Raw genomic sequence first — 72,089 nt, forward strand, 5'->3', positions numbered from 1 at the left:
GGCTGGGGACACCATCCCTGCCCATATAGCTGGCTAATAGCGATTGATGGACCTATCCTCCATGAACTTATCTAGTTCTTTTTTGAACCCTGTTATAGTCTTGGCCTTCATGCTATGTTACATTTGCCTGAATGGGAACAATCTAGAGAGGAGAGCATGGGACCCAGCTGTGAGAGCTGGGAGCACCTCACCTTCCTTGGAAAACCAAGAAAACAAGCCATTTATTCTTCCAAACTACTCCTCTCAGTGTGTAGTGTATTGGATCAAAATTGTCCTGGAGAGAGAATATAGGATGCTATATAGGCCTCCCAAAAAGATTGGAAACAGGTCAGTTTAGATACCCTGAACCATGAAATGTATTTTTATTGGCAGAGGAAATCTGGCTTTTCAGTTTTACTGTTTCTTGTTGCTGAAAGGTGAGGGTCTTCAGTCCCCAGTTCATAGTAACACCACTTGGCCAGACACAATCGGTTGGTCCTGATGTTCTGGAAATCTTGCCTGCTTCCATCTCTGCAGGTATAAATCCCCTGTGGGATTATCACCAGCACGGTCCCAGAGAAATGCTAAAACTGAGCGCTCTGCTGAACAGTGCCACTTTCTCCAAGAGCACCCAAGGCCACCATGTGAGCTGCAGGGAATGCACAGCACACCAAGAACAGGTAGGATAAGCTGGCAGGGTTTTCAGATTGATGCTTCTGGACTGGCCAGTGCAATAACATAGAAGAGTAGAACACGGTTGTGTCAGTAGCAGTTCATACCTCTGTAAGGCTAGAGTGGAAGGGATGGCATGGGCCCGGCATGGGGTTGTCACCGGCAGGAGCCATAATGTGTAGATCTTTCACACCCCTGTTAGAAGCGGACACACCTGACCACCCTATCTCAGGTTCCCCTCCAAGTCTGAGGTACGTGGGGTGGGAGAGGGAACTATGCTACCGACAAAGAGCCTCTCTTCTTAGACCCCGGTTTATTCCCATACTATTGTTTCTGCACATTCACCCCTCAGGCTTCCACAGCCCACTCTCCAGACTCTGCTCGTGGTCCTTCAAAACTCAAGTGTCATAGCACAGCCCAGACCTTCCTCCCCAGACCTAATCCTCTGAGGCAGCTCCCTTCCCAGGGCCTCTGTGGCCCTTCTTCCTCTCCCCTTTGAACAGGGGACTCAAGCAGTTCTTCCCCACTAGATTCTGGCTCATTTCTCTGGATCCTTCCCTTCCTGGGGTCAGGCAAGCCCAGCCAGCTGCTCCTCTCACCAAACCTCCCACAAGGAACTCTTATATCCTGCTTCCCCTGCCAGCCTTGCTCAAGCCAGGTGCTCCCTTGTGGGTTACAAATGCCCTGAATATCTGACCTTAAAAGGTTCTGGCCCTTTATGGGAAAGTCCGGCCAGCATCCTGCTTCACTGCCATAAGTATCTGAGGCAGCTGTCCAGGCTTCAAACCACTGGGGAGGACCATGCAGTCCTCTCCTGTCAGGAAGCACATGGCTGGGTGCTGGCCCGGCTGAACGCAGCTGGGCGGAAAATGGATTTTCTGTTCCACAAAACAATTTTGTCCCAAACTGGGACGACACGAAACATGCAACACTCAACAGTTCTGTAAAATGACATTCCAAAAAAAACACCCCCAAAGCTCCAAGTCAATTGAAATCATTTCTTTCTAGTCCGACGCTCTTTACATTTTTTTTTAAATATCACATACAGTAAATGTCAACGTCAAAAGTCATTGCAAGTGAAAAACTGGAACTGGTTATGTTGAAACCGGAGCTGTGTTCTGATTCTGTTTCTCAATGAATTGGTGTCTAAGGCGAAATGATTTTGTAACAAGTTCATCTAAAGGGCCTTTTCTGACAGAAAAGTGTTTTGATGAAAACTTGGTGACCAACTCTACTGTAGAATCCTCTTAATTGCAACACCTCTATCAACAGCCTGTCTGCTCTGAGTAACAGAGGAGACATAAGCCCTTTGGGGCAGAGACCGTGTCTATCTGTGCATTGGTACCATGCCTACATAATGGGGTGTGGGTCCTGACTGGGGCCTACCATCAAATAAATAATACAAACGCTGAAAATAAATATAGTATTGAATAGAAATGATCGTCACCACACTTCAGCTTTATTCCTCTTCTCTGAATCTCTATTTGGCAATTTGCATTAAATGAAAAGAGGGGAAAGTCTGACCCCATTGAAGTCAATGGGAATTTTGCCATTGACTTCCATAGGGCCAGAATTTCACCCAATATCTCTACATTTCACCACTATTTAAAACCTAGTTAAATACCATTTACCCTCTGGGCACCAGCCAAATGCATCCCTGTTAAGCTGAATGTTCCCTAATACGATCCTGTTAAAATATAATTGTCAGACTTTGGGCCCAGCTACACTACAAGCCACACAGGCTACTTCTGGAGGAGCAGGGCCTGAACTCAGCTTGCCCACAGCTTAGGCTACTACTCTAACCCCGTGCCATCCTTCCAAGAAAGACAGACTTTGGGGTTCGAGTGCTTTACTATGCACTCAGTTTGGAGCTGTGGGCTTTCTTTGTTTCTGCTGGTGGGCCTGTGCGTTAATCCACCACGGCCACAATCACCCCAGTGTGACACATGAACAAACAACATAGCTGAGATGTTCTTTTTTCATTCTATGATAATCGGATGTTTCCCACGCTTTGCTCACTCTCTTAATATGAGAGTTCTGTGAAAAGTTAGGAAATTGGCCTTTTGGGGGGAAGAGATTTCAGATAGCAGACAGATCTTAAATCCAGCAGGAAAAGGCGTGACAACATCCAGTGGTTGGAAGCTGAAGCTAGACAAATTCTAACTAGCAAGAAGGTGCAAAATGTTAACAGTGTGGGCAATTAACCTTTGGAAATACTTATCTAGGGATGTGGCGGATTCTCCAATCCATGACCTTTTTAAATAAAGACTAGCTATATATTTCAGAAGAGATGCTCTAGATCACTCAGAAGTTATGGACTTGATGCAGAAATTATTAGATGCTGTTCTTTGGCCTGGGTTATGCAGGAGGTCAGACTAGATGATCATAGTGGTCATTTCTAGCCTTAAAATCTGTGAATCTATTAATATTTTCACAATGAGTGGAAACAAAACAGTCTGTACATCACATTTTGTATTATGGTAAAATGCCTATCATTATGTTGCTATTTATTTTTTACATGCCTATGCTTGGTCGGTTCTGTAATAATAATAGACAAGATCTGAGTGGTTAAATATAATGTGAAATGTTTCTTGATGCCAGGGTTTTTTAAAAAAAGATATTTAAACATTTTTTCTGATGCATTAAGCAAATTTCCAGACTCAGTAGTGTATTCCCTTCTCCCACAGCCAGGCAGTCATGTCACAAAAGTAGTATCCTTGGAGCAGGTATTGAGACAAAACATCTTACTCTCACAAGAGGTAATCTTTGAACCCTCTTTTACCGTCTGGAACTGGGCAGGCAAAATCCCCATTGACTTTAACGAGAGTTCTAGCTGTGTAAATACAGCAGGATCAGGCCCTTTTCTACCTTATTTTGGTATTATTCCTACTCTTGTCTCTTTTCGATGTGCTGGAATTTTGCATTAGCCATCAAAAGCTAGATAAATAAATACGAAATGCGACTATTCCTTAGAAAACAGGCACCAGTCAGTGTCGGTTGTCCCAGGTTCCCTCTGTTCATTACACTGGTTATTGCCTCAACTCCCCCCAGCCCTGTTAACCTTGATTATTTTGGCATGCTAAGAAGAATAAACAGCTCTCACGCTGCAGCTTCCCCAGCTCGGTTCCTAACTAGATAACTGGGAGGAGAAGAAAGAAGTGTTTGGCCACAGAATTTCGCCTTTCAGGCTTGGGTAAAGCATGGCTGAGTGTGTCACACTCCAGCTGGATTAGTGGCGTGAAATATGCCCCTCACAGACCACAGCTACAGTGAAAATGTTCCGTGTGTGCACCCAGAGCCAACACAACACTACTGAGGGATCCTCTTTTCTTAAACCCTCTAGAAGTTATTTTGCATGCATGTGTCAAGGCATGGGAGCAATTTGAGACTTTTCCTACTACTTCTCTGTCAGTAAAGATTCCCTCGATCCGAGGTCAGGTTCCGCGGCAGAGTTTGGTAGCAACGGGACGCTTAATTATGGAGAGCAGCCGAAACGTATGCCGCGAGGTACTCCGCTTCTTTTCAGGGGAACTCATCCAGCTTCTGTCTTTCCCACAAAGAAGATCTGGAAGGGGAACAAAGCTGGAGGCGACATAGGCGCTAAGAAGGTTTGGGCTGAGGCTGGCTATGCGCCATGCAGCCACAGGTACAAGAAACAGTTGTCTTAGCTGTAAAAATAATTCACAGCCTAGGAGTTAATGAAGTTTTGAAAGCCCGGGACAGCTGCGAAAAGCATGGGGTGACTGTATGCAAACAAGGGAAGTCGCCTGCTAGTGACCTGGTGGGGGGAATTGGTTCGGGAGGTTGCTGGGTTTTCCCCCAAGATTATAAAGAGAAATCAAAGCAGACTTGGTGAGCAGCCAGTGAACTTCGCTAGCTGGGCATGTGGCTTTCTCTGCCCGGCTTGCCAGTCCTTCGGGGAAGAGACAAAAAGGGCCGAGCTGGATAGGGGGAGATCTGTCACTGCATCGTAACGGATCAGAGAGCAATGAATTGCACTCGACTCCGTTAAGGTGCTGCTTTGATTTGATTGATCTAATTCGTTTATTTATTGCACTCTTGCAGCTAGGAGAACCGGGGGCCGGAAACCCCCCCAGCGCTGAGGGCTCAAATGGGTAAGGACTAGTCTAGAGGGAGGTAGCTCGCCTGATCACAGTGGCAACCACACGGTGTGGTTTCAGAGTAGCAGCCGTGTTAGCCTGTAGCCGCGAAAAGAACAGGAGTTGTGTGGTTTGCCAGCTCTCGCTGGGGGCTGGGGGGCAGCGCAGATTTGTACCGATTCCTACCCACGAGGCTTGCCTGCTTTGGGCCGCCCCGGAGCGAAAGGTCCAATGTTCTGGGCGGGGGAAGCGGGGACGTGTGTTACTGCCGTGCGCGGAGGGTGACTGCTCTCATAAGGAGCGCCCTGATCCGGGGAACTGGAGACCCTCGCCCCTGCTGGCTTCAGCGTACCTGCCGGCTGGCCTCAAAGCTTTTCCGAGACAGGTTTGCAACGAACTGAAACTCAATCGCCTTCCTTTCCTGGCCGAGGGACGCACTAAACTTCCCTCCTCCAGCCAGCCGGGCTGTGCGCGGCGGTGAAGAGATCCCTTTGCATTTCTTCTCTTGGGATGGCCAGGCAATTGCTTAGGCATTTGCTCCATCCCAATGACCAGTTTCCGAGAGGCGACAGACATAACCGCACAAACCCCTGGAAGATCCCAAGGTAGCTTTCGATAGCTGGGCTCCACGGAGCTTTTCCCGTGCAAATCGGCCAAGCACACAGACTACACACACGGTTTCCTACCAATAAAACTTGGGAGTGTCGCTTTGACAAGTTTTGGGGACTTATCAACCAATCCTCTGTCTATAAATCAAGACAAACAAATTGCAAATGTCTTTGCCACAGAAGTGTGGGGGGGAATTAGTAGCTCCATAGCTGGTATGGCCAAAAGAGACAGATATTTGCACTGGGTTGTTTTCACTGCGAAATTGACATGTCTCTACAACATGATCTTAACCGAGTCCGGCTTGTTTACAATCTGTAGTTCTCTTTTGTTCTTTGAGTAGGAATACAAACACGTGTTTGTTTGTTTTTTCCTCTGGCCTTTCCTCTTTCAAGGGATCATTACCAGGTATCTGTGAAACAGCACATTAATCTCTAGGAGGTCCCCCCACCCCGTCGAGAATACGAAATGTTGGTTTAAAAAATCAACCTGAAAAGTGATAACGCAGATTCTATTCAGGTGGATTCAAATCTGGTCTGCCCTTCAGTCGAATTTATGTACGCTGTAAGAATTATTTTTAAAAATGATCTAAGGGTGAATAATGATCATATTCTGCGAAACATCTTCAACAGATTTAGACCGAGAAAAAAGTACTTAAACTCGACAGAAAAAAAATCCGATTGCCCTTTTCTTTTCTTTTAAACATTATTTCATTCAAAGGCCCGATCCTCTCTTGTTGAATCCATTGAATCTCTCTACACACTTCAGAGGGAAGCGACTAGCACCGATGATCCATAAGCAGAACTGTATTTTCCTTGGGAAGAAATGTTGTTAACTTTGTATTATCCCTCTTTCTTCCAGACACCCTCTCCTCACCCCCACTAACTCCTATGGAAACCCAGTGTTGTGTTTTCTTGTAGCGCTTGTTTATTTTGACAACAGCAAATGAAGACATATGTAACTGAACGATCCAGGCTGGTTTAAAGCCCCAGGGAAGAAGGAAAATGTTGATTCCCCTTAATAACTCCAGAAGCGTTGCATTTTGTGTGTCCGGAAACCATGCGCCTACATCTAAAATGAGACTCTTCGTGCCGGTCCCCTGTCGCGAAGTTGAGTTTGTCTCGAAGTCTCTCCCCCCGGGACTGAGCACTGACCGTCTTGTTCCCTGGGTGTGGGTGTGATCCGCATTGGCCCGCCAACCTTGCCCATTGTTCTAGGCTGCGGCGAGGGACCTCCGCTTGTTTCAGAAAGTTCCTCCGGCGGGGTTTCCAGGGGCTGCCGATCCGCCCGCCGCCCGCCTGGAAGGGAAAAGGGCCATTTGAAGGCTGCATGTTGCCACTTTCAAACGGATCGCTGGGGAAACCTGTGTCCCTTGGCCATCCCGGTCACGCGTGTAATTACTGCCGCGGGGACAGCCCAGCTGCTGCCCCAGGCAGTGGGCAACAAACCAGCTCTTCCCCCCGGGGTAGCACCATTTTCTACACGGGGAAAGATTCCAAGCCATTCTGCAGGCTAGCCACAGAGTGAGGTGGGCAGATAACCCCGCTATTACCCCCAAACACGCTGCCTCTTTCTCTCTGCAAACTTCAGCGCACTTGCACTGCAGTCCTGAAGGGCCTTTAACGATTATCCCGCTATTAGGGAAAGACAAAAATAATGAGGCAGCCCGCTCTGATAAATACAGCAGCTCTCTGCTCTATGGCTGGGGGCATCCTGCTTTGCCATGAACCAACACAACCCAAAACAGACCGACCTGGCATCCCGCAGGAAAAGAAAATGAAATCGTTAAGTGTGGGGCGAAAGCAAGAGGGTTTATCTATTTTGCAAGTCGAGCTAGGGAGGTCTTGTTGGTTTTGCAGAAAGAAAGAAAAAGAAAGAAAGAAAGAAAGAGTAACATGGCATGACAATATTTTTCGTTCTAAATCTTAGGAGCATTTGTCCATGGAATATGCATTCTTCTGCCCGCAATATAAATATAAAAAGCACAATTGTATCGAATTTATCAGCGAATTTCCCCCCTCCCTTCCTGCATCTAAAGCGCGTTACTTCATTAAAAAACAAAACACCCCCCCACTAAGTACTAAGGTCATTAGCTCCCCGTTTGTCTCTCTCCCTGGCTTCGTCTGCCTGCTAACTGCGGTTATTACAGTTAAAAGTCTCTGTCTCTAAAGAACACTTTAAAGTTCGCCTCCCCCCTGTGAGCAACCGCACCAGGCTAGGGCAAAAGTGGGAGAGACAGAAAGAAAAACGAAATATTTCCAGGGAAGGTAGAGCGGCTCCGACAGCGAAGCCCCCAAATGGAAACTCCGGGCAGCGATTCGCCAGGAGGAGAAACCAATGGCCTCCCGTGGGATAGTTCTGAGGTCCTTGAGCTGTAACTTGCCAGCCCTGCACCGGGGAGCCAGGCTGGTGCAGAAGGAAGTCCCCATGGCTGGGAGCAGCGCAGTATAGTACCGCAGTGGGCGGGAGGGAGCCCTATATATTGCTGGAGAGAGATATAGCTAGCTATATGGCTGATTGCAGGGCTATATACAGTACTTTTGGGACAGGGGATCTACCTATATCACCATATATATTGCTGGGGAGCAGTGCCATATACTTCTGGGGGTCTGGGAGCTGCGCAGATTGCCGGGTAGCAGTGCCATGCGCTTTTGGGAGTGGGGCCCCCCATCTATATTGCTGGTGGCAGGGCTCTCTCTATGCACAGCTGGAGGGTGGGCGCTGGAAGCAGCACTGTCCGCTCCTAAGCGTCTCCTTTCCTCTTCATCCACTAACCGGGTCCCTTCAGCCAACTAAATTCATCATTGGGTTGACGACCTTCCCCGGACGATCCCTGCCTTCCGGAGCCAGTATCCCTCCCCGCCCCCCCTCCATAACCTCCTTGTGTGCGCGCGCTCGCCACATCTGGCTGCGACTCGCTGCACATCTGGGCGGGTAACGGGGCTGTCTCCAGCGCGCAGCCCAGACTCCCCGGCTGCGTGGCTGAGCGCGGAGGAGGAATGAGTTCGGGGCAGGGGGTTGCTGATCCATCCTCCCCGTCGCCTTCCTTCCACCCCCCCACGCCCCCAAGGAGCCTTGACTCCACAGCCGCCCCTGCCCCTTGAACGGCTCATTAGCCAATTAGAAGCGCTAATCACCTCCAGCCGCCCCCAGCGCCCCGCCCCGCCGGAGCAGCCTGCATTCCCGTTGGCTGCCTTGCTATCAACAAATGGGGCTAATTATCATAGGGAGCCCGGCTCTTATAGGCCACCGGGGCTGCCTATCACGGGCGACCGCTTCCCACCCCTCCTCGCCGGGCTGAGGGGCTGCCCGCTGGAGGCCGGCGCTCGGGCAGTCCAGGGGAGGCTCTGCGAGGGGCCGGTCGCAGGCACGCTCCCGGGGAGCCGCCGCGGGGCGCTGGGCAGAGGCGGCGATGCTGGGCGAGCCGCGCGGAGCCTGCTGAGTGACTTGCCCTGGGGCAGTGGCCGTGCGCCCCGGGGAGCGCGGCATGGCACCCCGAGCCTCCCCGCGCTAGCCTCTCTCCGGGAGCGCAGCCCGCCTCTGCGCTGCCCAGCGCGGCTCCCGAGCGGCTGGGCAGAGGGGCACCCCCGCGCGGCGCTGGGGCTCGACTGGCGGGGCCCGGGAGCAACCCCCGCGGCGGTGCCCGTGCGCTGAGCCATGCTGCCCGGCGCGCAGGCGGGCATATGGGACAGCGCCTGATCTGCTGCCTCGATGCGCCCAGCGCCCTGCAGCCGCCGCCACCGCTCCTCCCGGTGAGACGGAAACTCCTGCTGCTCTGCATCATGCTCTTCCTCTGGCTCTACATGTTCTACTCCTGCGCCGGCTCCTGCGCCTCCGTGCCCGGCCTCGCGGGGAGGCCCGCTGCCGGGGCTGGGGAGGCTGCCGCCACCGCTGGAGCGCGCGGAGAGGGTCTCCAGGTGCTTTCCAAGCTGCTGCGCCGGGCGCCTTCCTCGGAGCTGCGGGAGGAGCAGAGCGCGGCCCCCGACCCCACCAGCCCCATCTCCAGCTTCTTCAACGGCTCCGGCACCAAGAAGCTGCCGCAGGCCATCATCATCGGGGTGAAGAAGGGCGGCACGCGGGCGCTGCTGGAGTTCCTGAGGGTGCACCCCGACATCCGGGCCGTGGGGGCCGAGCCCCACTTCTTCGACCGCAACTACGAGCGGGGCTTCGCCTGGTACAGGTACCCCCCTACCCCCTCCTCTCCATGTGCCTCCTGATGCGTGTGCGTGATTGAAACTTAACCCCTGCGGGGTCACTTGGACCAAACCCATAAATCAACTTCCTCACTCTCCAGGCCATTTCTGCTTCATTTCCCCCTCCAGGGGAGGGGGGGTTCCACTTACACCTTTTATACAGATCCATAATTTATAGCCTCAGATCAGCAGCAGGAATCGCCCCCCCCTTCCCCCCACTCTGAACATACAAGAGATGCTGCTCCCGGAGCTTTCCCTAACTTCGCTTTTTGCAGCAGGAAAAGGTCTAAATGAGGTGCAGCTCCGGATTGGCTTTTGCCCTGGCCCACGCTAGACCCACCCAGTGTGTATTTTTCCCTTTCTGATTTCTCCAGCCGGACAAGGTTTCCTGTAAACTGCCCTTTGTGGAAATAGATGGGGAGCTCTGCTTTATATATATAAAAAAATCGATATGTCCGCTGGGGATTCCCATTACCGCAGAGACTCCAGGGGGGGAAAATGTAGAAAGTTTATTTTTCTTCTCTAGTTGGCTCCGCAGTGGTTGTCCTGCTCTGCTATCGGAGGGGGCGGAGGGTGGGATTGTTTCTCTCTCAGCGCGATATAGAAATCGCCAAAAAATAGTGGCTTCTCCCTCCAATTAAATTTGAATCCTGGAGAACCATTCAGCTACTTTCTACTATCCCCTCATAAGGCGGCGAGCTACACGAGGGAAATGCCCCAGAGGGGAAGCCCTTTGGTTAGATCTGTTCCTTGTTTCTGACAAATCGGCGAAGAAATCCGGGGGGGCACCTGGTTTATGGAAGGATCGGGCGCCTAGAGTCTGCTGCTATGTCCGGCGATAGCCATCTGGGCCACTGAGCCAGGATCGGCCCATAATTTGTAAGATTACCCCGAATGGTTAGGACTGGTGTTCTCGGTCAGGCTCTTGGCTGACAGAAAGTCAAGCGCTGTGTCCCGGTTCTGTTTGCTGAAGGCAGCTCAGCTGGTGATTAAAAAGCCCAGATAAGGCCGCTGGGAAAGTCCCCACAATTTAGAAGATGGAAACAGTTCTTTAGTGTCGTGACCGATGGGGCAATGCAGGTGCCCCTTCCCATCGTGTACCATTTCACCAGGAGCTGCTTTTTCAGGTTCGGCATTTGCCAGTATCCGTATAAACGTGCCCCTGACTTTAATTCCTCGCATGTATTTTTGGCGCCCGTCGTTTGCTTTGGCCAGACGGGGTTTGATCGCTGCGAGGGAGGCAGCTTTAGCATGGAGCAGGGCTTTAGTGATCTCTGTTGGGAAGAAAGGGACACTGCAGCATCTCTTCCAGCGCACCAGACCCTTCTCGGCTCCTTCTTTGCAAAAGGGAATCGATCCAGAACTCCGGTACCGTTCCGCAGTAACGCGAACCGAACGGGACCAAATTTCTTTGAGCGTTCGCAAGACCCGTTGTTTAGGTTTTATCGATAAAACAAAATAAAACGCCCCCCTCTTTTTTTTTTTTTGCCTTAAAATAAATTTTGATCATGAAAAGTTTAGAGGGGAAAATACTTCAGATGCACGGGATCCGTTTTGTCCTTTTGAATGCCAGAAAAGCGTTAACTGTCAAATGTCTCTGGATTGAGACTGATCTCAGCTGCTCCAGTGTTATGAGTTTTGGGTTTGTTTAGAGGCTCTGGGGTGCAAACTCCAGTTTGCAGTAAATTATTAGTTTAAACTAGATTTGCCCCGCAGTGCTGGATAATCTGAGCCCGATTTGCTTGAGGGATTTGGAAAGAAAGAATCCCATCGATAGAGTTCCTGAAACATTGCTACCGCTTCGTGTCTCTTTTTTTCTTTTTTTGCACCGCGTTCCCTTTAACTTCTGCGGTCCAACGTGTCTGGGCTCGGCCGAGCTGAACAGCAATGGAAGAGTAACAGCCTCGTATTAACGCTTTGTTCTTCTTTCTCCCCGCTTGCCTTGTGGTGCCCAAACACGGGTTTGCTTTGGCTGTCTCTCTTACCAGCGTGATGTCTCTTGCTTGTTTGAATTTTGTTTAAAACTGTGTTGGCAGCAGGGTTGTAAAGTCCTGTCTTCAGAACAAATCCGGGCTGAAAAAATAAATTCCCAAAAGAACAAAATTGTGTGTGTGTGTGTAAGGGAGGGACTGCAGAGAGAAAATGCAGCTCCCGGGAGACTGAAGTGATTTGATTGTCCTCTTTCACCCCCCCTCCCCCCCCAATTATTTCTTTATTCTGAAGAGTTACAAAAGTCTGGAAGTTTGCTGGATGATGAAAGGCAGCTAGTGCACCATGTCCCAGGCTGCGAGCTGCCTTGCTTTACCCTCCAGCTATATTACAGGGGTGTTGGGGTGGGGGGACAGAACAGCAAAACCCTGTAAACTCAAGGCGCTGGTGAGGACTGAGCGGCAGGTGACAGATCTGTACAGAAAATCCAGGGGAGAAAAGTTAGCCCAACTTCAGGGGGAAGGGGCAGGCTGTTCACCTGCAGCCTTCATCTGCCTGGTTCCCTTTTCGCTAAGCTGTGAGCACAATTCCTGCAAGCCCAGTTTGTGGCGCTTTTTGACAAATGGAAAGCGAATAACTTCCACTAAATCCTAATATCGGCGGTAGCCGTGTTAGTCTGTATCCACAAAAACAAGGAGTTTGGTGGCACCTTAAAGACTAACAGATTTATTTGAGCATAAGCTCTCCTGGGTAAAAACCCCACTTCTTCCGATGCAATTGAAGTGGGTTTTTCACCCAGGAGAGCTTATGCTCAAATAAAATCTGGTCAGTCTTTAAGGTAACACTAAATCCTAGGAGACAACGGCATCTGACGAATTGAGAACTAGACGCGACTTCAAGTTGATGGGAGGGGATCAATAAATAGCTATAGATTAAAATGCATATAATAAAGCATGAGTGTGCAAGCCTAATCAGTAGATCTATATCGTGTGTCTATAGACAGTCACACAATCATGTCATTAAATACATACACCTACAATTTTTATATATAAAGTAGCCTGGGTGCATTTTAAACAAAATCAGTTGTCTAATTCTACAATAGTCAGATTTGATTGTCTTGCAGTAAATAATGTAAAGCATGAATGTCACACTTATTGTATACTCGACTGCTTTGTAGCTGTAGGTTGACTTTCTTTTTTTCCTTCAAGAAAGATGATTATTATTTTATTATTTTAAATCTGGTTAGTTTTTGAAAACATATTCAGGCATATAATGATCTAACTCCAGAACAGACTCTATTAAATAAAGGAATGTTTCCATTTGAATTGGAGTAATTAATTTAATCCCCAAAGAAAGGTGAAGGTATAATCTGTGTCAGCTGGAAAACATTTGGTGGGAAAGGGGAAAAAAATGAACTGTAAACCAAGTGAAAAATCCAGTAGCACCCACAGTGTTCGTTAGGGATGTTAGTTACAAAACCCTGTTAGTACTATATATTTAATTCTTTGCTGATTTTTAAAGTGAATGGGTACTTGTTGATTTCAGATGTGGTGGAGTCCAGCAAAAGAAAATACTTTATTTTGTTGCAATAAAACAGAAACCAAACTAGCTATTACTTTTCGGTTCAATCTTTCCCTCTTTCATTCAGGGACATGGTACAGAAGTCAAATCTATTTTAACTGTCCTGAAACTCATAAGCGGACACTGAAGTTAATGGGAGTTCTGTGTTAAGACTATATGGGATCTGGCCCATTCAAAGTCTGTTAGTCACTTCAGGTATATGCTTAGGACTCTTTCTTGGGGGGGAGGGTGGTAAAGGTGGAATCCCTTTTTTTCAAGATCTTCCAACAACAAAATTCAAAGCACCAATGTGTCAAGTTTTTTTGTTTTTATTTATTCAGCAGTTCAGAAACAGGCTCATTAGCAGAGCCTAAGAGGAGACTGGTAATTTTAGCACTATTCTTGCTTTCAAGGAAGATTTAGTAAGGGAGTCAAAACAGGTTTGGGGTTTTTTTTCTGTTTTTTTTTAATATTCTCCCCAAACTAAACACAAAATTAATGAGCAAAACTGTCAGGGTGACAAGAAACATTAACTTCTACACTAATCTCTGCTGAAAGAGCAGCATTAGGATCCTACTGCAACCAGGGCAAGATGATTGCCTGGAAAAATGTAAACGCCTATCTATAAAAATGGTGGATTCTCTCCCACCCCCGTGCTCTGTCCTGCACCCTCATTTCTCTGCTCCTCCTGCAATCTGCTCTGGGTGTAAGGTCTGATCAGTGATCTAAACCTATCAACCGAATTCATCCAAAACTTTACTCAAACTTGGGAGTTAACATTTATTTTAATTTGATTTAAATTTCAGTGTATGTGTTTGAACTGTAAACTCTAAACTAGGGTCTGTTTTCCCCCCTCCAGCCCCCCCAATAGGATTAAAAAATAGATTAAAAGATTTTGTTTGTCTTTCTATAACTCTTCATTATTAATGCACTCCTGAATCCCCATCTTGCTTGAAAGCAGTGCTAATTTAAATTATTGCAGGGATTATGAAAAATAATGTGACAACCTAGCCCATAAATAAGGATGACTTGTATTTATACATCACACAAACAGTGGTGGTGCTCTGCTCATAACATTATTAAAATGGGAGGGAATGGAAGAGGCATTTGTTACCCTAGATCAAGGTTTAGACTATATATACACCATATAGCCCACGTTGTCTGTTTGGGATAGTCAAAAAGAACTTATTGCCTGACTTGTATAAGGTAGACCTGAGGGGCTGTAATGCTGCAGAGTGTCTCTTCGGCACAAACTGCGCTGCTCACAACAGGTTAAGTGGGTAATGATTGTATAGGTTGATAATCCCAAGAGCTACAGTGGCAAAGCAGAGGAGGAGATTTGCATTAAGCATCAGAATTTAATTGTATTTCCACTTGGCATAACAAAGCACCATTAACCTAAACAAAAGACATTTGTGGGTGATGAAGCTCATTAAAGATGTTGATTGGGTGATGGTTTTTTTTTCTTCCCATCCCTCCCCCCTTCTGTTTGCTGTGATTCAGGACTGCTGTGAGAAAAGAGACGAAACAGTCATCTGCCCCTGTAATCAAGTTTGCTTTAGACTAGGACTGGAGTGCTTCAGATTTTACTTAGTTTATTCACTCTCATACTGTCCCGGATCACTTCCTCAGAGTTTACATGCTTTTGAAGATGAGGTGGAAATACTAATTAAAAGCTCTGGTTTTGAATGATTCTTTCTTTTCCCTGTCCACCCCCCCCAAAATCAGTATACAACATGTTTGCAACTTAAACTCCGGTGCCAAAAAGTGTTTGAACACTAGATATTTTGTCTAATAGCAAATTTAATAAGGGAAAATATGTATCTATCGTGCAAATAATTTTAGCTTGTTTTCCTCTATTGAGGTTAACAAGCTAAAATTCTATCCACAGGTCAATTATAAATTGAGGTTTTAATAGTAAACTTAAAACTGAACTATTTTATACAAAACCATAAATACTGCTCAGTTTGTGAACACTACTTTTTTTTCCCTCCACTTAACTTTCAAGATTTTGTGTGTTGCTTTGACGTATTTAGGATTAAATTCGCTTCTGCTATTGAAACAAGCTAACATAACATGAAAATGTTAGCAGAACCAGATCTTTCTTTTGACCATACGAAAAATAGAGTGGTATCACTCCAGGCTGTGCTGTGTGCCCTGTGACTGGAACTTCTTTGTTGTTGTTTGGTGGTTAGATCTGTATGAATAGGAGAGAATTAATTTTGTAACTTTTTGCATTAGTAGTTCATACTAGGATAGTGTATCTCTCTCTCTCACACCCAGGATCAGTTTCACTACTGATAAATTGCTCAGATTAGTCATTTTGGGAAGCAGAATGAAGATAATTAATTCATTACAGTGGAGTTGCACTAATGGGGCTAAAACTGGTTAGATACCAGGTTCAGTGTTATGTGGGTGGCGTTTCAGAGCAATAGTAAATTTATGAACTCCTTATCTTCAATGGCAGTGGGGTTGGAATTGCATGGTTGGGGGTAGGAGCTATTCAAGTCTAAAAATCTACAGTTCTAGGGCCTGATCCCGAAAAAACACAAATAGTTTACCCACAAGCAGTCAATGGGACTACTCATAGGGTTTAAAGGATTGGGGCCTTAGAGAGCAGTAATCTAGGCTTTATAAAAACCATAGTCCTGCAAGCACCTGCTTAACTTTGCACACGTGAGTAGTCTCTTGGAGCCAATGGAACTACTGTTGCATAGCAGTAAGCATGTGCATAAGCAGCCTGTAGGAGCATGGTGAAGATTGGTATGAATATTTCAAATTGTCAAATCAAGATTAACAAAATACTGACACTTAAAGAAACACACACTGAAAAAAAAAGTGTAAAAGAATACTAAAAATAGAACTCTAAATGGAGTTAAATTTGAAACCCTGTGAGTTTAGGTAGCAGCTGTGAAGATTTCAAGCTCTCCAAATTTTAATTTTAATGCATTTTGAGGGAGAGACGACTCCCGCCCTCCAACTTCTGTTAGCAAAACATAAAATAAGGTCACAATGTGTGCTGCATTGGTTACTGAGAGGAGTAGATACAATCTAGCTAAACGGAAGTCTCTTTGAAATCACTTACTACCAATTCTGGGACTTCAGCAGTGTACTGCCAACCCTACAGCAGTTAAGGTAAAATAAAAAAGCTAACTGCATTTATAATGCGGTATTCTGAAATGAGAACCTGCATGTTACAAGGGAGAAGAGCTGTCAAGATTTATTAGCAAAAATGGTGTTGAAGGTGTTGAACTCTGTTTTTAATTAGGCATCTAAATTAGACCATAAAATGGTTGATTAATCTTTTACAAGTGAAGGGGGGAAAATAACTAAAAGTAATTTAATCATAAATGTTATCCCAGATGCAGTGAGTTGGGAGACTGTCAATATTTAAAAGAAATATTTTTGCTTTACGTTTGGAAATGCCAGTATTCAATTTATTCACGTTCATTCTGAAGCGATTCATTGGAATAGAAATTCTTTTAATAGTTTGGGTTGGAGCTCTTGCCCCTTAAGTACTTTTGTAACTTTGCTTCTGCAAGTGGACCCATTGATTTCAATGGCATGTGATGAAGTGTAAAACTTTGTCACCAAAATGGCTTGAGATTGGGAATTTAACAGCCACTTTTTTAAACGGATTTAAGCTTCTAAATCACTAGGCACATTTGCAAATTATACCTGAAAGTTATTCATGTGCCTAAGTGTTTGCAGGATTGGGGCCTAAGTTTAGCACTTAAAAATGAATATTGCAATTGGAAAATTAACATTTCAATTGCCAAACAGCTTCACAGTTTATAAATGTCACAAACTAAAAATCTGACAGCACATCACTCTTTTTCATTAAAATAACTTTTTGCAAATTTCTAACTCTCTGATCCAAATAAGCTAAAGGAGTTTGACCATATGAATTAGAAATAAGATTCTGTCTCCAAACTCCCAGTGACTTAACTGAGCCTCAGCATGTTTCGAGGTCCTGCATATTTCCATAATCTCCTCATGTTTTAAATTTAAGTTGATGTCAGACAGGATAAAGAGCTGTAGCTGAATAATAAAATTTCTTATTTTGTCATTCACATAACCAGAAAATATAAACTGCTATGAATTACTCACTGTTCAGCTATATGCATACTGCCCCTGATTCTGACTCTACGAACACTTCAAAACTATTCACAAGTATTCCCACTGAAGTCAATGGGGCCTCTTGCATTCGTAAAGTTACTCATATGCATAAGTGCTTGCAGGATTGAGTCTTCGTTGCACAAATCGGACTGTCCGGTTTTAAAACTTTAGATATTCTTTTGGTATATTTCACCCTAGCAATATGTTAATGGGGATATTTAACCCCAAGGTGGTGGTAGATCTTTGAGGAGTTGGTACTTAGTTTTAGTTGAGAGACAACTTTAAAAAATATATATATATTTTTTTAAAAAGTTGACTCCTGCAAGGCACAACTTCCAATAGAACTTGCTTATCTAGATAAGTTTCCTTTCTGGAATGGTATTTGTGACTAATAGTGTTCAATATATCATTTTTGTCTGAACTGTTACTTTATAAAGTATAAAGGATGTTGGCTTGTGAAGGAGAAGCAAAATAGTGGTTTTTATTTTTCTTCTGCTTAATTGTTTACAAGGTAAAGGGGTTGTTGAAGTGAAACAAAACATGATTTTCTTCTGCTGCAAAAATAAAGCAAAATCAGATAATGTTGTTGGGGAAATATAGTCCCTGAAGCAGCAAAGTGATAAGAGGGGAAAAATTGAATGGATTTTCAATAACGAGATAGCTGGAGATCCAACGGAAACAAATTCTGTAAGCATGTTGCATTTTTTCTGGTAATTAATGCAGCATGTTAGCTGCTTCAAATGAGAATATTTACCATGACAGAAAAGAAATAAGATCCAGCCATTACTGCAAACTAATTATAAGTAGTGTGTGGAATTTTTGATATTTAATAAGCTTCCTCTTTGCAATTGTCTCAGAAAATTGAAGTGTGCAGCATTAACAACCTTGTGCATTTGTGGTGGGGAGAGGCAAGGGAATAGCCTCTTGTGGTCTGGTATATAATGCAATTGCTGTCTTACAGGACTGCCAGAAAACTCACTCCTTGCAAGCCTAGAATATCAGTTCTATGACATTTTGAAACCATTTTCTCTGTATTTTTATTTGGGGCAGCAATAATGATACTCTTAAATAGTACTAAGAACTTAAGTCTGTCTCTCAATGAGTATAACTGACCCTATATTGCTTGCTGGATTATTATATATTTTTTTAACAACTTTTCCATCTGCTGTAGGGCCAGTTTGCTGCAGTGCCAAGCACTTCCTGCAATGTGCTGAATATCCCTAGTTCCCCACTGAATTTTTATTTAGACTACCAGATTGTAGCCTTTGTCTGTGTGTGGAAAGTGCCCTCGTGCTGTAATCTAAATAATAGCACCATAATGTACAGTGCTCTGGACAAAACACTGATGGAATCCTTGCCTTGGAAAGCCAAATTTTAGGGTTTGATCCTCCTGCAAGTGCTGAGTCCCTAATCTCTGATTTTTAGTGAGAGTTGTGGCTGCAGATTCAGGCTCGTGGGCATGTCTGGTTACATGTGGTTTATCTATTTCAAGCATGGTAATAACTGCATTTATGAAAATCTTCTTAGATTACTTGGCACTTAAGGAATCTCAAGGATCCGGACCCCGTTGTGTTAGGTGCTGCTTCATGGTGACTCTGCAGAGACTTGGTGAGCCGTGAACTTCCTTACCATAGGAACATCACAATTGCCATAATGAGCAAATTGTCCCATAGTGCCCCCTAGTACCTAGTCAGAGCTCTAGAAAGGGGGTAGGGGGATAATTAGTCTCAGAGTCAAGTGGTTTATTAATGATATGGGGTAAAACCCTGGCCCCAATGAAGTTAACAGTGAACTTTCATTGACTTCACTGAGGCTGGGATTTCACCCATGATCGCTGCAGCACTATAAATACCTGCTTTACAGTGGTAACAAGTGCGTGGTTCCAACCAAGTGCGTGGTTCTTGCAGCAGATCTGTGCAAACTATTGATAAAGCAACAAGGATCCAATGCAGCCAGGTGCTGAGTGCCCTCCACTACCACTGACAGCATCTTCCAAGGGCACTCAAACCTTGCAAGATCTTGCTTTTAAGGATGCAAAGCGGTCTCTTACAATAAACTTCAGAGTGACCTGGACTGGACCTGGATTCCTTTGATTAAAAAAACTTCATGCATATGAATCATAGCATCTGTACAAAGAAGGCAGGCTTCTCTAGCAAATGTCGTTGAGTTGCACTTAACTGGAAGGAAAGCTACAATTTATTTTTAAATAAGGCTTTTTCTTTGTTCTTCTGTTTTTGGGTGGCTTCTCTTTAACATTTTTGATCCCTTTGGGATCTTTGCTCTTTTTCTTTCAAAAAGAGATCACGCTATTATTGAGCTTGCCTCGTACTGCCCACCCCCAAATCATTTGTCGTGTGGGATTTTTTCCCCACCCACTCATTAATGTTTGCAGGCAAGAGTCCAATAGGATTTTAAATGGGGCTATCACTACTTCTGTGTCTCTTTAAAAAAAACAAAAAAACATGCTCTCCAAGGCACTTATTGCCTCCAGTCAGATCCTGACAGACCCAAATGACATTGTCTTAGTGACTGTGTGGAGTTATGAAGAAAATGGCCCCAGAAAGGAGGGGTGGACTGCTATGATCAGTCAGCAAGGCCCTTGTGTTTCATGGGATCATTCCTTTAGATCTGAGGAGGGTTGAGTTGTTCAAACAGATGGCAAAGATTATTCGTGTTGCTGGGCTTTCAGTGCGCTACTCTGTTTCAAGCACATTGCCTGATATGACGCACGTGATGAGTTCTTCCCAGCACGACGCTGAGAGGAGCTACATTGTCTGCTGTGATCAGGTTTCATAGCCTCACCTGTTGAGTTGTTGAACTTTTTCAAAGTTGACCATGCATTTGGGGGGTGGGTGTGAGGCTTATTTGGGTGGTGGATGTGCCTGGCTAATCTGATTAGTGCGATACTCTGTGGCATGTCATGGAACATTATGCTAGCAATTGGCATCAAAATAATTGGAAGAGAATCCCTGGTGCTTAGTATCTTTTATTAAAGTGGACAAGGTGAACTCTTTAACTTATGCAGCTGAATATCTTCAGCTGCTTTCTGGGAGGTAGAAGGCTTTGATTGTCATTTGAAAAATGTAGGTGCCAAACTTTTATTTCTGGATGTGTTCTACTGCCAAACCGGTTCGTTCTTTCCTGCCCTGCAAAGGGCTGAGTACCGTCATCGACAAAAAAACTGAGGCTGTTGAGTACTTAGGAAGAGCGGACTTTAATTGTTTGATTTAGGATGGAATAACTGCATAGACCTTGGGCTCCTTGTAGTAAGAACAAAGTATAGTCCTCTTTCAACGTGAACACTCCTCTCTTGTGTTGGTGTGAATACCAGTAATCAGTGGGTTGGGGGATAATTAATAGGCCAGGTCTGTGTTGGACAGTGGACATATGGGCTCCAAAGGACAACAAATACCAGGTCACGTTATTTTGGCAGTTTAATGAGAAGGTCAGGAAGCGATCAGCTGCTACCTGTTTTCACCATGTGATGTTTGAGGAGTGACTGGAGTGATGCCTGTGTGATTGTATATTAAACTTTCAGGCACAATAATGTTACATTCAAAATAGTCCCAGAGATCTAAAGTGCAGAGAAGTTTACTTATCTGCTCTCATTCGTGCTCCAACAATTTTTCACATCTCTTTACTTGTAATGATTTAATTTAAACTTGCAACCTCACTAAGAAACCAAATTGGGCTGTAATGTTACACGTAACACTTCACTTTTTTTTTTTAAAAAGCTTGCAAAGAATATCAAGACACTACTGATAGCAAAATCTGCTTTTCTTTCCCCTCTCCTGCCATCCCCCCCAGCCGGGAGTTCCAATCTAAATGGGATTTTTTTTAACTTCACCTCCTAAGGATCTGATCATGCGATTTGATTCACATGACTAGCAGCACTCCAATAGACTGCAATATTGGTCACTAGATCAACTAAATATTAAACACGAGGCAGAAGATTTGACTGGGGCACACTGCATAGGAGTAATGACTATCTTATGAAAATTCCTTTTATATCCATAGTACATGCATGACTTGATTCAGATCAGCTGTACAGAGCATGGTTGTTAGCCACAGCATAAATGGGGAGGGAAGAAATCTTCTATGCTGGGCAAAACATGTTTGTTTAAGCAGGTTCCCATCTCAATTTTTGTTGCAAGTGACAATATTTTATTGACTGTCAGGCACCCATTACCGTGACATGGAACATTAAAAACAAGCAACATATTAAAGTTGATCAGTCAAACAGTGCCCTCGTCGATCCTTGTGCTACCACTAGAAGAATTTCCCCAGGCAAATGCCTGCCCCAAAGTGATGTATTTTGCTACCTGCTCTGAAGTCAGTAAACTTGGGTTCTGATCGACCCAGTGGAGGCAACAATGTCTAAACCAGAATCCTTCCCCCAAGAACACCCTGTCCCTAGGCCTCAAGGGTGGCTGTCTAGGGACAGTAAGGAAAAGCTGTAAGAGAAAACAGAATTCCTGCAACCTTTGGTGCACAATGGTATCCTGGATTATCCGTAAATCAGCCTGAACTCTAGTCCAGTTCGAATAACTCGTGTTGGGTACTGCACTTGGCCCAGATTCCTCAGCCACTTGCTGGTTTTACAAATTATTTCTTTTTAAATGTGCTCTTCGCTCCTCTGCAACTGGTGGGGGAAAAAAACGATGCTAAGAAGGGAAATGGACTAGAGTGAAACCGATCCTACCTAGTGCTGTCAAATGCTCAACATAAACGCCAGCCGGGGGGGAGGGGGAGTGTAATTATTTCTTGAGTCTCTCAGGCCCAAGAATTTTGGGCCCTGATCCCTGCAAGTTTATATGCACATGCTTGACTTTACACACGAGTAGCCCTGTTGGAGTCTATGGGAGTAGTTACAAGGGTAACGTTAAGCACAAGTATGCATATTTTCAGGATTGGGGGCTTAAATGTTTCTTGCTGTTATTACTACAAAAGAAACTTCAGGCAAAAATGTGTGGTCTTTTGATACTGTCCCTTTAACACCCAAGGCATGGAATTCAGGGTGTAATCTTGTGCCCATTCAAGTTTATTGAATGGGATCAGACTCTCTCTTTAATTAAAATAAACTTATTTCCAGCTGCCTTCAATTCTATTAAGAAAAAAAATCTGAAACTGTTCTAATTTACTACTTAATGAACATTTTGACTGTAACAAAATGGTTATATACATTGTCTTGCTGTAAGTTAACTTCATCAAACCATGAGCCCAAAATAATCCCCCAAACCAGTCCAGTTAAAGGTCCATTTTTTTTTCTCTGTAGGAAAAATGGTGGTAGGGGAAGAGACCCTCTATCAAGGGCCAGCTCTTCACTTAGTGTTAACTGGCAGGTTGAAGTCAGTGGAGCTGTGCCAGTTTACATCAGCTGAGGATCAAGGTCCAGACTGTACTAAATTTCCCCCTTCTTCACCCCCCTAAATTTAATCTTCCATCCAAACTGACCAGTGGCTAACTTAGTATTGTGCTTAACTAAGTATAATGGGGCTCTTGCAAAGCAAGGGTCACCCTTGCCCAAGTAGTCCTCACAATGAAATCAGTGGGACTGTTTGTATAAGTAAATCTTATGCTATTAAGGATGAGTCATAAAAGATCAGGGCTCTAATCTGGCTGGTCTACTAATGCAACACTTCAGCGTCACTGCGTTGGATTTCAAAAAGTGTGTAAATGATTTTTAGGCGCACGATTCCCTTTGGGAAAACTCCATTTTATTTGTTTAAATTGGCATGTTCTACCTCCTCTAGTGCAGATTCCTAGCTGGTCAGTACTCAATTCGCTTGTTCTATCAGTTAGGTGAGAATGGCATGTTTGCGAAGGTAGGGGAGAGGATGACTAAATTCTGATCATCCTTGCTGCTGGGCCTGATCCTGCACTGCTGCATGACTGGTCCTGTGACGAGCAGAACCAAGTATCACTGGAATCGGCACATGAAATCCTCTTACAAAAAATACTTTTAACATGTAAGTAACTCTAATGAGGGGATACGCTTTTTAAAAGACAGCACTGGAGCTGTAGACCTCAGGATCTGATGTATGGTAATAGCAAAATACTTGGTTAAAGTCTTCAGTCACAGTGGGAGTTTTGACAGAGTAAGCAATGCAGGTTTGGGTCCTTCACATCTATTTCTGTGGGCATGAATATATACATATACTTTGCAATAAAGAGATGCAACCCTTACCTTTTGTAATGGTTATTGCATAATGAGTGTAAAAACAACAAAAAAAAACCCCCAACCCCTCAGTGCCAGTTGCATTATGTAAAAAATAATCTCCACTATTTTGCAAAGCTGCAATCTGTCTCCAGGGAGGTGAATAATAGTTTTAATCGTATTGTATATGTATAGCGCTTCAGTGGAACCAGTAATTTGCACTGGTGACCAGGAGATCAATTGTAGATTACTGGATTATGCAAATTAGTGACTAGGCTAACAAACCTTTCAAAAGAAAAGATTGTATGAATCTTTGGGAATCACTTATTTTTACAAGCGTCATTCCATTTTTAAACAGTATTTCATAGCATTCTAAAATACCTTGCAACTTTATGCCAATTCTGCTCTCCGTAACAGTGGCATAAACCTGGAGTAACATCAGTAATTCTGTAATTACTCCAATGTTTTTAGTGCAGGGTAGGCCAATGGCTAACAAAAAATAAAGTGTTTATTAATAGACTTCACTGCCACACTTGGCTATTAAATATTTGTTTAGAAATGTGCAAAGGCCAAATAGAGGTGTTTTCATTTTACCATCTAATGAATTTTCAAATCAATAATTTAAGAATTGTGAGGTTCTCCTGTAAGTAGACCAAGTATCCTAGCCTTTAAACATCAACATAATTTGTCTTTGTAAAAATGTATCTTATGTTTTATACCCAGGAAACTAGTTGCCAAATAAACTGTAATTCTAAAACTATCCTAGTGGTGTTGTACAAACAATGGGCCTACTCCTATTCTTAGTTAAAATCAGTAACCAAATTCCTCTCTGCAGAAGTGAGTCTGAATGTCTCACTCTGACACTGGCCTCATTGCCGGGATATGCAAACATTGCTGGAAATGGGCCTTAACCTGGACTTACTCACACAATCCAGTATTATGTGCTCAGGGGCTGCAGCTGCTATACCAGGTGTAACTCCAGAGTAACAGTGGTGAGTCAGCGCTAAAAATGGGAATGAATGGCCTAACTAAATTTCAGTCCAGCATTGGTGAATGTCTCCTGTTCATCCCCTCCTTTTATATTTTAATAAATCCAAAGATCTTATAACACTGATCCCATAGCACTGCGATGTGCTAGATGGTGGGGTTTCATAGATCAGTTAGTCCCTGACAGTTTAGTGGTTTGGGAAAAGATTTTTCCACAAATTCTCATGACTTGCACTCCTCAATAGAGGCACCAGTGAAAACTTTACATCAAGCCACTAAACTGTCAGCAGCTAACTGGTTAAAGTCGCTCTTGCAAATGGGAGTTAGGCTCTTAAGTCAGAAGAGCTTGTAGAAATTATACCCTTGAGCTAGCTATATCTTTGGGGTCCATTTTAATTCATTGGCTTTGTTGGAATTAATGGATGGATCCTAGTTTAGGAAGTGAACCTATGTTCACCATGCATTTAAACAGAATGTTTCATATAATAACAGGTTTCAGAGTAACAGCCGTGTTAGTCTGTATTCGCAAAAAGAAAAGGAGTACTTGTGGCACCTTCTCTAAGGTGCCACAAGTACTCCTTTTCTTTTTTCATATAATAGATCTCTATACCAGAATGCTAAGTGCTCTGACGGGCAGAATTGCAGGCTGAGCTCATTAGTGTTTGATTTGGCTTTTACATTTTCTGTGGGTGGAAGGGGATTGTAATGTCTCTCTTCCCCCCCCACCACCTTGCAATCAGTTTGTTAGAATTTGTCACACGTAATTCTGATAGCGGATTTTGTTTCCATTTATTGCTGCTCTTGTAGCTAGTGAGCAGCAGGTCTGTCTGGTGTTTCTGAAAGGCTGAGAGAATCCAGTTAATGGGGTGGAGGGGGAAGTTTAAGAGAGGAATGATTCCTTGGGAGGAGTTGTCAGACGTGCAATGGATCAGGCTCAGATAAAACTGAATAGCAGGTTAGCATTTCAAGCCAGGTCTCACTGCAAATTGATATGGGGTGGCCGCTCTAGTTGTCTGTCCTTAAGCTTGTTAATTACAGGTTCTCTTTCTGCTGTACTGCCTGGATCTGTGTTGTGGAAGGTGGAGCCCTCTTTCTGCTAATGCTTCTGCGGGGGTGTGTGTGTGTGTGTGTGTGTGTGTGTGTGTGTGTAAAATATCCAGGTTGTACACTGCTAACTTCTGGCAAACTGTATCTTTAACATTACAGCTATTAGCTCTCCCCAGAGACAATGCTGAAGTCACGCAGATAAAGGTAGCATAATAATTAGGCTGTATATAAACAGTAGGCCCAGGTGGTCTTAAAGCAGATTAAGAGCCTGTGAATTTCCTAATTTGAAAAAGTAAAGGTATCGTATCTTTCCCCAATTCTTGTATGCCAGCTCCTATAATTGCCACACTGAGAACTCTTGGATTTCATCAGCAGACTTCACTGGCAGCGTTAAGCCGACTGCATGATTGGACAATAAATGGAGCTCTGTGAAGTCTGTCAGTTTTGGTGAACTTTTCTAGCTAGTTTTGATTTGTTTTGTGACCACCTATTTAGTGTGATTTCCCCCTCCCTCTCCCCCCCACACTTATACCTGTAAGGAGCTGAATAGTATGCCCTCTACTGAATGGAATCAAAACTGCTCAACTTGGGATCATATGCCAAATACTGCTAATAGAGAGAAGGCATTTCTGATCTTTGCGTGACCCAATTACCAAGGTTATTAGGTAGCCAAGGGTATGCAACAAAACCCTAGGGATAGAAACTTGATGGTTCAGGGTTAAAAAAAAAAAAAACAAAAAAACCCCCCAAAAAACCAGACCTCTCCCTTTCATGTCTCTAGGATTTGGAGATTGCTGAAGGATTTGGCAAGTTTCCTGCAGACCTTTTGGGAAACCCAGCCCAAATGTTGGGCTGGTGATGAAACTTGAGCCTAGCAAATATTTGTTATGTGGCTTGTTTGAGAAATCTTGCCACTTTTACATAACAAAAATATATGATTCAAACCTTTATTTGGCTGCCTCTACCCAAACCCAGGAAAATCTTGTTCATAGCAAAACTCAAAACCAAGTATTTTCCATGGCTTGAAGGACCATGCTTTAGTTGCTCCTGAATTCAGCTGCAAAACCCCCCCCTCCACCCCCAACCAATTCCCACAAAACTCCATCTAATAAAGAAAACCACTGCAGGAAATGATGTACTTAAAGTATAAGCAAGGCCAGGCATGGGATGTTGCTGGATAAGGTGATGAACAGTTTTGTGCAAGCCTGATTCTGCTGACCTTACTTGCGTAGAGTAGTACCTTACTCAGCAAACAGTCCCCATTGATTTCCACTTGAGTAAGGCAGAATTGGACTTGACAGGAGGAGACTGCATTTTAACATGGTTAAAGGGTGATCCTGCGTTTGTTTGGGTTGACACTCAGGTTTCTGTAGTGCAGTGCTTATTGCTTTATCTAGGTTCTTGTCCTATGCCTGCCACAGAGGTGTGAATGCCTGGTGATTGTCAGTGCTAGCAATGGATAAAGTACAGTGGCTCTAGAAGTTCAGTCCTTGGTTTCTGTGCTCGCTTGTATGCAACTGGGTCCTCTGAATCTGAGAGCAATCAGTAAGGTGAACTCAAGGGCTGGCTGCTTTATGGCCTTTTCAGACACCATGAGTACCACAAACCCCTGTACTGGCTTGCCATGGAGCCTCCTTTAAAACTCCTGCACGATGCCCCTCTGTGCAGCTTAAAATGATGAAGCCGTTAGAGTTCTGGGGCACGTACAAGGACCACTTTTAAATGGTATGTGGGATCTCTGGAAAATACCGTGTACTAGATGGGTTTGTAAATGATTTCTGCATAACACACCATGACCCCAATTGAGCTCTTCTGCTCTGTTACTCACTGTTTGATTTTGGAGCTGATCTGTCTCAATTATAAGTGCCACGGCACATCTACATCCAGCAGACGGAAGCTGAGAGAATAGGCATTGTATGTGGCTAGTTCACAATGGAATCTTTTCACTCCTCAGCCCTAGTATGGAGGCTGATGGTGCTGTCTCATTTGGGAGCCTATAGGGTACAGAGATCAAAGAGGGGTGAGTCAATTACAATTCAGATTTGGTTCATCCATATGTCTGGGTATTTGAAAGACTTCAATGGTAACCAGGCTTATATCTCATATGCCCATTGATTTGTTAATCTGACACTTGCTTTAATCTGAATAACAATGGCTCTCATTCAAACTGAGCAGTGTTAGGGAAGTCATTTAACTTGGGCTTTACTAAGTTCTTGCATACAAACCCACTAGGTTCTTAATAACAAAATTGTGGCTGAAGGGTTTAGGAGTAATTTTGAGATGAGTACCGTAATTTTTAAAAAATCGATTTGAGCTCTGGTTGAGGATACAGTAAAGAGAGGTATGAGTTTACACACATACCCATCCCACAGTGTGGCTGAGCTGCTGTTAATTGGATGAGGTTCTGATACCATGTAGGTACCTCTGGGTGCAAAAAGCTGAGAAGGCATGTGGTGGGTGTTAGCGTTATGGGACAGACTCAAAATATCCAACTGGCTCCATCGGTCCTTAACCATGTATTTGATGGTGTCCAGTGAAGTCAGCAGGATGTGATTTCTCTTCCTGAATAGGAAGAGAAGCTAGTCTTATAAAGAGAGAGAATCTGGGTAGCCCAGAAATAAATGGCAAGAAGAACAGGAGCATGTGCATGTGTGGATAGTCCAATAGACTCACTCAGTCTATCAGATCATTGGTATGGAAATGCAAAGTCTTTCATTAAAGTGTAATTGGAAGCCATACCTACATACAGCAGAGGACATCTTCATGGCTGAGTCCTCCTTAAAAGACCTCTTGGCAGTGTTGAGTTGATCGTCTATTTTGGATCTACTCTTTACGCCAAGATAATGAACCCCTGTAACTAATGTGGGTTGCTCTGCAGACACACCTGCTTAATGTTTCTAATTAGTACCTGTCCTACTTTTCTGGGAGTTTCACTCTCTCCATAGGCCAGTTGTTTTCATCTGATCTAGCACGTTTTAGCTTTGATTTGTCTCTGGATGGCAGGCTTCTGACTTTGTAGTCTCATTAAGCTGTACTTTTTGTAACTGTACTGGGCAGCAATCCCAGTAAACTTTCTGAAACTTATAATTTTTTTTTACATTTTTCTATTTTTGGGGGTTGAGGAGGGAGGGACAAGGTGGGGGCTGGCTTGGTAAGTAGATTTTTGTAGAGGTGATCATCCCGCACTAGACTTCTTTCCAAACATGCCCTGGACCTGATGGTTTCTTTTGTTTACAGCCACGCTAATTTAATGCAATGGCTACTCCCTTTATGACTGTAATCGCAAATCCAATCGTGAGTGATTGGAGAAGGCAATCCCATTTGTATTAAAATGCTTTTAGGGATCAGCACAGAGAGGGTCAACAGTGTATTAATTTGCTAGATCTTTTATTCCAGAGCGTGGCAAATATAGTTCATCCTGGTGCAAGTACATGCTGTCCAGGTCATATTGTAGTTTAAAGTAGATTTAAACAGTGACCTCTTCAACCCCACCCTCCTAGTTTAAAAAAAAACAAAAACCAAACTCACAGACCTATCCTTCTTTGGAGCAGAACATCTGGCCCTCCTGGAGGGGGAGAATCTATTGCATGTTGGCCTATCCAATTAGTTCACTAATGTATAAATATCTTGAGCTGCTTTATTGGCTGAGGTTTTTAGAATAATGAAAAACCTGCAATAGAGCCGATCAGCCAAGCCTCTGCTATAAGGACACCTATGGCCAGCAATCTGGGGCTAAAGCTCTGGAGAGATCCAGATTAATAAGAATTTCCACTTCTCTAGTGTCTTTCATCTAAGGATCTCAAAGCACTCTACACACCTCAGTAAGCATTTCAGCACTTGTAGGAAGTGGGCAAGTAGCACAGCTGGTTGCATATTAACCATGTATTGTATTCCATAAACATTGTTGTTCAGCAATTCATTTTTGTTATGCAGCCAGCTCTCCAGCTGACCAAATCTTTGTTGGACAACTAATTCAGTGAATAAAATATTTGTCACCACATGTAATATTCACTGAATAGCTTCATCTGGTCATCTTTGGCTCCTATTATCTCTACTTTACAGGTGGGGAAAACGAGGCACAGCAAGGCAAAGTGACTTACTGCAACTGATTCACGGTGCTTAACTTTGGTTCCTTTCAAGGGGTTTGCTTTGGAGAAGATAACGAGCACTTGCCCTCTGAAAGTCGGGGCCCTTTTAAGATATCCAGTTGGGCACCTGGAAATTACTAGTTGCTCTTGAAAACCTTTGACAATGTCTCTGGCTTTTAAATTTGGTATTGAGCCTCTCCCGCCCCAACCTTATGGATTTCCCTTCATTGCTGCATGATGAAGTCAATCAGGCCCAGCATTCATCAGTAAACTGGCTCGCATTTAACAGCCAAATAGGAGTTCAGTACCGAGGGCGCTCGATGCAGGGAAGGCAGCTGAGCCCAGCAGAGTGGAAGTGCTGTTTGATAAATAAAAATCAAAAACTGGTTCTTCTGTATGATCAGCTAGGGGGGAGGGAGGGGACGCTCACCCTCCCTCTCTCAGCACCTAGCCACCATAAAGAAACCAGTCGGTGGCAGGCCTGTCACATGGCTACCACCTTGTAGCCAGTCCCGTTCAGGGGTATTAACCTCACACAATTCCTTAAGTGGGCTCTTCTCAGCAGTGTGGCTACTTCTGTAGTTAAACCCCCCCTTCCTTTTATCCAGGCTTGAGAAGGGGGTCTGAAGAGGAAGGGATTGTTTTCATTTGGAATTACAGAGACTAATTGTGAGAGGAGGAGGAGGAAGCAGTGGAGGGAGGAAGGGTTGGGGCTCTTAAGGGTGGCCTGGCCTTTGCTAGTCCAGTGACTGAACGCAGCCCACAAGGATTGAAAAACTGGCCTGGGGGAGGCAGGAATCTCCTGCTGAAGATGGGAACAAAAGCGATTCAGCCCAACAGGAACTTCATGTCAAATACTCATGTTTCCAGAAAGCTGCTCCACACATTGCAGACCATGCAGCATTGTTCCTGCCCGTTCACGCTGTTCCTTGGGGGGAACTTGCCCCTTTTGCATGTTGCTTGTTTGGAGATTTGCTTTTTCCCCAGGCCTGAAGTTAACTGCATGAAAAAGAGGACCCCAAGAGACATCGCAGGAGGCACTGAGCATGGCACGAAATCCATTATCTTCTGGCTCTGGCAAGTCTGAGTTTGTACAGCTTCATTTATCAGGATGTCTGACGCTTGTTCTAATCAAATACAGGATCCGGCTAATGTTCATCGGTTTTAAAGACACCCACCCACCCTGAGGACAGAGGAAACAATACATTCCACTGAGTGTTGCCTTTGCCAGGATCAGTCACTAACCATGAGTGTGGAAGGTGGGATGTCTTTATGCACAGAAAAAGGGGGCTGGGGCGGGTGTCAGCTCTGGAGTGATTAAAAGTGCACTTCCTGATAAAGGCAAGGCACCAGGAGACTGGGCATTTTTAGAGGAAACTTGGCAAGGTGGTGAGAAATGCAGTTTCCTGGCAAATGTTTTGAGCTGCTTTAATAGTTGGATGACAGAGGGCCACATTACCTGTACAACTTGTTGTCCGATTGTCTCAGTGCTAGGAACACAGATTAGTGCGTTAATGTATGTGCTTGTGGCAAACACAGAAAGGGCTCGCAAAGGGACTTGGGCTTGATTAATGTAGGTAATTAGGATACAAGGCTGAAACGAAGACACACACAATGAGCAAAACCTATTGTTTGTGGTGTTTGCTCACCTGTGTGGTGCATAGCCAGGGAGCTTTCTAAACTGAAATTGGCGCTGGTGAAAGATGAAACAGGCAGTTCTGTGCTCCCCCTGCCATAGCTCTGGAACCAGGTGATCAGGAATCGCTCTTTTTCAGGGGTAGCGTGTTAAATGTGGGTAGTGCAGGTCCAGCAGGGGCAGGGTTAATAAACACCTTCCTGCTTTGCTCTCCTCCAGCAGGCACTCAGTGCGAGGCTGACTTGGGGGTAGTAACTCAAGGGTGAACCACTGGAATGAGTTCCGTAGTCTGGACATGCCCTGTGTCTCTGCCCTTCCTTGGAAGGGGCCACCACTATGTGGGCAAAGGAGAGCTCACTTTCCATGGCCCGTTCAGCTTCTAGCCACTCTGCTGTGACTGCCAACTCCAGTGTCCATGAGAGCCTATTGCAGTGGTCCTTTTATCCTGTTCAGATGGTGGTTTTGTGTCCATGTCCTTAGCACAAAGAGTACCTGTGTGACCACAAGAATAATGCAGTATTTCCTTGCAGGGACATCACTCGTACTTAAAGCCAAAGCTCTATTCCCCCTTCCCTCCCTCCCTCCTCTTCCCAGAGTTTATAACTCCAAGAGTTCCACCCTTGCTGAAACTCAAAGAACTTTTTTTTTCTGGAGCTGTTTGTTGTACTTGTCTACCACAAATTTACCATAACGAAGCTACCCCAGTAACAGGTGAGCCATTTCCCATCTCTGATTGTGTTTAGTTGTTAGGAAAAAATATTTGCTACTTATGTTAATGCAGTAACAACCATTGCATTTTTTTCACTAGAGATTTTTCATTTTCCTACCAGTGCAGGGTGTTAGTTCGCTTTTAACTCTGAAGGAGGCCACCTCTGTTAAATAGTTTTGCGAAGTGTTCAGCTTGTGATACAGCTGCTCGTGGCATGTTAAATGTTGCTTTTCTCTTCTGGATGCTTCACCTTTGTGATGTGAACTCTACTGGGTTAGATACTAATGTAAGAATCCAGCAGAGTGTTTGATACTGCATACTATGTAGATTCTGCTCTCCACGCGATGCATGTGGAACACCCATCCAGGCTTGACAGTCTGGACTCCTACATGAGTCATCCCCTTGGGCATCTCACAATTACAATGTGCTATAGAAATGCAAGGTATTATCTTCAAGGACCAGTATACAACACCAGTGAAATACTGCTACCTCTGGGGTGAAGGCTGACAGGCAGGTATACTTTCATGAGCTACAGCATGCTGCTCAGTACTTGAAGGGGAAACTTTGGGTACAGACACTTTGCAACAAACTTACAACTAAAATATCCATCAAATTGTTAATGCCCTTGTGGGAGGCACAAGGCCATAGCTCCATAACATCTGAGCCAAAAGGGCAAACGTGGTAAACAGTATGGCACTCAGTGGGTTTGGCTAAAGTGAGTGGCATTGTACCAGTGTGACTGAGCCCTTAGAGCTGTTCAGAAAACCAGGGGGAAGAAATTTGTGACCCTTAATTTCAAGTGTGTTTTGTCAGTCTTGTTTTTCATTGAATTTTTCAGACTAGTTCTATTCAGAAGGGTGAAGAGCTGGATGAGAACCTGAGGTTCCATGGAATATGTTTCCTTTCTTAGCAAGAAAGGGACCCATGCAGCTCCCTGAAACACTGACTTCAAATGGAAATCCACAAGTGGACCCCATGTGGTATGAGACCTGAGAGCGATCCTCAGTGGTTCTAGGACAACTGACTCCATCCAATACCGTTACCCCAGAGTGTTAACGTGAACTTATTACTTGGCTCACCATTATACCAAACCCTAATGTTTAAGGGGATCCGTTGTGTGTGGCTACAAGTAGGAAATGCTTCTAAGCAAGTATTTTATTAACCCTGTAGTTATTTGATACTTTTGTTACAAGTAGACTCTCTTGGGACCATGGGAAGGCAATAACTTAAACACCATACAGATGAGTGGTTGGTGACTGGTTTTTAACTCCTTGTCTGACAGCATGGTGCTGTGCTTTGATTCGAGGGAAGCAGATTAGTCCAGGTGAGAGCAATTTGGCAGATCTAGGGCTCTTTGCTCAGTTTATGCTTTCCCCCGTTAAGATGCTTATTGTGAAATTTTGACATATATTCTGACAGGCACTCTCTGTTCTCATCAGACTCCCTGCAGAGGTGTTTGAGCTGCCACCATTGGCAGAAGATGCAAAACTTACAACCCAGGGCCTCTAGAACCTGCAGAATTTGCTGCAGTTTTGGATAACTTGGATAGTAATCTGCATTTGCGGCCATTTCCCACTGCAGACTCCAAGGAGAGGTGCAAATGAGTTGTAATGACTGTGCCATTGTTTCATATAAGCAAATCCACAAATGGTAGCTTGAACCAAGTGAAACTATGTAAAAAAGTATTTGGGGTGGGGAGTGAAGAGGGATGTGGGGAAGGAATTCCAGAAAGGGAAGTACTTGTGGCACCTTAGAGACTAACCAATTTATTTGAGCATAAGCTTTCGTGAGCTACAGCTCACTTCATCAGATGCATAGCTGTAGCTCACGAAAGCTTATGCTCAAATAAATTGGTTAGTCTAAGGTGCCACAAGTCCTTCTTTGCTTTTTGCGGATACAGACTAAGACAGCTGCTACTCTGAAACCTGTCAGAAAGGGAAGTGTCACATGAAAGACTTTGGCCTTGTCTACACTATAGATTTGTCTTGCTTTAATTATACCTGCACAGCTGCCCCTAGCGTGGATGCAGTTGTATCCTGTGAAGGTGTTTTTTGTATCCATGTAGCTACTCCTGTACAGGCAGGGGAAACAGCTATACCAGTTTAAGGCGTCTTTATACTGGTAAATGCAGCCACGCTAGGAACTGTAGCAATCTGGGAATTACACCACTTACTAACATACTTGTACCTGTACAAGGGCTATTTTAGACCAGGCCATAGCAGAGTGCAACACAGATGAGTCCGTTCCAACTGCTGTCCTTGCAGGCTGAGGCCCTGGCCCTCTCCTGGCTTAGTCCTCTGTGAAACCTGTGATAAAGTTGTTGCTATCAGGCTACTAATGCCCCTTCCCCCGTCTGGTGCAAAGACTGGATGCTAACAAATTCATCATGAGGAATTAACCAGGAGAGAAATGGTGCCAATAGCAGAATTGTAAAGTGTTGTTTTTTTTGTTAATGGTGCAGCTATGATGAAGTTGCTTAGTCCCGCCCCCATAGAAGCCAGGGGCACAACTCTTAACTTCACGGGATCGGGCTGGTCCCAAAGGGGCACTGATATCTCTACAGCCTTTTCTCCGCCCCCATGCAGCTGGGGCTATCTTAGATTTTTCCAGCAGCTACAAACTTTTTCAGATGTCCTTTTAATCAGCTGTTTAAACGGCTTCCAAGTGAAGCCTCTTCCTTAAGCCTGCTCTGAGCTAACTAAAGCCTGTGAGAGCCAAGTTTATTTTCACATCTCTCTCATTACCGCATCTCCGCTAGATGAGAACTCAAGATTTTACTGATTCAGACTCCCGCCTTGTTTTGTTGGCTTGCTTGTAACTGAATCTGTCCTTGTTCAGCTTGCTTTAGTTCCGGTTTCCCTCCATGCACACTGCAAGATGGGGTTCATCCTAGGAAGGCTACTTCAATGCATTTTAAAAAAAAATCTATCATAAGGGGATGTTAAACTGGCTGAAAGCCCAAAGGGACCATTGTGATCATGTAGTCTGACCCCTGCACAGCACAGGCCCTAGTACAGGCATGGCCAAACTGTGGCTCTTTTACGGTTAAAGTGCGGCTTCTGGAGCCCTTCTAGTCCCGCCCCATTCTCCACCCACCAGACTGAGCAGGGAGGAGCTCAGGGCTTTTGCCCCGCAGCAGGGTGGTGGGACTATGGGTTTCTGCCCTGCAGGGAGGGGGACTAGGGGCTTTAGCCCAGCGGGGGAGGAGGGGTGGTAGGGTAGAGGGGAAGAAGCCCTACGCCCCGGCAGGTGGTGTTCCATGGGGCAGTTTGTGTATGTCTTGCAGCTCTCAAACTTCTGAAGATTATTGTATGCAGCTCAGAAGGTCTGTAAGTGCAGCCAATCCTACCATAGTACATCCCTCAGTGAATTCCTGTTTGAACTAGAGTATCGATTACGAAAAACATCTAAGGTTGATAGAAACATTGCCAGTGATGTGGAATCTTCCCAACCCACGGTAAGTTGTTCCAATGGCTAATGCCTCGTTTCTAGTCTGAACTTGTCCCACTTAAACTTCCAATCACTGGCTCCCGTTATCTGTTTGTGATGGCCTCAAAACTCAAGGAACAGAGCTACTGATGTAATGATGGTGACACAGAACTATAAAGTCCTTCAATAAATTGTTAACATGGACTTAATGTTATGGATTTTGAGGGAAGGGGAAACTGACTAGCAGTTTTTGCTCTTCTGGCTTTTGGCTCATATGCTGTTGTCCTAACATTAAAATCCTAATAAAGACTCCCTTTGAGACCATGTTTAAGGCCAAGTGCTGAATCTCTGTAGACAAACACAAAAAAGTGTTTTGCAACAATCCACAATTGTTTCTCCACAGAGATTCAGAGCTTGGCAGGAGTGAAATGTCTTAGTCACAAAAAACAACTATGTTTGCACCAGAAATCCAGGAGGCAACTAGAATAATGAACTCTCTTTGATAACATGGGGTGAGAGCCTAACAGTCACTCCAAACATACACCACAATACCCATTTATATCAGCTGAAATGAGTAGGTTTACATAATTTGAGATCAGTGTCACCGATCAGAATTGGGCCTGTTTGTGCGGTAGGCTGAAACGCTGTTGGAGGCGGCGGAGTCAGGAATATTGTACAAAGAAATCTAAGATGTTGATGGTCAGGAGGGATTAATATTAATGTCCATGAAGCCAGGGAAAACAAAGTAACGTATACATCTGCACAGCAGCTGGAGCCACAGTTCCCGGCTCAGGTAGACGTACGTGTACTAATTCAGCTCAAGGTAGTGTGCTAAAAATAGGGTGGCTGCAGTGGGTTAGCTGCAAGAGCCCAATTCTCTTCTTCCCCCCCCCATATCCCCTCTGGGTCCATACACAAGTCGCCAGCCCAAGCTCCTGCCCGTACCAGTGTAACCACCCTGCTATATGTAGGTGCCAGCTCAAACAGAGCTGGTGTGTGTATGTCTACCCAAGCTGGGAATCCGACCTCCTGGCTGTTGTGTAGATGTACCCATTGTAGAGGGAGGCGTACACGGGGGGGTAAACAGAATATTGAGGGAAGGGGCAAAAAACCAGGTAAACTTTTTTAACAAGATATATTAACAGGCAACTTACAGAATTAAAAAAAAAAAAAAACCACACAACTCAATCCAGGCAGCTGTCCCTAAACCTAAAGCCTTTTTCAGCTGATCCTAGTTTGCCATTTAGCTCCATTATGTTTCCTGCTGGGTTTAGAGGGTTTCTTTAACTTATGTTTCCCAGTAAAACCCCCACCCCCCATTTTCAGCACAAGAAGCATGATTTTTTTTTTTTTAAGGAAATAGACAGATTACTCTAATTTCGTCTGATTTAGACAGTGGGCAGTGAAGTCTGATAATGGTGAGAAATATTCTAAAGAACTCCTCCGTAGACAGCAATTAGTTTTTAATCTAAGTGCTACCCCCTGTTCCCCTCCCACCCCCAACAGGAACTGGTGCTCTTTGTTAGGTGGATCTGCCACTGCAGGGGAGGGGAATGGGGGGGCTCCTGCAAAGAATGAAAGGAAGCTGGAGCTGACCAAAAGGAATAAGATGCTCATTTCAGCCCTGCCCCTTGCTGCACTTGAAAGCTTTTTACTTTCAGAGCAAAGCACCATTGAAGCATCAGGACAATGGAGATCAGATCTTTCTTGGGGAGAGGAGTGGGGGGGGGGGGGTGGAGCGGGCAAATGCATCTTTTTATTACTTGCCTTCTGCTGCGTGCTCCCTTCACCCTCCCCCCCCCCCCCCCCCCAATCCCCATATATGCTCACTAGATGATAATGCCATTGCTTTCTCAGGGCCTCACTAATGGAATTATAACTATAACTGGAGCGAACAGAATATTTACCACTTCACCTAAAATTATAGTAAGCCCCTCCAAAGCAGGTGTTTGATGTGCAAAGTGCTGCCCCCGCCTCCTCCCCAAGAAAGGAAGATAATTATTTAGTGGAAGTTCAGAGCTTTTCAGTCCGAGAGAAAGCGGCTGCCGTGCTTACGTAAAAAGGAGGCTCCATCTAATGAGCCTGCAGGGCCCGGTGAATATCTCAGCCGGCTCCAGTGAAGAAGCAGCTTGGAGGAAGGAGAAAAGGATTGGAGCTCTCCCATGTCTCTCCCTCCCCAAAAGGAAGCCCTGATTCTTCAGTGCCTTACACCCTGTGAATGCTGCCTGCTCAGAGTGGTCATGATTTGGGCCCACCTTGCCCAGTTGTTAATCACAGGGTGGTGTAAAGCAGTGGAGAATCAGGCCCCCAAGAAACGTTTCCCACCCCCCCCCCCCCCCCGGCAGCCACCCAGACGTGCTTCTCTTCCACTGGCACCTGCAGTCTCTGAACTGCTCTGCGCTCACAGGTGATGGCCACGCTTTGTGCAGCAGGGGGCTAAGATGGCACACTGATCGAAGGGCAGGAAACTGGGTTTGAGAGGACTCCTGTGAGCATTTGAGTGTTGGAGTATTTCTCCAACGCTCCCCACCATGTAAAACTGGGCTGAAAATCCCCTAGGAAGAGGCTTCTTCCTAGAGGTTCCCAGCACATTGTGCTTCCAGATTCTTGGCTGGTAACTGGAGGAGAAGAGCAAAACGCTATCCAAACACCTTAGCACCTCAAAAGAAGCCCATGGCTAACGGGTGAAGGTGTGGGGGAGAGGATAAGGTGGTTGTTTTAGCTGAATTTCTACCCCTGACCAGAGCCTGGGGAAAGTCAGTGATGCACCTTTACGCAGTGGCTTTAGAAACAGGCCCCAACCCCTCCGGGATGGATTTTAAATAAAAGTTCCTGTTGGCGATGCGGGGGTGGGGGAACCCAGGCTCTTCAGGAGCTACTCTGAGGCCTTGTCTGAGTTTGAAAGTTTTAGCTCTCTTGTAATTAAAGTGGCAACTCCCCTTTGAGGGTGGATGCAGTTATACTTGTGTAAAAGTGGTTTCGCTTATACTAATCTAACGTATTCCAGGAGGGGAAGGAGGCTGAGTTATACCCATGTAACTGCATCCACGCTAAGCCTTTACTGGTATAACTACTCCAGTCAACAGCCACACCCCTGACAAAAATAGTTATACTGGGAAAACCTTTCTAAGGATAGGTCAGGCCTGAGAGCAAAAGTCATCCACACCCCCTACTCTAGCCCAGAGCCCCCTCCCGCACCCTGAACCCCTCATTTCTGGCCCTTGCCCAGAGCCCATACCCCCTCCCATATCTCAGCCCAGAGCCCCCTTCTGCACCCTAAATTCCTCATTCCTGGTCCCACTCCAGAGTCTGCACCCGCAGCCAGACCCCTCACCCCTCCCAACTCCCTGCCCCAGCCCAGTGAAAATGAGTGAGTGAGGGTGGGGAGAGCGGTGGTAGTGGTGGGGGGGACAGAGTTAGGGGGGGACAGGGCCTCGGAGGAGGGATGGGACAGGGGTGTTTAGTTTTGTGCTAGTAGGAAGTTGGCAACCCTATGCAGCTTGTTAGAGTAACCAGCCTGGTTATTAGTGCCTCTGTATACTGGGAAGAGGTGGGGATGGGGAAAGAAACTTCTAGATTGGTAGAGATTGGCTCCATCTGCAAAGCTGAGATCTTGTTTTCAGACCGATCCCAGTGCCAGCGCAAACTCAAACACGAGCTCTAATTTATAAAGGGCCGTACCATTGGAGCATTCTTGTCAGGGTGTCAGAGATGCCTTCTCCCCGCTGCTCCTCTCCCCACCCCTGAGTTCAGGGACATTGGGATCCTGTGTTATTTAAGGCCTTGGGAGTCCAGCTCTGCCACCTAATAACAAACTCGGTCCATATTTAGCATATAATACTTAGCCCTGCCGTGAGTGCAGGGGACTGGAGTAGATGACCTCTCGAGGTCCCTTCCAGTTCTATGATTCGAAGGCAGATGTGCAAGTTAACCCATGTCTCTAATGCTACCTTCACGTCCCTGCAGAATGAGCCAGATGTGCTCCTTTCCCCTGGGGCGCTGGTCGAGCTGCTGCTTTTTTGAAGCCTAGAAGTGTCATTTCCTCCCTATTGTCTCTAAAAGGGGCTGATGTCTGCTGGGGTGAAGAGGAGAAGTGGGGCACAGGGAAGGTCCTACTGAGCCAACAGTGGTTTCCAAGTACACAGGTCTCTGTTCAAAAGGCGACCAGCAAACTCCTTTCCTTAACCGTCCTGTCATGGGCCTCTTCACCTGCGTAGCTCCAAAGGAAGCCAGGAGACAGTGAGGGCTAACCCACTCAGAAACATGTTGTTCTGGTGGAAAGTGTGAATTAAAATTGGCAAACGCTAGGACAAAAAGCAGGTGGCAGATCAGACCTTTCAAAGAGCCAGTGATGCAGTAAAATGTCTATACCTTTAAACATACATTCAGTCTGGAATATATTCTGCATGTGGAGACATGGTCTAGGGGTTAAAGCACAGGCCGTGAATACATTGAGGCTAACAATTAGGTTTGTAACCATCAAAGGAGCGAGGTTCTGGAACAGCCTCCTGTGACTGGTTTCCCCCCGGGGTGCCACCTAGAACTATGGTACCACTGAGCCCTCTGACCCACCAGCCTGGGCTCCCTCTCACACTGTGCTGCTGTGACAAGCTGCAAAACCCTCCAGCCTGCACTTTCACCAGCATTCACACAGGTAGGGACACAGCCAGCTGCAGTTACACCCAGGCTCTCTAACCACCAGCTTCCCAGCCTAGAACCCCAGAGCAGTACCGTCCTGTCCTGGTCAAATCTGGCCAGTATATGGGTTTAATACCCAGTCCGCCTCTCCCCGAGTGTGAAGAGAACAATGCACGCGTGTGGTAATCAAGCAGATATTTTCCCCAAGCATTCTAGTCACAGCTCACTGGTTTGGATTGAAACATAAAATAAGTTTAACTACAAAAGGTAGATCTTAAGTGATAGCAAACAGATCAAAGCAGATTACCTAGTACATGAACAAAACACAAACTAAGTCTAAGATATTAGAAAGGATATGAACTAGCAAATTCTCACCCTGGCTGATGAGGCTGCAGATTCTTATGGGACAAGCTGCACTTGCTTTACAGCTTGGAATCCCCAGGTGTTTCATACACACGCTAGAAATCCCTTTAGCCTGGGTCTAGCACTTTCCCCAGTTCAGTCTTTGTTTCTCAGGTGTTTCCACATGTCTTCTTGTTTGGGGAGTGAAGAACCCTAGATGATGTCACTCCCTGACTTGTATAGCTTTGGGATAGGGTGGGAACCCTTTGTTTCAAAACTTGGTTCCCAGACTGGTTTGTGGGAAAAATACTGACATCCCAAGATGGAATCCAGAATCATGTGGCCTGGTCACATGTCCTTATAGAGTCACAGCAGCCATTACTTACAGGCTGTCTGGAGTGTTCTCAGGAAGGCTCACCTGGTGGGAGATAAGCTTCTCCTAAGGCCTGTGGTTTTCCCTAATGGCTCATTGCCCTGAATAGGCCTTTCCCAACCAGCTATCTAGACTGAAAGTATCTTGTCTAGTGGACATTACCCAGGTGTAACTACATTTGAAATACAGATATATATATATATATAGAGAGAGAGTCAGTTTTTATAACTTCAGATACAAAAAAGATACATGCATACAAATGGGACAATCATATTCAGCAAATCATAACTTTTCCAGTGACCCCTTACATGACCTGTCTTGCATAAAATACATCATAATTATGCCATTATCCTACCACTATGAAGAATATGGGGTGCAGTGTCACAACTCCCCTTAAGGGGAGCTTGGTGGATTTATGAATGGGATTATACGATGGGATATCAGCAATGGCAGAGGACTGGATTCAGTGACCCAGGAGCTCCCTTCCAGTCCTGTGTTCCTATGACTGGGAAACTGGATTTCTGGGCTCTACTCCCAGCTGAGTCACAATGGCTGGGAATGGAAAGTGACTTGTCAGTCACTTTAGAGGTGTGAGTTGCTTTGGGTGTGAGAAGGCCCAAAGTTGCTTTGGGTGTGAGAAGGTTCAAACCCCAGACAAGCCTTTGCAAAGCCCGATGTTTGTTGGTTCAATACCTTGAAAAGGTCTGGAAATAAGGTATAAAAAACAGTGAGGGTAATTAACCACTGGAACAACTTGCCACAGGTTGTGGTGGATTCTTAATGTGGCTGCATCCACACTAGAGGCAGTGCTCTGCTTTAGTGGTAGTTAAAGCAGTACAGTTTTTGAGTACTTTTGGACAGCACTATAGAAGCACAAAGAGTGTACAGAAGAAAAGCAAACTAGCAGAGAAATTAGTGCCTGATCCAACTGTCAGTGGAAAGTCTCCCACTAACTTCAGTGGGAGTTGGGTGAGGCCCTTACTTAGCCCTTGGCTAAGTAACTTGGCTAAACACTGGACTGGAAATACTTCGCCATTCATATAATGGAACCTACATAGCAGAATCAGGAGGGCCTTGGAAACCCAGGAATGGTCTTTTCCTTGGCTGTACCAAAATCCTGAATGGGATTGTGGAGGAGGAATCTTCCCTTGTCTCTTCCTCTCCCCCCCCGACAGATGGAGAAGTGGCAGAGGTGCGGGAGGCAGTTGGTGAGTCTGTTTCAGCCCCAATTATTTATTTCCCCCACACACACCCTGTGAAGTTCATTAATTCCCACAATCTGTTTTGCGTAAATTCCATGGCATGCGTTTGACAGCATGGCGGCGACTTACACCCCTTCCAAAGCGGCCAAGGTTGGTGCAATCACTCTGGGTTTTCTTGTGTAATTTGCGAACCCGAACAACGGGTTCCCACTTGAGATGAAGGAGCTCCTGCGGCATGTGCTGTGGGACGGAGGTGATAGAGAGAGCTACCATCAGGGCCCTGGGTGCAATGTTGGGAGGGGGCGTTCCTTAAACCTACAGTTTATGTATTTTTCACATGAAATATTCTTAAAAAAAATCCCCTCCTCCCCAACCAAACAAAGGAGAACCGGGTTCTTAAATGGGGTTTTATTAATATCCTTCCCCCTGCCCCATCAACTGCTGTGAGAAAGCTGAATAAAAGCCAAGCGGTAATTTCAAAGCCAGTTGACCTCGGTGTGGATGGCAGCCTCCGTGATGAAATTAAGACGCTTTATTACTTGAACATTCTTACACTGGGCTTGTCAGGGTCTTGCTTTAGAACCGTATTTCTTCCAGATTTCTGGGATCCGATTATTTTCATATCGAGCCGGAGGAAAGAACTGCCATTAAAACTTCAAGCGTCATTTGGAGCTGCCAGAGAAGTAACTTTACATTTTACGTAGCTTCCTTTCCACAGCTTGTGGTGGGAGGGAGGAACATTTCTCATAGGATTTTCAAAACTCCCTCTGCAAACTCCTCTGATTTGCCCCCAAGCCATGCTCAGACCAGTCCATCTTTCCCTGACATTGGAGTCTTTCTTGAAGCTGCTTAGCTCCTTCAAAACTTACTTGTGATGTCAGAAACAATCACATGATTCAAGCCATGTGCCAGAAGTTTAAACCGGGCAGTAAATAGTCTTTATTGCAGCATTACTAGTCATCTCCTGCCTCTTCCCATGAAGTCCTTCAAAACCCCCCCTCTAACGCTGGACATCCCAGTGAAGCTGTGCCCAGTTCTGCAAGGTGCTGAGCACCTTCAGCTCCCGCTGAGATCAGCACCATTCTGGATCAGGCCCAGCCACAACTCCAGGAGGGTGGAGTAGGGCTAAAAGAAACCCAGGAGTATGTTTCAGCATGACTCGAAGCTCTTGTGCTTGTGCCCTCTCGCTTAGCATCCACATTAGCTAGTGATGGGGGTCTGGCTCCTGCAGGGTGCTGGGTATCGTCTGCTGTCATTTAAATCAGGGTGAGTTGGAAGGATGGGGGTCTCTGCTTGCAAGCTGCAGCCAGGGTTAAATGAGAATAGTCCTGGGTTAGTTCTCCACGGAAGCTGGCAAAGGACCTACTTGCAATAAAGTGTGCAGCAAACAAGAGACTGATACTGCATTTTAAAGACAAAGGCTGGTATTAAGCTGCCTTGCTGCATTGGGTATTTTCAGCTTCTCAGGTTTATTCAGCGCTTTCTTGTCTATCGGGCCCCATTACAGCTTTTTTTTTAATCTAGCTCTCAGCTCCGTTGATAACTATTGTAAATTTCTCCCACTTTCCTGTCAGCAACCTGCTATCTTGGAGCCTAGGAACAACTGGTTATCGCCCTGGCAAAGTGCATGAAATGTAAAGCAAAGCAGCTTGGTGCCAGAAATGGGGATATTCCCTCCCCCCCCCGCCCCCACACCCTCTACAGTGTCTCCAAATCTTCCTGGGCCCCCAGTTGAACATACTCTTCTCAGCTAAATTTATATTCCTGATGGCCCTCTAAAACCACTGAGCCTTTAAAGAGTGCGTTTTCACCGAAGGAAATATTCATAATGCAAATGAAGGGAGGTAGGGGGGCGCTCATTTAATTTCCCAATGGGCGAAGATGACTTGGTATGTGAAACTGGAGCATCCAAGGGGTTTATTTGTGCTTCCAAATAATATGCCTCCATTAAGATGATAGAGGCTTTACAGCAGTGTTTCACCCCTCCCTTTGCCCACCATTTCCAAGCGGAGGATGATGGTGGTCCTCAGGTTAGTGTAAGGCACAGGAAAGAATGCTGTCAATCTCTGAAATCTTTCCCTCACTTCCCTGCTGGAGATAACCTTTCAAAGCCTGAAGCTGAATTCTGTTTCCTTGCAGAGTTTTCCCCTCTGTTGCACCTGTGGGATGGTTCATTGTGTCATAAACGATAGGAACAAAGCAAAAAAAAAAAAAAAATACAAGTGACCAAACCCTAGTAAGCTGAGAACAGAGACCATTTTTATTTGCCTCACACCTCCTTGCTGTTATCATCACCTACGGATGATACTGACTATAAAAGTGCTCTATAAATCCCTAACAGAGTCGTGGAGTACTCTCTCCTTTCCCCACTGTAGCCCTGCAAAGGAGGATGGGGAGAAGAGCTTTATTTGAAAAGATTGAAAAAACTGGGTTTGTTTAGTCTGGAGCAGAGAAGACTGAGGAGGGACATGATCACAGTTTTCAAGTGCATAAAAGGTTGTTACAAGGAGGAGGGAGAGAAATTGTTCTTCTTAACCTCTGAGGATAGGACAAGAAGCAATGGGCTTAAACTGCAGCAAGGGCAGTTCAGGTTGGACATTAGGAAAAATTCCTAACTGTCAGGGTGGTTAAACACTGGAATAAATTGCCTAGGGAGGTTGTGGAATCTCCATCATTGGGAATTTTTAAGAGCAGGTTGGACAAACACCCCCCAGGGATGGTCTAGATCAAGGGTGGGCAAACTACGGCCCGCAGGCTGGATCCAGCCCCTCAGGGCTTTGGATCCGGCCGTGGGATTGCCCCCTGTGGTGCCACAGGCCCCGTCCCACTCTCAGAAGTGGCCGGCACCACGTCCCTGGGGGGGAGGGCAGAGAGCTCGGTGTGTTGCCCTTGCCTCCAGGCACTGCCCCCCGCAGCTCCCACTGGCCAGGAACAGGGAACCGTGGCCAATGGGAGCTTTGAGGGAGGTACCTGGAGGCGTGGCAAGGGTAGTGCGCCGAGCCCCCCCAGGGCCGCGCAGGGTTGTGGTGCCAGCCGCTTCCTGGAGTGGCGCTGCGTGGGGCCAGGGCAGGCACGCAGGGAGCGTGCCTGGCCCTGGTGCACGCTGCTGCCACCCTGGAGCCGCTTTAGGTAAGTGGCACTGGGCCGGATCCTGAACCTCTCCTGCACCCCAGCCCTCCAACTCCCTGCCCTAAGCCCCCTGCCTGCACCTTGCACCCCAACTTCCTGCCCTTAGCCCCCTGCTGCACCCTGCACCCCAACCCTCTACCCTGAGCTCCGTCCCGCAGTCTGCACCCCTCCTGCACCCCAACTCCTGCCCTGAGTCCCTGTCGCACCCCAACCCCCTTCCCTGAGCCCTTTCATACACCCCACATCCCTCCTCTGCCCCAATCCTTTGCCCTGAGCCCGTTCCCGCACCCCGCATGCCCTCCCGCACTCCCTCCTGCACCTCAACCCCCTGCCCCGGCCCTGCATACAATTTCCCCTCCCAGATGTGGCCCTCTGCCCAAAAAGTTTGCCCACCCCTGGTCTCAATAATACTTAGTCCTGCCTTGAGTCAGGGGACTGGACTAGATGACCTCTTGTGGTCCCTTCCAGTTCTGTGATTTATGGGGTTTCCTGCTCTCCATTCATCTCTGTAGTATCTGTGCACTTACCAAACAGTAACCAGTTTGTCCTGGCAACATGTCCCAGGAGCTAGGGAAGTATTCTCCACACAGGGAGGTTAGGGCCCAGCTTTTCAAAAGCAACCTGTAACTTTGCGTGCTTTGGTTTGTCAGGTGTCTAAAGTTTTGCATCCCTCCCCCACCATTTAAGGCTACAGATGCTGTACAGACTTACACTGGAGCTTTAGGAAGTGTTATGTTCAGGCTGATTTTAGCCACCTCAAGGCCAGCCTTTCCCTTGTCATAAATGACATTTGAAGTTCAGTAGCTCAGAGCTGTTCTGTGCATCTCAGCTGGTCTTCTGAAGCCTTTGATCGGAAGTGGTTGCAAGGGCTTTTGCTAAGCACACGAACCTTCAATCTAATCTAGTTGGGGTTTTAAACAGTCCATCAGGGTGCTTGAGCACCTTTCATAGGGAATATCAGGCCACCGTGGATTGCGTCTGCAAAAGGGCCCCCTTCTCTTCTTGTTTTAAACATTTGTCATGTCTTCCATCACTAAAAGTTAAGCAAAACTAGTCTGGGTATTCTGAATCTGGCCTGCAGTGTAGACAGGCAAATGAATCTGGATTACAGGCCTGAACCTGAACTGAATGTTGTTGAAGCCCAAAATAATTTGCCTGATTCGCGCTCTCTCTCTCTTTCTCTCTCTCTCTTTTTTTTTTTTTTTTTTTTTTAAATTTCGCTTTTGCCTCTGTCTCTTCCTTCCAGGGAACAGCTGGAGGTGAAGTCTGGAAATACAGCAGAAAAAGGTCATTCTCATTGTGTCTGTGGCCTGAGCTGAAGAGGGGAGAGCTGTAAATTTTACAAGAGAGCATGATTTCCTGCCAAGTTTTATAGGCTCAAGAGGTTTAGATAGGCATCCAGGCATTTAGACCCAGATCCTCACAGGTAGCTAGGCACCTAACTCCCATTGTAATAAATGGTAATTAGGCACCTAAATTCCTTTTGAGGATCTGGGACATTGATGCTTATCCAAATAATATTTAAATAGTTCTCTTAATCTTCAAACCACTCAAAATACAACCCTGTCTCATCTCATCCCTCTCCGTCCATGAGACAGGCATTATAATCCTTGTTATACAGTTTTGGGAAACTGAGGCACAGAGCAGGGAGGTGATTGACCCAAGGTCACCTGGAACCGAGCTAGAATTAGAATACCGGAGTTCTTCGCTCCCAAGCCCATGGTCAAAGCTGTCTCAAGAGGAAGTGTCAGGGGTTGGGTTTTATGCTGCTTTCCAGTTGGAAGGTCTCCTCTGGCAACTGCAGAAGCACATCACACTTTGTCCGCTCCTTTTCCCCTCTCCGACATGCCCCAATATGTCTCTGTGCCAGAGGCTTCAGAGAGAGAGACATAGGAGCAGGCATCTCTAGTTCTGCACCCACTGCGGCTGCTCCACCCCATTGGCAACCCCAGAAAGGTGCTTACTCAGTTTCCACTCTCCTAGCACCTCCCAAATACTGCAGAGAACCTGCCTCGTGCATAATGGGGCTTTGTGGATAGAAAAATACAGAGGCAGGAAAACAATATTTGTGTAGTGTAAATATTACATAGGTTGTGATCAGCCAGAAATAGCGGGCTAGAATGAAAGGCTCATCTCAGACTTCGCCAGAGGTGAATACAATCTCTATGGATGTATGCAGGAGAGGAGGAGAAACTCCTAAAGCTAAAATATGCCATGCTGTGGATGTTGCTGATACGCCTCCAGATCAGATTCCTGACAATAAGAACCACTTGGGCAATAATTGTATTGGATTGAATCCATGCCACACGTTTAGCAAACTGGGCTCTGCATGCCGCTTAGTTTTTTCTAGTCAGGTTTATCTTTCCACCCATCCTCCTCTTCCCCCAACACACCCACCTTTCTTGCATTTATGGTTTTTTCCCAGGAAGGGTCACTACACCAGCCCTGACATGCTTCTGTTCCATCGATATAGTCAGTCACATGCACCTTGGGGAAAGCTTTTGTCTCTCTCGCAAACGTAGGTCTGTTGTACCTGCCGACTTGATACAAACGAATAACCGCTCAACAGTTTGTAAACCTTCCCTCATCCACCCACCCCCCTCCCATTGACAATAGCCTCTCTTGATATTCTTTATTGAGACGTGTCAACAGATTAGTTCAGAGTCCCTCTGTGCGGACAAAAAGCTGCCACAAAGAGAATTAGGCATCGGGGATTGGATTACCATGTGGCCACCTGTCATTGCGACTTTGTAAATTTATCTCTCTCTGTCTTTCAGATTGGAAGAGTTTGTATTAAAATGCTGCAGTTTCAGGGCAGGTTTTTTTTCTTAGTTTTAAACATTTATGTTCACTTGCTTTATTAATAAAGATTGGGGCCTGCAAAGGGCGTGGGGATTAGAGCGGTTAGGCTCTCTTTATTCTTTCTTACATTAGTCTAAGTGGTTAATAGGTAAAGTAGGCCAATCCATCTTTAGGGTAAGCCTATCACTTCGCCTACGATGGGTGAAGCTTTGCTGAACAAATATTCATTAAAGGAAAAGCTTTTTTAATTCTGTCTTCCCTGACATCTTAAGAGCTTGGAGTTAGGAGGTCTGCTCTCTGCCTGTGGAAAATGCATCTCTCTGCTCACACAGCCACTTCATGGCTTTGCCGAGACCCTTTTCCACGGAAGTTTTAAGGGCCAAATCCTCAGCTGGTGTCAGTTGCCATAGCTCCACTGAAGTCAATGGACCGTTGCAACCTTCCACCAGCTGAGGGTCTGGCCCAGTGTGGTGCAGTGTTTGCATGAGGGGGTGCTGGGAACTGCCAAGAGGGGGTTTGTTGTTAGCTTTCTGAAAGCTTCGGGCACCCAAACCTTGCCCAGCCAAAGAGTATGGGAGAGGTTGTCTAAGATGTAAAAGGGTATTAAGGTTGCCAATGGCTAACTCCTCTTTCATAGTCTCACCCTGTGTTAACAGTTTATCAGGAGCCACACCCATTTGCACAAAGCAGACTGAAGCTATCCAGACCTTTAACTTGGATGTAGGTCTTCCGCAGGTCAGGATGAAGCTTGCAGGCTGGACCCTATAGTCTCCATGAGCCGCACCTGTGTATTAGAAATGAGGAGTGGTTGTAGAATACATTACAGAGCCATCCAGGTAGCACATTAGCCTCTTTAGCCTTTATGCACAGCAGATCAGCAAGAGTGGAGCAAAGTTAGATTCCCCTCCTTTGAGCCTGATGGGTTACAGCTTGACAATGTGTCCACTACAGCAGTTCTTCTGATCACTGTCTCTTCTTCTAATTTTCTTCTCTCCAATGAATGCGTCTCCACTGATTTAGTTTGCTCTTGCTGTTCCTGCAGCTCTGGGATCAGTCCCTTTCAGAGCGACTAGGTTGTACGACTTGGGCCTATTCCTTCTTGCACCGAAGCTAACAAGAGTTTTACTGTGGACTTCAGTGTGTGTAGGGATTGGTCCCTTAGTGCCAAGATGAGACCATTTTGCCCTTTGTATACACCCATGAATCAAATGGCACCTTAGAGACTAACCAATTTATTTGAGCATGAGCTTTCGTGAGCTACAGCTCACTTCTGGTTAGTCTCTAAGGTGCCACAAGTCCTCCTTTTTTTTTTGCGAATACAGACTAACACGGCTGTTACTCTGAAATGAATCAAATGGTGGCTCACCTAGGAATCATCATGATCTATTCTTAGTTAAGGTAGGTATCAACAAGCATTAGCTACTTCTCCACCTGTGTAAATCTCAGGCCATCTGGTAAACCTGTAGTCCTGTGACTTTGATGCTTCCCCTATTTAGTCGCAAGCAAGCCAACTACTCTCCTGTTTAGGAAAGCATGGAAGACCCATATGCAGATCTCTGCTAGAGATGGGCCAGAACATCAAAGTTGGACCTAGATACAGATCTTAATTTTCCTAAAGCATGAGATTGTTTTAATCCAATGTTCAAACCCATCTTAGTCTCAACAGGCTTCGTTGTCCATCAAATGCAATTGTTGTCCTTTTGCTTTGTTCACTGCCTTTTAAAACAAGGCAGACCCTGTGAGACAATCTCTGTGCCTCTGCTGGTGGGATTGTGGTCTTGGGACGCTACCCATATACTACAGAGTGTCAGCACATAGTGAGAAAGCTTTGCTTTGGAACTAGATCTTAGTGGCACTTTCTACAACTCTAATGCATGTTGAGAGGGTTTTTATTCTTACTCTTCTTTGCCTGGAATACCTTCTGAAAAGCTTGACGATCACATTTCTCTCCCTACCAGTTTTATTCTTCTTCACTGGCAAAGAACAGACTTTGGGTTTTTTACATGCAGAGGAAGGCACAATGTGAGTCTGTTTGGCTGCTGCTGTTGTACCTGTGCCAGGATTTCAACAGGGACGTTCATAGCTCTAGAAACACCATCTTTCTGCAAAATGCCACTGCAGATCCAGTAGGGGGAGCCCAGACAACTTTGCTTTGAAACTCTCTCTTGAGCTAATCCTGTAAGGAACGGAGCACCCGCAGCTCACTCTGAAGCCAACAGGAATTATGGTGTCTCGGCAACATTTCACATGAATTCTGGTTCTGGCCAGTTGTGGCTATTTTGTAAATCTGTTGGGAGAATCATAGAATCATAGAATATCAGGGTTGGAAGGGACCTCAGGAGGTCATCTAGTCCAACCCCCTGCTCAAAGCAGGACCGATCCCCAATTAAATCATCCCAGCCAGGGCTTTGTCGAGCCTGACCTTAAAAACTTCTAAGGAAGGAGATTCCACCACCTCCCTAGGTAACGCATTCCAGTGTTTCACCACCCTCCTAGTGAAAAAGTTTTTCCTAATATCCAACCTAAACCTCCCCCACTGCAACTTGAGACCATTACTCCTTGTTCTGGGAGGTGGATGTACATCTATAAAGGTAGGAGGCCACTAGATCATGAGATTTACGATTCTTCTCCCAGTGAACCCCACATTTCCAGCATCCCAAAGACCTGTGAATTTAATTGCTGTACCTGCCAGAGGCAATTTATTAGTTTTTGGATTTTTACAAAGCATAATGGAGTACTTGTCCAGTGTTCTTAGTGCCCAGGATGTTCTTTTAGAAAACGAACTAAATAAATGCCCCTGTCACTTCCTCTCCAATTGGATCAACTGACCCAGCAACACTATAAATGTAATAAAAATTAATTGATTCCTACTACTTCCCCCTCCTGTGCAATCCAAGAGTTCTACATACCACCACTGCCCAGCCTTTCCTAGATTTGCAGAGTTTAAGGCCAGCAGGGACCATTAGATCATCTAGTCTGACCTTCTTATAATCTCACCCAGTTACTCTGTGTTGAGCCCAATAACTTGCTTGGCTAAAGCATCTGGTCTCGAAGAAAGCAAGAGATGGAGACTGCCTGTCTCCTCCAGGGAAAAAAAGCAGGCCTTCCACCATGCCTCAAAGGCTAATTAGCTCTGGCTCTCACGAACCTTGGGAGAAAGGCTGTTCCCAAGGTCCAGCACACTAACAGACTCCTCTTTCTACTTCCAAAGGGGCTTCAACGTAGGCACTTCCGCCAACGGCAGCTGCTGCAGTAGGTCGCAGGGGTGAACCATCTGCTAGATATGAAGCCCTGGCTGGCTTGGGAGCTACCTAAGTCAAAACCAACATCTTAAGCCAGGAGACAGCCAGCACAGGCTATGGAGATCAGGTTCAGTTTCCTCAAAAAACCAGACACTTGTGAACAAGTGGTCTGTCAAATTCAGCCTCCGCTCTGGTGAGATTCAGTAGTTGTTTGCTGTGCCATTATTGGCCTGCTATGTTTTGTGATTGGATTGGAAAATACACTTTTTATGGGATTCACAAGTTGGAGAGCAGCTTCTCCTGAAAATTACTCTTTTACTTGGCAAAGTGTTTTTTGGAGACTCACTCACCCTGGGAATTTGATAGAGTAGCGCAGATTCCATCTGGCACCAGTGTTCAGGCATGGCATGCAATGGGTAAAAAGTGCTGCACTTGTGTGAAGCGTGTGGAGTTAGGCCTCACTGTGGGTGAAATGCAACGGCATGGGAGAGGTGAAATCCACTTCCTCTGGCTGCTTGCATGGTAGGACACTACATCCATTTAAACATGGATCCAACAGCATTTCCACTGGTCTGCCCCACCATTGCTCTACACGCTGACCTATGGAAAGCTGGCATGGAGATCTTTCCCACAGCATGCAGTAGGTGCAAAGACTAGCTGCCCTCCCCCAGAGGTTTTGCCTCTTGCCACTTTGCACAGACCTACTGTGGGCATGGGTTTTCTAGACTGCGCCTGAGCAAATCTTGCCTGAAATGAAAGAGGAGCATATAGATGTGAAAACATTTGGCATGTTAAATTATGGAGCCCCAATGCTCCTTTCATATGATGTTTCAATATGTTTGAGCTTAGTGGGTGGAATGCCTGAGAAGAGGTATGTGGGATACTGCCTTTTGAAGAGATCTTTTTTTTTTTTTTTTTTTCACTTGTATTCTCTATTAGTATGATACAGGTTACAGTGGATTTGATACATTGCATCAAGGAGTTAAGTATTATTGGATTAGGTAAAATTTGTACAATTACTAGCCAAAGCGCACGAAAGCTATTGTCCTAGATTAAGGATTCTCTTGCTGTTATACATTCACATTACATGATATTAAAACACAGGGCTCAAGTTTTTCCCTTGGGTTCATGATCATGGCTCCCATTGAACTCAACAGGAGTTGTTGTTTTTTATTATTTGTGTTACAGAAGCACCTAGGAGCCCCAGTCGTGGACCTGGATCCTGTTGTGCTGGATGCTGTACAAGTATTCTAGGAAACAGTTGTGCGCTTTCAGGGGAGCTAGAGGAAAGGCCAGTTGAGAGAATTTAAGAGGCCTCTTCCTCTGAGTACGCATGGTGGGCCTGCTGTTGACAAGTCACCATGCAGTTGTTTGTTCAACTTGCGTTGCACACACTTGTACGTGCTTTATGCTTCACAAGCAGGAGATGGTCTCTCTTGTGATGCACATTAGAAAAACTTCCCAGTGTAGTGTTACAAAAGAGAAGAGCAATGGGTGTCCCATTAGAAATTTAGCCCAGTAACCTTTACAAAAGCAAAGTAATAGGGAAATAGGATTTTCCTTCGTGCTGGGCAATCTGCATAGGCACCTGAGGGTGAATGATTCCTTTTCTTTGTGCTCCAGCTTTTTCTGATGAATGTATTTCAATTCCATTTTGCTGAACTGATGTAGTTTCAAGGCTGCAGCTAATTCACACCCTGCGGAGGTGGACTAGCCTCTTTAAAGCAAGCCGAACACAGAGCATGAATCGCTACTGTGGTATAATTGCCAGGAGTCTAACCTCGTGTGTGAATACTTTGTGTATTTGCAAGTCACGCTAATAGGACGTGTGCTGGTAGGAGGGCCCATAAAGGTTACATTGCAAGGAATGAGTTATCCTGCTGTCCTAACCAGTGCATTTGTTTTCTTGGCAGAGACCTGATGCCCAGAACCCTGGATGGGCAGATCACCATGGAGAAAACCCCCAGCTACTTCGTCACCAAGGAAGCACCTGCTCGAATCTCCGCCATGTCGAAGGGCACCAAGCTCATCGTGGTGGTGCGGGACCCCGTGACCCGAGCTATCTCCGATTATACGCAGACTCTCTCAAAGAAGCCCGATATCCCCACCTTTGAGAGCCTGACCTTCAAAAACAGGACTACAGGCCTGATCGACACCTCGTGGAGCGCCATCCAGATCGGCATCTATGCCAAGCACCTGGAGAACTGGCTCCTCTACTTCCCCATTGGGCAGATCCTCTTTGTCAGTGGGGAGAGGCTGATCAGTGACCCCGCCGGGGAGCTGGGCAGGGTCCAGGACTTTCTGGGCCTTAAGAGGATCATTACGGACAAACACTTCTACTTCAACAAAACCAAGGGCTTCCCCTGCCTGAAGAAGGCTGAAGGGAGCAGCAAACCCCACTGCCTGGGGAAAACGAAAGGCAGGACCCACCCCAATATAGACCGAGAGGTGGTGCAGAGACTGCGGGAGTTCTACAGGCCTTTCAACATGAAGTTCTACCAGATGACTGGGCACGACTTCGGCTGGGACTGAGGCTGGCACGACAGTGTCTCCCTGTAATTACCCCATGGTGCAGCTTGCTTCTATAAAGATATATGTGTGTGTGTGTGTGTGTGTGTGTGTGTGTGTGTCTGTAAAATGTACAGAAATCTATTTTATAATAATTTATTTTTAATTTTTAAGTAATTAATTCACTAAGCTGCCTAACCACACTGTCTAGAATATTAGCCCATAACCTTTTTTTTTTTTTAACATTCCATTGTGTTTAATTCTAATATTGGTCTTTTTATTTTGTTTGGTTTGTAATTGACGGTGCTTCCATTTACCTAGAGGAAATTAGTATTAAAAAGGAAAGGAAAGGGGGGGGAAAAAAGCACAATTTTATTTTCGTTACGGGTATTAGGCCTTTATAACCATTTACTTGTCATCTTCCCACTCCCTAGTATCTGTCCCCCTACCTTTTTCATGAGATCTGTTGGCCCGTCATCACGTTCCTTCCTGCCGTCTGAATAACAGTAGGGGAGGGAGAGGCTGTGCTGCTCTGTGGAGCTCAGATACTTACGCCTAACACAGCAGCTGCTTCACAGGGGCGTTCTAATGTGCAAAGTCCATCAGGATCCCCACTGCCCAGCTGTGTTGCTGCTGGGAGTCTTCTGCTTGCTTCTGTTTCCCCAAGTGTTGCTTGGTGCATAAGGTGCTCCTTTCGAAAAGAGCACCGATAGCATGACGTTTTGCTGCAAGGGGGGAGCAGTCTTATCAGTCTGTTCTTTTTTTCCTTCTTGGCTTTGTTTTTTTGTTTGGTTGTTTTTTTTTAACAAGGAGAATCTCCCCCCATTGGCCCAAACAGGGTTTCCTGGGTGGGGACTCTATGCATTTTTTGAAAAACTTTATTCTTATTAAAGATGTGAAATGCTTTGTGCTGGGCGGAACTATGACGAGGTAAATGAAATTCAGCTCCTACATGTATGCACTTACCTTGTAGGCAACCCATTTTAAAACGCACTAGAGTCAAGCATGCAGGCAGAGCATCTGCTTTGACACACCAAAGAAATCAAAAGAACCACAGGAGCCATTAGCACAAACCAGGGTATGAGTCTATCACTGATTTAGTGTTCCCCGAGGAGTGGGTAGGGGACACAGTGAGTCCATCCACAGCTGGGATCTGAGGCAGGTCACCAGTGCAGTGATTGTGTGGGGATGTGTTGGGGAGGGGGGTGGGGCTTCAGCCTTATTTCCATTGGATGTTGTCTTGTCCACCCTACATTCTAGTCTAATACTTCATCAACAGTCTCTGTCCAGAACAGGCCTCTATCTGGAACTGGGAGGGGGTGTTACCAGGCAGGATTCAGATGAATCCATAGAACTGCTTAGGGACACTTGCATAGTACTTGCTTGCAATTACTGCCAATGGTCTCTCATTTCACATGCAGTACATTCACCCCAAATATTTGGAAAATAAGACCCTGAATCAGACATCTGTTCTGTATCGCACAGGGCCCTGATATTCATCAAGACTGCTCTTTACTCAGAGGTGTAACCGTTGATCATTTTAAATACAGAAGCGAGGATGGGACAACCAGTTAAAATAAGAACCGAACATTTTGCCTGTAGTTTGAACCAAATGCTTTTTGAGGAGCTGGGCTATTCAGAGGAGTGTTTCTGGTGTCAGGCCAGGAGTGGAACCAGAAATGTTGACCCACCCCCAGAATGGCTATTCTTGCAGAATTTACAGTTCTGACAGAAGCTAGGGGTTAGTGAATGAATCTGATTCTCACAAGAATTCTGACCAAATTTTGCAGGCTTAGGTGGTGTGGATAATCTCCACAAACTTTGGGTGTCTATCCTCACTGCCTGAGGTTCACCCATTTCTAATGGACCTCTTAGTGGCTAGGGTAACTGCAGAAAATCCCAATCCTAATTCCCACTGAATTTAATTAAAGCAGGGCCATACCATCGTTCCAGGGCAACTACAGGGTACATGTGGCTGTTTTTGACTTCAGTTTAACCTTGAGTGTAGATTAAACAAGCTATTAATTGCACCTTTCATAGAGTGTGCAGGAATGTGTATAAATACTATGTCGTGGGAGCAGCAAGGTATTTGCTAAATAAACCTTATGATGTTACTGTGTAAGTAAACAAGTACTTGCATAATATATGTGCAATGTAATAAAACACTAGACAACTGCATGTATATGCTACAGCAACAGCAAATGGGTAAAGGATACATGATTTCATTATGTTGATATGTTTGTTTCATAGTGTCACCAATGTATCTTAGCACAAGGCTGAAGATGCCAGTGGCCACCCCCGTCAGCAACCCCTCCATTATAATACCAGATTACTAAACAATACCCAGCTGTGGTGGTGTTTGTCATATAGCATTCCCCAGATGTTGCTTTTACTTTAACAGCCTCCTTACTCTTGCTTGTTCTATACAGCTGTCCAGTACAGCTGCTTAATGATGGACATGCAGATGCAATAACTTTCCTTCCGAACTATTCAGTTAACAGGCCCATGTTGCTCTGTCTGGGTCCAGCTCTGATCTCACTTACACTAATGGTCCTGAGAGCAGAAGCCAGCCCTCTGTCTCTGTAACAAAGAGATTTGCAGTAAAATGCTGTCCCTTGAAATGTGGATGGATCTGCTCCCATTCTAAACCCAAGGAGTGCTTAGTTTAACCTAATGACTAACCGGGAATTTTAACTTGTTTACGAAAGCAGTGTAATGTCATGGCAAGTAAAGGTAGATACAGAGTCAAAAGGCTCCCCTGTCCCAGCTCTCCTATTTATCAATGCCACTGGGAAATGTCGGGAAGGGGACCACACCCAGGTTGGTGGGAGAGGAGAAAGACAGGTATATGAGAGCACCCTCAAATCCCAGCAGGGTGAGGCCGGGGGATGCTAAGCACTTTGCGGTATCAAGCTCTATAATGTCAGTCTAATTTTGGTTGGTTTTGGAGCATGGTACAACCTTTGATTTGGTTTTTCCTCCGAGTCTTTCCCACTCCAAGGAAAGGTAAAATCTCGCCCATGAAACAGTATTGTTTTGCCATAGGCAGTTCCATCAGCTGAACGACACATTAGCCAATACTGTGAAAAGCCACAATAGAGAGTGTGGCATCCTCATTACTGCAGTGCAGAGGGAGCCCTGGGTTCCAAAATTGAGATGAAAACTCAAGGGGCGTTTTGGATGTGTGTGTGTTTTGGGTCCAGGCTTTTGGAGTGGACCCCCCTCTACTACCAAGTGATAAATATACTAGCATATTCAATTTACCATAAGGGCCTGCTAGCTTGAGGTTCTTGAATGATTGCATAAAAAAGCTTTAGATCTTGTAAAGCAGCATCCTAGGACACTAGTTATTACAGAACTTGAAGAACTTACGCAGTGTGTTGAATTAAGCCTTGTACTCTGGTGGCCCTGCATGGCCAGGAAGGAATAACTCTCCAGCTGTTCACTCAGCTTTCATGAAACCAGGGTCACTTTCTGGTGAAGTGACAACATTGTCCAACCATGTGATCCCATTTCTTCCAGTACTTGGCAAACTTCAGGTACTTATCACTTTGTCATTTCTTCATTTCACCTCTGTTTCCTTAGGTTGTTTTTATATATAGTGGAGGATTTAGGTGCCCTGAGCTCTCTGTATATTGCTTTCTTTGTAACAAGTTTTGATCTCCCGATGCCTTTCTCAACTGTACAAAATTCACCAGGCTGTTGGCTTAGTTGGTATAATCAAGCCTTGGTACTGAATGGTTTCATGAGGCAACCATGTTGGATTATAGAAATATGTGGTGTTTGATACTCTGAATACCTTAAGCAAATTGCTAATCCTGGCTGAACAGCCTTTGTAACAAAATTTATATGAGACCAATTAATATAAAAGGCCTTACCTAAGCAATATGGCAACCAAGACTGGATTCCCTGTAGTATGCATCTGGGTTGCTAATAATGGACTCAATGCTATCATCATGTTTTGTTTTCTTCAAGAATGATAAACCGTTAAACTCAGAGGTGTGGTTAGTTTTTCTTTTTTCACATTGTAACATTAATTTATGGCTGAGTTTCATTCAGCCCTGTATTCAGAAGTGCAGTACAGATATTAGCGATGTGTTGTCTGTAACATGGTACTATAGAATAGCCAATTTGTTTTTAAAAAAAATTAAAAAATTGTAAATCAAGTATTTTGTGGTATGTACAACACAAATTAATTTTACACAGAGAAAGATGTTTCTAGGAAAATGAAATTCTGATAATTCATACTATTTCTTTGTATGAACAAATAAAATATATTTTACCAAATCATAGACATGCTTGTTTTCATTGTAACCTGTGGAGGTGAATAAAGGACATCACGTTCCAAGCTTATTTTGGTAACATTTGGGGTCGCATTCTGCCACCTGATACTTGTAAACAACTCCCATTAACATCAGTGGAGGCTGCATATGTGCATATAGGCCTTAATTCAGCAAAGCACTGACGCATGTGCTTAAGTCCCAATTAAGTAATCATATGCTTAAGTGCCCTTCCTGAACAGGACCGCGTTCCTGAACTGGGAGGCCTTATTGAACAGGGATGGGCTTCCATGTGGTAAGCAAATGTTTAAGTGCTTTGTTGAATTGCAGCCACAAGGGCTGACCCAGTTTCCATTGAAACCAGTGAGATCAATTGAGTGTTGACTTCAGTGATGCAGAATTGGGCGTTGAGGGCCTGATCCTGGAGAAGTTGTGGGCTCTTAGCTCTTCAGTGGGAGGTGAGGGTGCTCAGCACTTGGCAGGAGAGCATCAGAGGATAATTTGTCCTTCTTACCAGTAGATTGAGTACCCTGAGTTACAGAAATACATTCTCTCTCTCTCACTAGGGATAGAGGAGGCCTTGGCCAGTAATACGCAGTAAGTATGCAGAGACAGCGTCTCAGGAACATCAACGATGTAATAACAGAGTGAATTTGGCATCTGATGCTACTGCCATTATAGTAGTTGCATCAGATGTGAAATTCACTGCGCAGTAGAACCTCAGAGTTACGAACACCAGAGTTACCAACTGACCAGTCAACCACACACCTCATTTGGAACTGGAAATACGCAATCAGGCAGCCACACAGCCAAAAGCCAACCAAAACAACCCCAGCCAAATACAGTACAGGACTGTGTTAAATATAAGCTACTTTACTATGCAGAAGAAAATGCTGCTTTTCTTTCTTTTCTTTTTTTTTTTTTAAGTTTCAAAGCTGTCTTAAGTCAACGTTCAGTTTGTAAACTTTTGAAAGAACAACCATGATGTTTTGTTCAGCATTCTGAACGTTTCAGTTATGAACAACCTCCACTCCCGAGGTGTTTGTAATTCTGAGGTTCTACTGTATTCGTTACATTGCTGATGTTCCTTAAAGACGGTTCTGTGTTAATGGGAGTTTTGCCCTTGACTGCACTGGAATAGTACCCAGTCCTTAGTGCTAGTGACTTGCTGCTCTAAGGGAAGTAGAAAGTAAAGCCATCTATTTGTGTTTTCCCAAATGGTGGGTCTTGACCCACCGGTGGGACTGGGCCTTACTCCCCACTCTGGGCATTGCAACAGGGTTGCAGTGCCACTCAAGTTTGGCTTGGCCACCTGTCCACGGTGACCATGTGTGCTAGGTCACAATGCCTGGAGCAGAGAGCCCAGCCCAGCCCCATCCGACAAGAGCTGCTGCTGTAGGGTCAGTGTGGGGTAGGCTAACTCTCCAAACACCCCTGCCAGGGCCTCCCCTTCACACCAGGCCAGGATTAGGGTTGCAGTGTTGGGGGCGGAGGGGGGGGTGCTGCTGTGCGTGGTTGGTGCCCTCCTAGCAGGGTGAGGAAGAGAAGGATGCTGGCCTATGACCCCCCTGCCATGAATCTGCACTCTGGGTGAATTGCAAAACAAAATGCAGTTGGTAGGTCACCTTAATAAAATGTTTGGGAACCACTGTTCTATTTAACCTGGATCATGAACACCAAGGGCTCAGTCAATCCAAGCTGCCCCTGCATGGCCCCACTGCTAACAGCACCGACAAAACAGCTGAGGCCCCATGGCCCAGATCCTCACTCCCATTGAAAGTAATGGGGGTAAGGCTCTGGGCCCATGTCCATTTAGTCCCTGACATCTTTGTAGAGGGAAGTTGTGAGAGCAGTTTTGTGACATGGGCACTTGTCCGCTAGGAACTGGACAGAGCCCCAGGGCTTGTCTACATTAGAGGTTATGTCGGTATAACTTATGTCATTTAGTGTATGATTAAGCCACTCCCCTGAGTGACGTAAATTACACCAGCCTAAGTGCCAGTGTGGACAGCGCTATGTTGGTGGGAGAGCTTCTCCAGCCAATGTAACACCCACCTCTTGCTATTTATTATGCAGACGGCAGAGAATGTCTTCACCACACATACTACAGCGGTGTAGTTACATTGGTGCCACTGTAGTACAATTTCCAATCCCAGCCTAGCTCTCTTGTTGGGTCTTCCTTTCTCCCGGGGGAAAAAGATGGCAAAACAGAACCACCTCGCTAAGGAGAACTAAACTCAGACAGGACATCTCTAAACACAGATGACCTTTAGTGATAACCCTGCCACCAACCGGGGATGCCAGGTGCTGGTTAATAAGCTGATATGGAAGGATCAAGTAGACTCTGCCTAGATCCTCAAAGGTATTTAAGTGTCTTTCTCCTAATGATGTCAATGGGAAATAGGTGCCTAAATAGCTTGAGGATCTAGGTCTCTCTCCCTGTTTGAAAAGGGCTCTCAAGGTTTTGCAGCTCAGCATGGCATCCTTTCATTAAATGGAATAAGGAGACCAAGGAAAAGACTAAGTGCAAAGAGAGGCAAGCTCCTAAGAGGAGCAGGTTGAAGGGATTTTCCAAAAGATAGGGTGGCTAGAGATTGCTGATAAAGGAGACACAACTCAGAAACATCAGTTGAAACCGAAGAAGGTGAATGACCTGATGGAGAGGTACGTGAGTATGATACAGTGATTGTCTGAGACGCTGTAGTTCAGTGATACTCAGACTGAGGCTCGGGAGCTACAAGTGGCTCTTCAAGGTGGCTCCTGTGGCTGTTTGCAGCACATACTATTAAAACAGGGTGATTTAATTATTAACCAATCAAAGTTATTAACCAACCAGGATGCTTTTACTATGTTATTAACCAATTGTAGTTGAGAAAATAGTAATACTTGGTCAGAATACCAAGACTATATATATAGTAAATGAAACAATGAATTCACACTACTGAGGCTCTTTTGAGTAACATTGATCCCTATTTTGGCTCCTGAACCACTGAGGTCTGAGTATCACTGCTGTGGTTTATCATAGCAATACTGCAGCATTTGGGGCTAGGACTGTAGTGATTGCTATTATATGGGTGAACCTTGGCATAGGAAGCTGATTAGGGAAATCAGGGTAAAGCTGATGACCTCTGGCTCTGTGAGGGGTATACAAACCCTGCACCAGACAGGAACGGGTTAAGTGCTGTGGGCTTAAGACATAGCACTATGCTGCTGGTAAATCAGTACAATTGCTACACAATTTTCCTGTTCATTTGTTCGTCCCCTGATAACACCTAATGTGGCAGAGCTCATTATGGCAGCAGCAGCCAGGCAAGTGGGCCTCGGATTTAGTCACTCCTCCTCTTAGGCTGGGGGAGGGGCCTTCATACATGGGTGGGCTTGTGCCCGCCCACTTCCTGGAACTCAGTGGGTTCAGGACTCTTCAGCTCACGCCAGGGTTCCACAGGATGTGAGCTAGACATAAGATCTGGGTTTGGGCTAGCTAAGGAGGAAGGTAGAGGAGCAGATGCACTACCCACAGTGACTTGGAGGGGACAGGGAGTGGAGGGGACGTTAAGGATGCGTGCGAGAGGGACAGTAACAGAAACCGCTGGCAGGATTTAGGAGGCAGAATGTAATGACCCAAACAGGAACCCAGAACTATCACCCATACTCGCGTGGAAAGCACCATGAAAGCTTTACTATCACAACTGGTAAGGACACATCACCATGAGCGCAGCATCTCCCCACGCTACGCTGGGCCAGTGAGGTAAGTACTGACTCAAAGAGAAAAGAATACCAATGCCTGAATGACAAGTTTCATCTGCAGCTCTCCTTGAGGGACTCTCCTGTCCCAGTACAGGTTCCATGATACACCACAGAGCACAAAATGCACAGTCCTAAGTGGTTAATTATACCCATATACATTTGGCTCTGGGGCTGTGGGTTGGGCCTGTCTCTAATGCCCCCAAAACTTTGGTGTTTGGACCAAGCTGTGAACTTTGAAGATGGCTCCTAAATTTATTAGGATTGGGATCAAATCCTTGAATTTAAAACAGTCCGGAAGGTGGAGAAATTTTGGATCTGGATCTGAACTTCACAGCTTTGAACCGTCTTGAATTAAGTCTATTGTCATTTTCCAACCATCATTGCCCCTTGGCTGATTTATACCATGCAAGATCTTCGGTATATAAATGACAGTGTGCTGCTAACCCTCCCTCCCAGCCAATCAGTGCAACCCAGTAACTGCATTAGCTGGCAGTATTGCTAAATGCAAAAACATTAGCAATCTGAATTAATGTGACTTTTCCCCTGCATTTTGTTATTTTTCCTGAAAAATCTCACTTAGCCATGGGGCGAGTCCATCAGTAACTTTATTTAAAGCTAACTCTATTATCCTCCAATTTGTCTGGCTGGGTAAGGCCTCCATAGTTATTTTTTTTCTCATGCATATATCCCAAGAGGTAATGATTCTTACTAATTCATTATAAAACCATCAACTATCCCTATGTAGAATTAGTACTCTGCACAAGGCTTAAATGGCCTGTTTCTTAAACAAGATAAAACAAAAAACAACATTCCAATGGAATGTTCCACCTGGAGGAAAACTAAGCTACTAAGCCAGTCAGCCAATTCGGATTCTCCATTATTTAGAGTTATAATGATTGTAAGTGTTGCAGAACAATGGAGGATCCTGGATGCTGACTCATTAGCAAAAGAGTTAATGGTTACGTGGAATAATGGACATAGCAAGGGATTTGATGCAGGACTACTGGGTTCTAATTCTCCCTTTACCACTCACTCTGGATCAAGCCCTGTATGATTTGGAGAAGCCAGCTAAACCTCTCTGCCTCAGCATGTCTGTCTATACGAAATAGGGATAATGTTTTCCTACCGCAGAAGGAGGTTGCAAGCAGAATAATAGGAACACGCATTTGCGAATAATTGTTTGATGAAAATTTGCCTAGAGAATATTCTTTGCAACCAAATTACCCTGCCAGCTCTAGTTTGTGTGGCTTAATTCATGCCTGTTAAGTGCTTTGAGCTGCTCAGGTGAGGAGCACTGTAGAAGTGCAAAATGTTATTGGTTATCAAAGCATTTACAACAATTAAGACAACACCATTTGTCTCCGACTTGATCTTTTGCCCATTGTATTAAGAGCTGCATCAGAGGACACTGACTAGTTGATCTCAAGAACACCGTATAATCTGAATACTGTACTCCAATTTAAAAATATGCCGTGTTATGGCGGCAACCAAAATTCTAAAATGATGAAATCAAATTTCAAAATTATATGGCCAAAAAATGACACGAGTGATGAGACATATCTGGGTGTCTTGGCATCTAGGATACTTATCTTGAAATTTACTTGTCAAAAGCTGAAAAACTTAACCTAAGCAAAATTTAAAAAGTGCTATGTTTCCAACTAATTAAGTAATGTCAGCCATATATAATTTATTTACTGCCATCACTCATGTCCACAGCAGAATTATCTCATTTTTGATTTCTAATGACTTTCTCTCTCTCATTAATCTGATCATGAATTATATTTTATATATCTTTCTGGCATTGAAGCAAAGAAATGCAATTCTTGTTTAAAGAAATGACCCCTTGGTAATTCAGTAGCAAGCCTGAATGATGGAGTTTGGATCCTAGTTTTAATTTCCTGAAGCTGGAGTTGACTTGGCCCTCCCTTTGCCATTGGTACAGAAGCTTTGCTTATGTGATCTCCCCTGGGTCTGCAGATTTTAATTAGTCTACAGTGCATCTGCCATTCTTGGTTGTGGTGGAAAGTGGGGTAAATGTGCTATGTGAAAAATGGCATACATTGGAGGGCATATTATCCTGTCCATTTCATAATTGGTTAACTGCTCTACTCCAAAAAGGCTACTGCAGAGGCTACCATTTGTCTTCAGCAGTGATGACCTTGGTTCCTCTAGCTACTACACCTGGATCCCTTCCAAGTGTTAAGCTTGGGTTACTGTAGATGGCCTTTCTACTTTGCAGCTTTAGTTCCTAACTTGGTCTTTACAACTGGTTTTCTAGGCCTCAGCACCTATCTGGTACCTCTGATCACTTCCAAGTCAGAGGACTGGCCTCTTAGGAATAGAGAAATTTCTGTCAGACATGGGGTTCATCTAGCCATATATCCTGTCTGACCCCGGCCAGCCTCAAGTCCACAGAGCTGCAAATCTTTCTTTTCTGCTATGTGAAGCAGAGTTCGGCTGCAGCTGAGTGGTGAGCCCTTAATTCAGAGGCCTATGTCCTCCTCAGTCCACACTCCTCGGTGCTCACTCTGCCATGTCCCCCTCTTACTGCATCTGGTCCCCATCTCTGCTCAAGACTGGACCCAGAGCTCATGGAATCTCCAGAGGGAGCCTATCTCACGAGGTTTCCAGTCCCTTTGTTCCAGACCAAAGAAAATCAGCCTAGAGGGTGATGAGCCATCCCTGAGTTACCTCTGAGCCTAAACCTGCTTAAGCCTGACGAGTCATCAGAGGCAGGTCATGCAATAGGCCTCACACCATTCAACCAGGGTTCAGCCAATCTATAGGTGAGGACCCACGCAGGTGATCCCAAGGCAGATATATAGGCGCCTAAGGGAAGCAATCTTTCCAGTCTGCTTAGCCTTGCTACTGGGTCAGGAGCACTCGGATTGTGTAAGAGTTCTGACAGATTGCTCATGTTCCAGCCGGGCCCTGCTCCTGCTTCTGCTCCGTCCTGAGTGTGTTCCTGCCTTAGCCGGCTGCCTGGCGTTCTGACATGGAGAAGCATTCAGCCAATGGACGTTTATGCCCATTCAGTCAAGCCCCTGAAACTTTCCTCCGTCACTAACAACAAAACAGATCCCGTCCCTTCAAAGTCACCCAGAGAAGCTCAACATCAGCCCAACCAGCCCTGGGTTGCCACAGGGCACAGCGCCAGTGCAATCTGCGGTTTGGTGGTCCTGTTAGCAAATGACCGAGAAGACAAACGGCAGGCCACTGGCCCTTGGTGTAAAATACCATCTCTCGGAGGGAAGAAGGAAGCATGCACACCTGGAGGCATCAGTATGGAAATGCCATTTAGAAGGGAAACACCATGCAGATAGATCCTTCATGGGTGTAAATTGAAGACAATGAGTGATACTGATTCACACGTGCTGGGTATCTATTCCCTTATCTGGAAGAATGAGGCTGCAAAGAAAACAAGGGACAAGAGGCAGATGGCTGAAGCACAGGTTTATACAGAAAACAGATATGACAGGACAGTTTGGGATTCCTAGAATACCCTCTTCTCAAGGCTTTACCTCACACTGGGCCTGCTTAGAGGCACTGCGTGGGGTGAAAATGTTTTTGAAACACAACAAAGCAACACCAGAATGACTGTGAATGGCTAGTTCAAATTAGATGCGGCTGAACTGTCAGAGCAGTCATGAAACAGTGAACTGTCCTCCTGTGCTGGCTTGAAATAAGAAAACTACAATAATTGTACACTGGTGGCCCTAGTCATCAGCTGGGAATAGACAATCAGCCTCTCCCAGGTTAGTTTTCTGTCCCTTTGTTCGGGGCTCTGTTTACTGTTTTTTACAAACAAGAAAGAAAAGTGTGCAAAAAGTAACAAATGGTCTGGTTAGGGGGTTCAGAATGGGGTTCTCAGCCTCTGGTAGCTACTGGGTATGGCCCTCTCTGATCCTGCGGCGGGGGTGGGTCTCCAAAAGGTCGGCTGGCCTGCAGCCTCCTGCTCTGGTTACAAGAGACAGCTCTCACCTGGTTGTCCCCCTTTATATTGTCCAGCTGAGAAGTGGGCCAGTCATGGTCATGCAGTACAGATCAGCTGATTTCTAGCAGCCACCTGCTGGGCTTCTCTTGAGGGTAGGGTCAGCAGCTTCCTGTTTTCCCTCCTGCCTCAGGCTATTAAAGGGGCAGAGCGCCCTGTTACACTGACTTTGCCATTTCAAGTTGTTTCTACAACAGCAGTGTAGAAATGCCCCTCCTCCTCTTTCAAACATGGTTCTGGAGACAGGCCATTTGCCAGCTTCCCAGGGCTCTGCTCAGAAGGGTAACATGGCATGAATAAAGCTGAGGGGTGTGTCACATTTGCATTATCAGAGTTATTAACATGGGGGCATACTGATTTGCGGGCTACAGGCCAATAACCAAGGGCTGAGCAATGGTCCAGCCTGCCAGCTCTGCCCTGCCAAGTGCCCTGTGTTCTAAAGAGATTGAAAGAGACCATGCTGCAGGCAACCTGCTGTGGGAAATGCAGCCTTGCTTTGGTGTATGCCTTTTCCTTCCCTCCCTAAGCCAATGTCCTGAGTTCTAGAAGCACTCAGATCAAACAACGATGGCTGTATCATCCACCATGCTTTGCTTTCCTTGCTTGGCATATTTAAACTTGCCGATCAATGATTTATGGCTGATAAAGTAGAGAATACAATAAACATGGCATTTTAGACATCTGGATAGTTTATTCAGTTAAGGGTAGATGAATTCTGAGTAAAGCTGGTCAGAAAGTCTTTGTTTTCTGTGGAAGACTACAGTGAAAAGCTCATTTTCATCTATGTTTTCTGTGGAAAAGTCAAGTTGAACTTTTCTTTGACAAACCAAAAACTATTTCAGTTTTTCAACAGTCAGAATGTTCTGTGGAAAGTGTTTTCTTTCCATTGAAAAAATGATTTAGCTAGAAAACTTTTGACCAGCTCTAATTGTGACTCAGCTTCGGGGAGAAAGTAACTTGCTGGGACTAAACCTGGGAATCTCAGTCTTGAATGCACATGTCTCTAGAACATGAGTTTAACAAGCCAGCTTTTCCAGCTGGTGGCTGTAATGCCCACTACCTCCGTGGATCAGGCGCACAGGTGGATGTGTAAGGTATATTTACCACCTGTCTGTTCTAGGTACTCAGAATACCAATTGCCAATCAGCAGCAGGAATTCAAGCACATGTCCCAGCTCATACAGAATTTGTCTCTTTCTGCTACAGAAAAGAATGGTGAAAAGTGAATTTGAAATGCCACAGTTGCTGCCATGTTGGCAAAATACTCTAGGTCACCTACTGCAAAGTTCTTATTTGCATCCACAGAAGGATGGATTTGTAATCTGTCCTCAGATGTACATTTGTAATCTGTCATCAGACTGGGTTCAGTGGAACACCCAGGAAGGAAGAATCTGCGTTGTCTTACTTGTTACGAAAACTTTGAGAACTTCTCCGAAATCTAACTCCCAAGTCAGCAGATGCACCAGCACTTGGTTAGTTATGAACCAGGTGCAGCGGTGTGTGTTACTTATTCAGAGGATGTTGTGGGACAGGGAACTCCAGGACAGAGAGAGAGTCTGACAAAGCAGTGATTTTTTTTTTTAGGTAAACTTCGTCAAATACCAACACATTGGGACCAGATCCTAAGCTAATATAAATCAGCATATCTCCATTGGATATGTCTAAGTAACTTAATTAGAGCTATATTTACATCAGCTGAACATCTGATCCATGATCTGTACTGTGTGTAAATGTCTGGTTAGATGCAGGTTTTGGGGGGATACTAATGCATACCAGGGCAGGTTGGCTATTTCCCGACCACTCCATCCCTAGCAGTCATACAGCACTGTCAGGATTTGATGCAGATGACATATATGCTGGTATGGCTACAGATGTGTAAAATGATACAGTTGTACAAGACATCCAGCCGGCTGTCAGGCCACAGGAAATTCACACACCATGTGGCAGGATAACATTTAGCCCTGGAGGGGTAACAGTGCAGGGATCTCATTACATTTACACAGTACATGTTTGCTGTATACTGCTTTGTTTGAGAGCAGGCTTGAAAGCTCTGTTTAAGTATCCTGATGGAAAATATACTGTATTTATGTGACATCATCGAACAATAATCTCAGTACATTCTGAGCAGTAGGACTGAAAATGAGAAGAAAGAAAAGAAAGGATGGTGAAATCTCCCCTGGGCCTCTAGAAACCCATAGGGTTGAACTGCTGGGGATCTTAGAAGTTTGGATTGAGTTTCCCCAGGTTGGGGTGGAAAGTGTGTAACATGCTGGCAAAGTGTGTCTGTGTTCCCATCAGTAGCTGATCCTCTGTGGATAGCTACCAGCTAACAGAATTAGTCCTTTTGCTCAAGTGGTAGTAGATTGTGGATGGAGCCAGCAATCCAGGGTTCAGCCCCTATAGATGACCCAGCCAAGGCGTTAGACACTCTAAATACCTTTGAGGACCTGGGCCTTGGTTCCTATATCTGGATATGATTCTGGGCTGACTGCTAGAGCATGAAAAAAGTCTTTCCTGGGGAATGTCAACACTTCTGCATCCTTATCAGAGGAGGGATGGTCTTGTGATTAACACACATTCTAGGGACTCTGGAGATTGGAGTTCTATTCCTAACTGTGCCCCAGGCTTTCTATGTTAATCTCTAAATGGAGATAAAAGGTACCTACCTACCTCATATGGGTTCATTAATGTTTGTGAAACATTCAGATACGATGGTTGGTGCTTGTTTAAACACAAATGTGTGGTGTCTGCTATTCAACATCCATCATTCTACTGTTTAAAAAGTAAACAATTCCATGTGACTTAGCTGCACCATGAATAACCAATAGGTTCATCTCCCCAGGGGCTAAAAAAATATGGGCTACTTCCTCAGCCAGAGAAAATCAGCATTGTTCCATTGACTTCACTGGAGCTAGATCAAGTAACCCTAGGTGAAGATCTTGCCCTATATGTCCAGGAGCTACCAGACCAATACTTACCAATAATGAATCCATTCCTGAAAAGTGAGATCAGTTTGTGAACAGAAAAGAGAGGTGCATTTGAGAATTTCTTGCAAAAGAACATGATGACCAGCTCAACAAGCTAGATGAGCCACTCAACTCAACTCAAGTCACTGCAAAAGGTAAAGTGAGTCATAGGCTAGTTCATGGGCACTGACAGCAATGGACAGCCATCAGACAGCAGTGCACAGAGAAGCAAATTCAGCCCTGGACTAAGCAGTTTCAGATCCCACTGGAGTTGAATTCATGGAGTGAGTGATTGCGGCTTGCCATCTGTAGTTGTGTGTGACACACACATCTATTATCTTCGTTTGTAAAGTTTCTCTGCATCTCGCCTCAGGGCAGGTACTTTGGAGAGCTCAATTACAGGCAGCTCCTTGCTTGAGGACCCTTTTGGCAGATGTTAGCAGAGCGTGGGCTCTGTAGGCCTGTCAGACAGCAGAAGAAATCAGTGTGGTTATTAATGTGCCAGAGTATGTACTGCATAACACGAGTGATTATATACAGGATGCAGGGGAAATTAATGAATTCCTGAAGGTGAAAAATGGGGTGAAGAAATGATGCAGCCTTGACCTGAGGTGGTGGTTGTGATTCCTATTGTTACAGCTGTGCTTAGTGGTCCCAACCAAGATCAAGGCCCCACTGGGCTAGGAAGGGCAGAATCACATTGTAAGAGGCACTCTCTGTCCCAGTCAGCTAGCAATTTAAGGAGATGAGACAAAGGAAATATTCTTGTCCCCATTTGACAAGCACAGAGAGTTTAGGTGATTTACCCAGTTCACACAGGAAGCCTGTGGCACAGCTAGGAATGAAAGGCAGGCCTCCCACAGCTCAGCTCACTGCTAGAACCACAAGACTTATTACTAATCTTGTTTATTACAGTAGTACTTAAGGGCCAATCCAGAATGGGGCTCCATTGGGCAAGGCATGGTAAAGGAAGAGTAGCAGATGGTCCCTGCCTCAAATTGCTAATCTAAATAGATCCTAGATGTCTGGGAAAAATCAGCCAATGCATATTCTTCCCTTCCTAAATGTTCCACTGGTTCCTATCTGGTGACAGATGACAAACATAGGGGTTTCATACTGCTTTGGGAGTCAAGAGTGTCCACAGCCCCCTCGGGGTAGGTAATACAATGATGAGCCAGCCATACACGAACTTCAAAGGAAGGGTGTCTTTCTCCTATGATAACTTCACTTTGGGTTAATTTCCCCTTACCCAGTCAGTGCCTCAGTTTCCCCCACCCCCTCTTGGGGATGGGGCGATATTTGCCCACCCTGCACTGCAGGGAAGGGAGGGGAATACAGTTTGGTAAGCACTTGGCGAGCCTTGATTGAAAGGTGCCATCTAAGTGCAAAGCACTGGGATGATGGATTGGAAAATGTAATGCTGTGTTTCCTTCCTATAATTAGAATTTCATCATGTCATAATAATATGTAATGATTGATCGTGTCCCTTGGCATCAGCGGGGTGTTAGTTATTTGTAGGAGCTGATTGATAACCTGAGCCGTCGCTTGGACAGGGACACCGTTTTGCATTTTGGAAGGTGAATTGTGGTGCCTTTCAATAAAGCTTTTAAAAGCCCCAGATCATTAAAGGGTAAATATTGCCGCCTTCCTGCATGGGATGCCCCAGATGTAGCAAAGCAGGGCCAGAGGCTTGGTCACTGTACAGATAGACCAGCTGTTACCCCCGCAGAGCTGCAGCCTCAGGGTAGGAGAAGCAACCGTGGAGAGCTCTTCCCACAGAACCCCTGGGATGCTCTACTGCACAGCCCAGCTGCTCTGGCCCCATACAGGACTTGGCCCTCAGCATATATTTGTAGCTACAAGGTATTATTGAAACATACACAGACACAGGTGGCAAGTGAAATGGGCCCATGGTGCCCGTGCTCCACCAATATTCAGGAACGTGGGCCTGTTTGGGGTTCTGTTTTCAGAGCTGTCCCATCCATAGGATGGACTTGGGCAACCACCCCAGCCCCCACGCTTTGGGAGGCCCTGCGCTTCAGGGGAACACGGAGTCCAGGGCAGCCTGGGGGATTAGCAGGGGGCCTGGCACCAGCAGCAGCGAATGAGCTGGCCCCAGCCAGCCTTGCTTTGCCCCACCCCGCCCCCACTCCACCCCTTCCTCCAGGCCCCCGCCCCGCTTCTTTCTGGCTTCCGCCCCCTCCCCCGAGTGATACCGGGAGCTGGTGGAGCGGGGCTGGCTGGGGTCGGGTTGCTCGCTGCTGCTGGTGCCAGGTCCCCCACTAACCCTCCAGGCTGCACTGGACCCCACGTTGCCCTGAAGCGCGGGGCCCCCCAAAGCGCGGGGCCCGGGGCAGTTGACCCAATCCATCCTATGGATGGGACGGCTCTGCTTGGACCCATTCTGGGCCCCACCAAAAATGATACAAACCTGGCGCCCATGTACAGAGAGGCTTTTCAAGCATTCTTCTGAGACTTGTGGGACAAAACCTGAGTTTGGGACTCTGGGCATTTCCCTGAGGGATGCTGGGGACCCACATGCCCAGCAGGACTCTTGGGTGTCCCCCGCAGCAGCTGACAACCTGCTCTGCAGAGACAGCTGTGTCAGGAAGGCAGCGACTGCAGGTAGCTGCAGTGGAAGGTCACCAGTTGCTGCAGGCCGCACTCAGACGCCTGAAGGATGGACGGCTGCACTGGGGCGGGGGAGTGGGTAAAGGGGGGCCCAGCTGGGGACACCCCTTCCCCAGAACTCTGTGGGGAAGACTCCCCCTATTCTAGGGGCACTAGGATCCAGGTGCTGCCTCCCCTTCCCCAGTTTGGCCTGGCAGGAGATAGCCAGAGACACCAGCTGGTACAAGCAGCTTAAGCAGGGACCTTTGGCCACTTGGAGAACTTGTGCAGTTTTGACTGGACTTTATCTGCCCCCTGCTGATTGGCAGTTTGCTCCAACCCTGCTGCCCTTCACCGTCTTTTCACTCTTTACACCTGCCTCTCCTCCTCTCTTCTCCTCTGCCCTGTCCCCCTCTCCCTTCCCATTTCTTTCCATTTAGCGGATCCCTTCCTAACTAAACCCACTGTGTACCTAACATAATGTTTGCTGCCATTGCATTGTTCACACTGCTTGTGTGTTGCCTACCCCGCCCCTGATCCAAGCCTCCCCCTGCCCACATCACCACCATGGCTGCAAGCGAGGAGCTGAGACAGAATTGGGCTCCATATCACACTAGGAAGTAAGGCCCCACCTTGCGCTTTCCCATGCAGCAGAACCTACACTGATTCAACTGTGCTGATTTCCCTTGACACCCACTGAGGTGAAGGGAACAAAAGATTTCCCCACAATAACACCCTCCCCCTCCCGCCCGCTTCCCAGATACGATAGTCACATGGCACATTTCTAGATTCTCCCTCTGTGGCTATGGGGACCATAAAAATGGAATAATGATTGTTGTGGTAGCAGAGAAAGCCAAGGAGATGATACAGACTCCTCCCCCTAAAAGGTGACAAAGCTGGATGAGCAAAGAGTCATTGCCCTGCTGTAAAAGGGAGCAGTTCTTAAACACTGATCAATTCCCTGGGAGGTTAATCAAATGATGTGTTCAAGGAAGGATAATGACTGAGGCAGGTAATCTACTCATCAGCTTCTGTTAATCCGGAAATCC

The 72,089-nt window shown here is 45.6% G+C and overlaps 1 protein-coding gene across 1 annotated transcript; it reads left to right on the forward strand.

The window, feature by feature from the left end:
• Positions 1 to 9,040: 9,040 nt before the first annotated feature.
• On the forward strand, positions 9,041 to 54,604 carry LOC141998381 (heparan sulfate glucosamine 3-O-sulfotransferase 3B1-like). Its single transcript, XM_074971147.1, has 2 exons — positions 9,041 to 9,537; positions 52,853 to 54,604. Exons 1-2 carry the CDS (start codon positions 9,041 to 9,043, stop codon positions 53,469 to 53,471), a joined length of 1,116 nt encoding a protein of 371 aa, XP_074827248.1. The 3' UTR covers positions 53,472 to 54,604.
• The last annotated feature ends 17,485 nt before the right edge of the window (positions 54,605 to 72,089 follow it).

Source organism: Natator depressus, chromosome 14 (genome assembly GCF_965152275.1).
Source record: "Natator depressus isolate rNatDep1 chromosome 14, rNatDep2.hap1, whole genome shotgun sequence".
In the NCBI taxonomy this organism is placed as follows: Eukaryota; Metazoa; Chordata; order Testudines; family Cheloniidae; genus Natator; species Natator depressus.

Coding starts and splice junctions, on each gene's coding strand:
- LOC141998381 (XM_074971147.1), top strand. CDS start 9,041: ATGGGACAGCGCCTGATCTGCTGCCTCGATGCGCCCAGCGCCCTGCAG. Junction 9,538..52,852: donor CGGGGCTTCGCCTGGTACAG/GTACCCCCCTAC, acceptor TTTTCTTGGCAG/AGACCTGATGCCCAGAACCC.